Source organism: Schistocerca cancellata, chromosome 10, assembly GCF_023864275.1.
Source record: "Schistocerca cancellata isolate TAMUIC-IGC-003103 chromosome 10, iqSchCanc2.1, whole genome shotgun sequence".
In the NCBI taxonomy this organism is placed as follows: Eukaryota; Metazoa; Arthropoda; class Insecta; order Orthoptera; family Acrididae; genus Schistocerca; species Schistocerca cancellata.
Window position 1 is genome coordinate 203,848,263 of NC_064635.1, and position 72,089 is coordinate 203,920,351.

The window sequence follows — 72,089 nt, forward strand, 5'->3', positions numbered from 1 at the left end:
TAACGACCGAGAGCAGGGGCCTTTGCGTAGAGTTGCAAGTGCTAACAGTTAACCTACACTGCTGAAATAACCGCAGAAATCAATGCGGAATTATGAAAGTATAATGAAATCCAGAACATTAGCTACTTACAGGCGTTGATAAATATCAACGGGGACAGCTGAAAAACTGTGCCCCGACCGGGACTCGAACCAGGGATTTCCCGCTTCCATGGCAGACACTCGATCTCTCTCTCTCTCTCTCTCTCTCTCTCTCTCTCTCTCTCTCTTTTCTCTGATCTCATTTTGTTCAGTCGTTTCGTTTGGTCTGGGCGGACGTCACAAGACACCCGTTCAAATTCATTTATTTCCTTCACTTAGTTTTTCGACTAAGCCATCGAGGACACTGCGACTGCAGGGACTTATCTCTGGCACGCTTCCCGTGAGACCACATTTACAACCACATGTAGACTGCATGTCTCGCGGCAGTCAATCTACCGATTCCCGTAAAAGTTTGAGCAATGTGTCTGCATCCGCACTGAAGAAGATCATTGGCCGGTAAGCCCTATCTACATGAAGATGGTATCTGTGCTTTTGGACATATATCAGTGTGGAACGTCCGACTAACGTTTCCGTTAGGACAGTGCGGCAAAACTTGACGTCAGTGGCCCATGACAGCAGACGACCGACATGAATGCGTTTGCTAACAGCACGAAATAGCCTCTACCGCGTCTCCTGCGCTCAGACCACGCCGGTTCCACCCTCGACGACTGGCAACAACTGGCCTGGTCAGAGAGCCCCGATTTTTGTTGCAAATTGTTAATGGTTGGCTTCGAGACTGGCGCAGACCCCACGAGGCCACGGACCTAGGTTGTCAACAAGACACTGTACACCTTGCAATGGCTCCGTATTGGTGCAGGCTGTGTTTACATGGAACGGGTACGGTCCTCTGGTGTAACTGAACATATCACTGAATCGTAATGTTTATGTTCGGCTACTTGGAGATCACATGCGGTTCATGTCCCTAAAGAACTAAGGAATCTTTATGGATGACAATGTCCCATCTCACAGCGCCACAATTAATTCTGGACCATAAGAGCGAATGATCTTGCCACCTAGATCCGCCGACATAATCGAAAGATCAGTTCATGCACAAAATCCTGCATCGCCGACACTTCCGCAATTGTGGACGGCTAGAGATGCAGCATGACGCAATACTTCTGCATGGGACATCCAACGGCTGTTTGACGCCATGCCACGCCGAGTTGCTGCTGTACGACGGACAAAGGTGGTCCGACACGGTGTTAGAAGCTATACCACGAATTCTGTTACCTCAGCGTATGCTGGGGCACCTTACCTCACTGCGCGAAAAAATACCTAGACTCTCCAGAATGAGATTTTCACTCTGCAGCGGAGTGTGCGCTGATATGAAAGTTCCTGGAAGATTAAAACTGTGTGCCCGACCGAGACTCGAACTCGGGACCTTTGCCTTCCGCGGGCAAGTGCTCTACCAACTGAGCTACCGAAGCACGACTCACGCCCGGTACTCACAGCTTTACTTCTGCCAGTACCTCGTCTCCTACCTTCCAAACTTTACAGAAGCTCTCCTGCGAACCTTGCAGAAGCCAAAGGTCCCGAGTTCGAGTCTCGGTCGGGCACACAGTTTTAATCTACCAGGAAGTTTCATATCAGCGCACACTCCGCTGCAGAGTGGAAATCTCATTCTGGAAACATCCCCCAGGCTGTGGCTAAGCCATGTCTCCGCAATATCCTTTCTTTCAGGAGTGCTAGTTCTGCAAGGTTCGCAGAAGAGCTTCTGTAAAGTTTGGAAGGTAGGAGACGAGATACTGGCAGAAGTAAAGCTGTGAGTACCGGGCGTGAGTCGTGCTTCGGTAGCTCAGTTGGTAGAGCACTTGCCCGCGTAAGGCAAAGGTCCCGAGTTCGAGTACGGTCGGGCACACAGTTTTAATCTGCCAGGAAGTTTCATACCTAGACTCTGTTCACCAAGTAGTTGGGAATGAGAGCACTTAGTGACTTCCAACAAACATTACCAATAATTTCAAACCTTTATGGAACCTTCTCCCGCTGACAAACCCACGACATAATGAAAGGAAAGAAGTTTATCGCTTCCTACATTTTCGCTGCTCATGCATCAAAATTTTGGCATCCGACATGGCATTTTAATTTATTACTCCTTTGTTACTAACTCTGTTCGCAAAATATTTTGCAAGCTGTATCCTCATATACCACTCTATGTACCTGGAATATTAAACAATGAAGCGGCAAAGAATCTGTTATAGGCATGCGTATCCAAATATCGAGATACGTCAACAGGCAGAATACAGCGCTGCGGTGTTGGGAAGTTCCTATGGGACCAAACTGCTCAGGTCATCGGACCCTAGACTTACACACTACTTAAACTAACTTAAATTAATTTATGCTAAGAACAAGACACACACCCATGCCCGAGGGAGGACTCGAACCTCCGAAGGGAGGGGCCATGCATTACGTGACATGGCGCTTCAAACCTCGCGGCCACTCCGCGTGGCAAGACAACAAGCCTCCGGTGCAGTTGTTAGATCGGTTACTGCTGCTGCAATGGCAGGTTACCAAGATTTAAATCAGATTCAAAGTGGGACCGAGTATCTACGAGGTAGCGATGAAGTGGCGATCTTTGTGTAAAACCATTTCACGAACGTACCATGAATATCAGGAATACGGTAAAACATCAAATCTCAGACATCGCTGCGGCCGGAAAAAGATCCAGCAAGAACGGGACCAACGACGACTGAAGAGTATCGTCCAGCGTGATAGAACTGCAACTCCTCCGCAAAGTGGTGCAGGTTTCAATGATGGGCCATCAATGTCAGCGAACGAACGATTCAACGGAATATCATCGATGTGGGCTTTCGGAGCCGAAGGCCACCTCGTGTACCCTTGATGACTGCACGGTGCAAAGCCTTATGCCTCGCCTGGGCCCGTCAACACCGACACTGCACTGTTCGCCACTGGAAACATGTTGCCTGGTCGGACGAGTCTCATTTCAAAAGGTAGCGAGCGGATGGATGTGTTCGCGTATAGAGACAACGTCATCAATCCACGGACCATGTATATCAGCAGGGGACTGTTCAGGTCGGTGGACGCTTTGTAATGGTGTGGGGCGTGTACAGCTGGAGTGATATGGGACTCCTGATACGTGTATATACGACTCTGAGAGGTCACACGTACGTAAGCATCCTGTCTGGTCAAGTGCATCCATTGGTGTGCATTGCGGGGTCCGACAGACTTGGGGAATGGCTTCACTTCACTGCGTCATTGTTACACAGTGGCTGCAGGAACACTCTTCAGAGTGAACACTTCCACTGGTCACCAAATTCTCTAGATATTAACATTATTGAGCATATCTGCCGCCGCGTGGGGTAACCGTGCGGTCTGGAGCGTCTTGTTACGGTTCGCATGGCTTCCCTCGTCGGAGGTTCGAATCCTCCCTCGGGCATGGGTGTGTGTGTGTGGTCCTAAGCGTGAGTTAGTTTAAGTTAGATTAAGTAGTGCGTAAGCCTAGGGACCGATGACCTCAGTAGTTTGGTTCCATAGTCCTTACCATAAATATTATAATATTATTGGCATATCTGGGATGCCTTGCAACGTGCTGTTCAGAAGAGAGCTCCACCTAGTGTTACTTAACCACCGATAAACTATTGATCAATCGATAGCGCCTAGTCAGTCGTCACTATCGGTAGTCTGGTTAAATTATCGATGTTATATCGTTTGTAATGAATTCCTCTAATAGACTCGCGAAAATTGCTGGATCCTATTACCTCCGTGGCGTGTGGAGTGTAGAGGGCAAGTAGATTGCATGTCGGTATGTAGTCGACGTCAAATATTGTGGCGGCTTTACCAGCCTGTGCTGTATGTTGTTAATAGGCTGGCAGCCCTGAGGGAGGGGACGTGTGGGAGGGAATTTTTTTGTTTGTCTTCCAGTGATGAGAGCCGACGGTCGGGGGCATCTCGTACCGATCACATGCTGATGGTAAAAATTAGCCACGTAAATAACACGGATTGATGAATGCGCGTTATACAGATGTTCATCTTCAAATGTGCGTGCATACTTGCTTGTAGCAAGGAGTACAAATGTAAATCAGGCTGTTGTAATACAGCGCAGTCAGTGGAGGAAAAATTGACATTTAAATGATTTGTTAGGTGTTCGTGATTTACTGCATAATGCATTTTAAAATAAGTTTGATAATTATCGTTATTACTGAAACGCACCCGCTATTGTCTTCTTCTATTTCTGAGTCCACCTTGAGGTTACAACTGTTTTGAATTGTGCATGTATAAGGCGACTCGAAAACACAAAACATCGACGCAATCGTAAAATCCCTGCGTTACTTTCGCTTTTGTGGAAGCGCAAATATCGTCCATACGTTGGTTATCTGTGTTGTGTTCGATTAGTGGAGCATGTCCCCTCGTCTGCAGCTCGTGGTCGTGCGGTAGCGTTCTCGCTTCCCACGCCCGGGTTCTCGGGTTCGATTCCAGGCGGGGTCAGGGATTTTTTCTGCCTCATGATGACTGGGTGTAGTGTGATGTCCTTAGGTTAGTTAGGTTTAAGTAGTTCTAAGTTCTAGGGGACTGATGACCACAGATGTTAAGTCCCATAGTGCTCGGAGCCATTTGAACCATTTTTGAGCATGTCCCCTCAAGGATGCTCCACTTCCCGTAAAACCGAATACAGTACTAGTACAACACGTCGACTAAAAAGTTCTTTATTTGTGTGGTGGCTGGACATAATCATTAAAATGTACAGCTGCATTTTCATACTATCAGCTTTCACAGTACTGCAGTACCTATTAATAATTGATTGTTTGGATGAATGTGAGACAAAACTAACCTCTTCTTGCCATAGTTGACGATGAAAGTCCGGGAATGTTTTTGTAAAACACCTAACCCTGTAGATATTTCTTAAGCTCTTACCCATTAATGATTAAACCCCTTGTTTGAAATTTGTGAAGCGGGTGAATTAGCTCACCACTTATTTATTTATTTACACGAATTGGCCAACTAAGGACCGCGTTACATATTCAATTTCATGTTCACTTTTTTCTTTCTCTTCTGTCGGGCTGCTCTTCTGCCTGCTGCCATTTTTGCCAGATGTTCAGCTGTTATTTTCCTGTGGGTCTTCGGTTTTGGAGCCTCCTGAAAAACCTTCAATTCAGTCATTGCCTTTCTGTACTTGTCCCTATTCATTGCGTCCACGTCTGTAAGTAGAAGTTCACCGACGTCTTTCTTTATTCCTTGCATCCAAGAGTTGGGTGTTTTCCTCTGTTGAATTATATTGAAGATTTTCTTAGTTAATCTGCCATCATCCATTCCCACCAGATGACCAAAGAACATCAGCCTTCTCTTTCTCATTTCTGTTGTGACTGGTTTAATAAGCCGGCCGGAGTGGCCGAGCGGTTCTAGGCGCTTCAATCTGGAACCGCGCGACCGCTACTGTCGCAGGTTCGAATCCTGCTTCGGGCATGGATATGTGTGATGTCCTTAGGTTAGGTTAGGTTTAAGTAGTTCTAACTCCTAGGGGACTGATGACCTCAGCAGTTAAGTCCCATAGAGCTCAGAGCCATTTGAACCATTTTTTGGTTTAATAAATTGGTGATCTTGTCATTGCTCATCTTTACCCATTCACAAATTTTTTTGTGTCCACCAAGAATGTTTCTCAGAATTACTCTTTGCTTCTTCTCGAGCTCATCTATTAGCCCTTTGCTCGTGAGTAAGTTTAATTTTTTCTTGTGGTATCTGTAGACCGAATTTAGCTGCATGCTTTGCTAAGATTTCTATTTGTTTAATTGCATCTGCTATATTCGTGGATAGCAGAATTCACCATTATTTTTATTTTTTTATATTTTGAGTTCACATCATATTGAGATCTGATCAATAATTTTTCGAGAGTCAAGAGGAAGAATGCTGCTCCTAAAACTTCTGTCTATCCGGTATATCGCAGGAGATGACCTCACTGTGTCAACAACGTTTCTTCTTCATTAATTTCGTTACTTAAACGCCACACAACCACAGGATTGTTCTTCGTTAAGGAACCATTGTGCCACAGTTGTTGAATCGCTGTGGTTGGCAGCAGTGAGACAAAAAACACAGTCGCCACGAAGTGTTCCGAATGGTGCCGACATGAAACAATCAATTTCGTGCACCACCGATAGTTTCTATTGGCCGAAGACTGCTTTGTGTGTGAGGTGTGAGACAAGTGTATAAACATTTTTGTTATTGTTTTAAAAATGAATCGCAAAAATCAATGATGTGTGTGGAATTTTTTCAAGAAAGTGAGAGATATTATTCAGTTTGTTCAAATGGTTCGAATTGCTCTGAGCACTATGCGACAATATCTGAGGTCATCAGTCGCCTAGAACGTAGAACTACTTAAACCTAACTAACCTAAGGACATCACACACATCCATTCCCGAGGCAGGACTCAAACCTGCGACCGTAGCGGTCGCGCGGTTCCAGACCTGAGCGCCTATAACCCCTCGGCCACAACGACCAGCTATTCAGTTTGTGTAGAAGAACAAGCTGGATTTAGGAAAGGAAGAGGAACTAGAGATCAAATTGCTAACATTCGGTGGATTATGGAAAAAGCAAAAGAATTCCAGAGAGATCTGTACCTCTGCTTTATTGACTACGCCAAAGCCTTTGACTGCGTCGATCACAACAAATTATGGAACGTGCTGAAAACATGGGTGTACCAGATCACCTCATTCATCTGATGAGAACTATGTATGGAACAACGAAATGGATAAAGATTCAGAAAGGGGTCCGGCAAGGCTGCATACTGTCACCGTACTTATTCAATCTGTATGCAGAACATGCTATGAGGAATGCGAGGCTAGATGAAGGAGAAACAGGAATTAAAATACACTCCTGGAAATGGAAAAAAGAACACATTGACACCGGTGTGTCAGACCCACCATACTTGCTCCGGACACTGCGAGAGGGCTGTACAAGCAATGATCACACGCACGGCACAGCGGACATACCAGGAACCGCGGTGTTGGCCGTCGAATGGCGCTAGCTGCGCAGCATTTGTGCACCGCCGCCGTCAGTGTCAGCCAGTTTGCCGTGGCATACGGAGCTCCATCGCAGTCTTTAACACTGGTAGCATGCCGCGACAGCGTGGACGTGAACCGTATGTGCAGTTGACGGACTTTGAGCGAGGGCGTATAGTGGGCATGCGGGAGGCCGGGTGGACGTACCGCCGAATTGCTCAACACGTGGGGCGTGAGGTCTCCACAGTACATCGATGTTGTCGCCAGTGGTCGGCGGAAGGTGCACGTGCCCGTCGACCTGGGACCGGACCGCAGCGACGCACGGATGCACGCCAAGACCGTAGGACCCTACGCAGTGCAGTAGGGGACCGCACCGCCACTTCCCAGCAAATTAGGGACACTGTTGTTCCTGGGGTATCGGCGAGGACCATTCGCAACCGTCTCCATGAAGCTGGGCTACGGTCCCGCACACCGTTAGGCCGTCTTCCGCTCACGCCCCAACATCGTGCAGCCCGGCTCCAGTGGTGTCGCGACAGGCGTGAATGGAGGGACGAATGGAGACGTGTCGTCTTCAGCGATGAGAGTCGCTTCTGCCTTGGTGCCAATGATGGTCGTATGCGTGTTTGGCGCCGTGCAGGTGAGCGCCACAATCAGGACTGCATACGACCGAGGCACACAGGGCCAACACCCGGCATCATGGTGTAGGGAGCGATCTCCTACACTGGCCGTACACCACTGGTGATCGTCGAGGGTACACTGAATAGTGCACGGTACATCCAAACCGTCATCGAACCCATCGTTCTACCATTCCTAGACCGGCAAGGGAACTTGCTGTTCCAACAGGACAATGCACGTCCGCATGTATCCCGTGCCACCCAACGTGCTCTAGAAGGTGCAAGTCAACTACCCTGGCCAGCAAGATCTCCGGATCTGTCCCCCATTGAGCATGTTTGGGACTGGATGAAGCGTCGTCTCACGCGGTCTGCACGTCCAGCACGAACGCTGGTCCAACTGAGGCGCCAGGTGGAAATGGCATGGCAAGCCGTTCCACAGGACTACATCCAGCATCTCTACGATCGTCTCCATGGGAGAATAGCAGCCTGCATTGCTGCGAAAGGTGGATATACACTGTACTAGTGCCGACATTGTGCATGCTCTGTTGCCTGTGTCTATGTGCCTGTGGTTCTGTCAGTGTGATCATGTGATGTATCTGACCCCAGGAATGTGTCAATAAAGTTTCCCCTTCCTGGGACAATGAATTCACAGTGTTCGTATTTCAATTTCCAGGAGTGTAATAGCGCCATCCCTCTACTGCTACATCGCTGAGGTCGGCACCACTCGTGATGTTAATGCAGTCGACGTAAAGTTGTGGACCTTGTAGAAGTTTTCTTGGGAGTTTCGCCGTTCGCCGAGGAAAGTGCACGGAGTGGTATAAAGAGCACACTGATGAAGGGTAAGGAAAGGTGCAGGGAAAGACAGCATTGCTGGCACCTTCAGTCATCACGTATTCCTATAATATACCCGGGGCGCTCTAAATCCTCACATGACAGATCCTGATAGCTTTTCGTCGACTTGACTATAGCTGCGATACAACAGCTTAAAATACAAACAAATGGCTGTAGCTCCGTCATACGTTGCACTGAGAAATATCCTTATTTTTTCCTTGATAAAATGTCAGGTTCTTGAACTATTTTTCACCTGCGGCATATTGCAAGTTGTAACAATAGCTTAAATTACACAGTAGTTGGGAGTTTTTCTTTGCCATTGAAAAGTTTTAATTCGGTTAATATGGCCTGTATTTCCAACTAGCTATTGTTAGCCTTTTTTGTGGCAAGAGATATGCATTAATATTGACGCCATTTCATAAGCACCGGAAGTTTTAATTCTGTTCGGAATCACTAACACAAAGCAAGCACTTCTGTACAAATCGCGCACCAAAGCACGTTCTTTATATACTCAGAAGACCACAACACAGTAATCATATCGCCACGATTAGCTGATTTTGCGATGCTGTATTAATTTTGGTTCAGACGGTATTTGGGGTTAGCGTTCGTTTCTCACTTGTTACTCTGTTATCACACAAACTCGAAATGCACCTCTCAAGAGTAAACCTTGGACGGCCTGCTATAAATGACGCCCCGCAGTAACACGTTTTGGTAAAGCGCTTTACAGAGACATCCACGTTCAAATATGTTACTTATTTATAGTACTGAATAAGAAAACAAATTTAGCCTGTTAAAATGCAATTATACATTGATTTATAAACGTTGGCAGTGTTCACAAATAGAACACAAATGACATGACGTCGTTCTTTCTTAACTTTTGAACTGGAATCGTACAACTGACTTCTGTTAAAATGATTTTTTATAGTGCTTCTCTATTTTTTTGGTTACACCTCTTGCACTTGATCTAGATCACTGGTTGATCTCTCGTCCTTCAGTTCTATTACTAATAAATTGTTCTCTAGTTTTTCATCATGCTTTCTTTTTAAGTCATCTGTTTAATTAGCTGTATTCCCTGAATGTTTATATTCTTTACTGCAGATGGTACACTCTCTCTCTCTCTCTCTCTCTCTCTCTATTCGTTTAGTTGGTTCCGGCTCTTCGTGACCCCATGAACCAAATCACGCCACTTTTTCCTGTCTTGCACTTTCTCCCGTAGACTTTCCAGGTTGGAACACATTGCTTCTGTTATGCCATCGATCCATCTCATCCTCTGACGTCCTCTTCTTCTAGTTCCTTCAATCTTCCCTAGCATTAATGTTTTTTTCCAGCGAGGCATGCCTTCGCATTGTGTGTCCAAAGTAGGTGAGCTTTTGTTTTAACATTAGACCTTCCAGGGAGAAACCTGGTTTTATTTGCACCAATATTGATCTGTTGGTTCTCTTTGCAGTCCATGGAACTCTAAGAAGTTTCCTCCAACACCACAATTCGAAGGAGACAATTCTTCGCCGTTCAGACTTTCTAATGGTTCAGGTCTCACATCCAGACATCGCAACTGGAAAGACCATAGCCCTCACAATACGGATCTTTGTTGCTAGTGTTATATCCCTGGACCTTATAACCTTGTCAAGGTTTGACATCGCCTGTCTACCAAGCAACAGGCGTCTCCGGATTTCATGGCTGCAGTCGCCATCAGCAGAGATCTGGGAACCGAGATAACTGAATGTGGTCACTACCTCCACGGTTTCTCCTGCTATACCCCACGAATTGGTAGGTGTAGTTGCCACAATTTTCGTTTTCTTCACATTCAGCCTAAGACCGGCCTTTTCACTTTCGTCTTTCACCGTCAGCAAGAGTGTTCTCAATTCTTCTTCACTTTCTGCCAATAGGATCGTATCATCCACGTACCTGAGGTTGTTTATACACTCCTGGAAATGGAAAAAAGAACACATTGACACCGGTGTGTCAGACCCACCATACTTGCTCCGGACACTGCGAGAGGGCTGTACAAGCAATGATCACACGCACGGCACAGCGGACACACCAGGAACCGCGGTGTTGGCCGTCGAATGGCGCTAGCTGCGCAGCATTTGTGCACCGCCGCCGTCAGTGTCAGCCAGTTTGCCGTGGCATACGGAGCTCCATCGCAGTCTTTAACACTGGTAGCATGCCGCGACAGCGTGGACGTGAACCGTATGTGCAGTTGACGGACTTTGAGCGAGGGCGTATAGTGGGCATGCGGGAGGCCGGGTGGACGTACCGCCGAATTGCTCAACACGTGGGGCGTGAGGTCTCCACAGTACTTCGATGTTGTCGCAAGTGGTCGGCGGAAGGTGTACGTGCCCGTCGACCTGGGACCGGACCGCAGCGACGCACGGATGCACGCCAAGACCGTAGGATCCTACGCAGTGCCGTAGGGGACCGCACCGCCACTTCTCAGCAAATTAGGGACGGTGTTGCTCCTGGGGTATCGGCGAGGACCATTCGCAACCGTCTCCATGAAGCTGGGCTACGGTCCCGCACACCGTTAGGCCGTCTTCCGCTCACGCCCCAACATCGTGCAGCCCGCCTCCAGTGGTGTCGCGACAGGCGTGAATGGAGGGACGAATGGAGACGTGTCGTCTTCAGCGATGAGAGTCGCTTCTGCCTTGGTGCCAATGACGGTCGTATGCGTGTTTGGCGCCGTGCAGGTGAGCGCCACAATCAGGACTGCATACGACCGAGGCACACAGGGCCAACACCCGGCATCATGGTGTGGGGAGCGATCTCCTACACTGACCGTACACCACTGGTGATCGTCGAGGGGACACTGAATAGTGCACGGTACATCCAAACCGTCATCGAACCCATCGTTCTACCATTCCTAGACCGGCAAGGGAACTTGCTGTTCCAACAGGACAATGCACGTCCGCATGTATCCCGTGCCACCCAACGTGCTCTAGAAGGTGTAAGTCAACTACCCTGGCCAGCAAGATCTCCGGATCTGTCCCCCATTGAGCATGTTTGGGACTGGATGAAGCGTCGTCTCACGCGGTCTGCACGTCCAGCACGAACGCTGGTCCAACTGAGGCGCCAGGTGGAAATGGCATGGCAAGCCGTTCCACAGGACTACATCTAGCATCTCTACGATCGTCTCCATGGGAGAATAGCAGCCTGCATTGCTGCGAAAGGTGAATATACACTGTACTAGTGCCGACATTGTGCATGCTCTGTTGCCTGTGTCTATGTGCCTGTGGTTCTGTCAGTGTGATCATGTGATGTATCTGACCCCAGGAATGTGTCAATAAAGTTTCCCCTTCCTGGGACAATGAATTCACGGTGTTCTTATTTCAATTTCCAGGAGTGTATTTATTCCTAATCAAGGACGAAGTGTTCTGGATTCCTTGATTAAATCAGTCAATGAAAGACCGAAACCATTTAACACATGGACTCTTAATATGCTTGCGAGATTATTAGACCGTAGATTTGAAAACTTGGTTTAAGGACACTTCAAGAGCCAGACAACGCTGCACAGTTACTTCAGAAAGAATATGCTGCTATCATCGCATCACCACTAAGAATAACTCCTGAAACAGAAGCATCGATCAGCAGTGTTAGCCAGTGATTACAACATTGTCCATCGTCAGTATTTTGAAAAACCTGTAATACACAAGCCTGTTTGTGTATTAGAATATTGGGTAAAAGCTACTAGTATTTGCGTGTAATGTCCACAAAACCATTTCTGTTATCCAGCGACTTTGTCGAAGTCAGGAGAAACAATTAATGGAAAACGCAACAGACTAAAAGGACAAGAATTTAATTATCTTACTTTTTTGTATTTTAAACAAAGGACTAAAGGGCAAGAATTTAAATACGTTACATATTACAAAGCAACATTTGCATATCTTGTATTGCTGTCTTTAATGAATAAAAATTCTTAGAAAGCTATTTTTCATTTAAAAGTACTGGCATAAAACATCGAAAGTCAAGCGGTCAAGCGGTCAAATACGCACGGTGAGAGATAACCTCTCCTTCTCTATGTGTATTTCTCAAATAAGGTCATTACTGAAGTCGCAGGAATACGTTCTTTCCGCCCCGTTTCATTTTGAATTACCCTGCATTATTATGGCTCAGCGTTGTGTCCCCGTGGTGACTTTTTTGAGCAGTGCGTTTGTGTAGGTGCACGTAAACTCGTTAATCCTGCGCAACAGCTGCGTGTATATTAGGAAGGGACGGAAATGCTGCAAGTGGTCAATGTACCCTCCCACACGCACTGTGCTGCTGCTTGCAGAGAACACGTCAGGTCACGACGGTACGTCTGCTGTTGAGTTTATTAACGTGGATACATGGAAACAAGAAACAGTAATACGCAGACGGCTGTGACAAGTAATACCTTCATAACAGAGAGAAAGCACTTTGCGCTCGCACTATGCTCCGCATTTGTTCCCAGGAGTGCAACAGATGGAGCAAATGCGTTCCGCGAGGGAACAAGGCGTAGGAACACACCCGGCTGTAAATTATCCCATACACGGCGCCCAGTCCGTTACGGAAACCATCTAGTCGCCTCCAGCTTTGTAGCACACTGTGTTTCTGTCCCGGGCGACGAAGACTCATACCTACTGTGTGAAGGCCGATCCACGCAGGACGTAATTGCAGCGGTAGCTCAGCGAAACAGAACGAAAAGGCACGGTGTACTTTATGATCAAAACTATCCGGACACATCTATCTGACCGCTAGGTGGCTCGGTCGCCGATATAAATGGAACCGCCAAAGAAATTGGTATAGGCATGCGTATTCAAATACAGAAATATGTAATCAGGCAGAATACGGCGACGCGGTCGGCAACGCCCATATAAGGCAAGTGTTTGGCGCAGTTGTTAGATCGGTTACAGCTGCTACAATGACAGGTTATCCAGATTTAAATGAGTTTGAACGTGGTGTTATAGTCGGCGCACAGGCGATGGGACACAGCACGTTCGAGATAGCGATGAAATGGGGATTTTCCCTTACAACCGTTTCACGAGTATACCGTGAATATCAGGAATCCGGAAAAACATCAAATCTCCGACATCGCTGCGGCCGATAAAAGATCCTCCAAGAACGGGACCGACGACTGAAGAGAACCGTTCAACGCGACAAAAGTGCAACCTTCCGCAAATTGCGACAGATTTCAGTGCTGGGCCATCAACAAGTGTCAGCATGCGAACCATTCGACGATATGGGCTTTCGGAGCCGAAGGGTCATTCGTGTACCCTTGATGACTGCAAGGAAAAAAGCCTTACACCTCGCCTGGACCCGTCAATATCGACACTGGACTATTGATTACTGGAAACATGTTACCTGCTCGAACGAGTCTCATTTCAAATTGTATGGAGCGGATAAACGTGAACGGGTATGGAGACAGCCTCATGAATTCATGGGCCGTGCATGTCAACAGGGGCTGTTCAAGCAATGGCGTGGAGCGTGTGCTGTTGGAGTTATATGGGGTCCCTGACACGTCTAGATACGACTGTGAAATGTGAAACGTACGTAAGCATCCTGTCTGATCACCTGCTTATGTTCGTGTCTATTGTGCGTTCCGGCGAACTTGGGTGGTTCCAGCAGGACAATGCGACACCACACACGTCCAGAATTGCTACAGAGTGGCTCCAGGAACTCTCTTCTGAACTGAAAAACTTCCGCTGGCCAGAAAACTGCCCACACATGAACATTACTGAGCGTATATGGGATTTCTTGAAACGAGGTGTTCAGAAGAGATCTCCACCCCTCTTATTCTCAGGGATTTATGGACAGCCCTGCAGGGTTCATGGTGTCAGTTCCCTCCAGCACTACTTCAGGAATTAGTCTAATCTACGTCGTATTGCGGCACTTCTGCGTGCTCGCAGGGGCCTACACGATATAAGGCAGGTGTAGCAGTTTCTTTAGCTCTTCAGTGTAAGAAGAGGCAACGAATACTGTGTTGTCAGTAGAGAAGCACAAGCGGCAGAATGGTTCTGTCAGGCGAGCTGACGTGTCGGTAGCTGCGAACGGGACTAGTCTTGGGATATCACCTGATTAACGTATCGATTGAGGACATTTTAACCCTTCTAAAAGTCCCAAGTCGACTCTTAGTGATTGGACTGTGAAGCGGGAAGGCGAAGATGCAGCCACAGATCAACCAATACCAGGTCGACCTCCTGTACTGACGGACGGTGACCGTCGAGTATTACGGACAGCCGTTGTAAAAAAAACATTAAATAAGCGGAAGGAATAACTCGTGAGTTCCAGAGTACTACCATCAGTCCCACTTCAGAATAATGGACAAGACGATTGAGGATGTTATAGGTGATGATCAGGTTGTGTTTAGGAAAGGTAAAGCACCAGAGAGGCAATCCGGACATTGTGGTTGGTGATGGGAGCAAAACTAAAGAAAAATAAGGGATCTGTCGACCTGGAAAAACCGTTCGACGATGTGAAATGGTGCAAGAAGTTCGAAATCCTGAGAGAGAGACGGGAATGTACAGTATGTACAAGAGCCAGGAGGGAATAATAAGACTGGACAACCAAGAACGAAGTGGTCGGATTAAAACGATGTAACACAGGGACGCAGTCTTTCACTCCTACTGTTGAACCTATACATCGAAGAAGCAATGATGGAAATAAAAGAAAGATTCACGAGTGGATTTAAAATTCAAGGTGAAAGGATATCAATGAGACGATTCGTTGATCACATTACTATCCTGAGTGAAATTCAAGAGGAATTATATGACCTTCTCAATGGAACAGACTAATGAGTACAGGACATGGACTGAGGGTAAATCGAAGAAAGACGAAAGTAATGAGAAGTAGCAGAAATGAGAATAGCGAGAAAGTTAACATCAGGATTTATCGTCATGAAGTAGATGAAGTTAAGGAATTCTATTACTACTCAGCAAAATAACCAATAACGAACGGAGCAAGAAGGGCGTCAAAAGCAGACTGCAATGCTAAGGGGGCATTTCTGACTAAGGAAAGTCTACTAGTATCAAACGTAAGTCTTAATTTGAGGGAGAAATTTCTGAGAAAGTACGTTTAGTGTACGGTAATAAAAAAATGGACTGTGGGAAAACTGCAACAAAAGAGAATCTAAGCATTTCAGATGTGCTACAGAAAAATGTTGATAGTTAGGTGGATCGATAAAGGAAGGAAAGAGGAGGTTCTGCGCAGAATCGGACACGAAAGGAATGTGTGGAAACCACTGATAAGGAGAAGGGACAGAATGATAGGATATCTGTTAAGACATGAGGGAATGACTTCCATGGTACTAGAGGGAGCTGTAGAGAGCACAAACTGTAGAGGGAGATAGAGATTTGAATAGATGATTGATTCAGCATGACAATGCAGCATCTGTGAGGCAATATTTGTGGACAGTGACAATCCTGAGATGGAGTGACCTGCGTACTGTTGCGACCTCAATCGATCAGAGGAGCTTTGGGGTGAGTCAGACGCCGGCTTGATTAACTTAAAAAGCTTTAAGAGTTTTCACATAAAAAATTCGGAGGCATTGATCTCCAGTACAGTCTGGTAATATGGGAGGTGCCGAATAGAAGTGGAGAAAAAAGAAATACGTTGCACAACCTGAATGAAAGAAAGGATAGTGTAACTGGACACATTCTGAGAGATGAAGGAACGGTCAATTTGCTCCTGGAGGGAAGCTTAGGTGGTAACTTGTACGGGGAAACAAAGGGTTGACTACAATAATCACTTTCTGACGTATGTATGTGATCAAAAGTATCCGGACAGCCGCAAAAACATACGTTTCTCATTATTAGGTGCATTGTGCTGCCACATACTGCAAGGTACTCCATATCAGCGATCTCAGTAGTTATTAGCATCGTGCGAGAACAGTATGGGGTGCTCCATGGAACTCACGGACTTCGAACGTGTTGAGGTGATTGGGTTCCACTTGTGTCGTATGTCTCTACGCGAGATTTCCACACTCATAAACATCCCTAGGTCAACTGTTTCCGATGTGATAGTGAAGTCGTAACGTGAAGGGACACGTACAGCAAAAAGGCGTACAGGCCGACCTCGTCTGTTGACCGACAGAGACCGCCAACAGTTGAAGAGGGTCGTAATGTGTAATAGGCAGACATCTATCCAGATCCACTGCAAGTACTGTGATATTTAGGCGGGAGGTGAGAAAACTTGGATTTCATGGTCGAGCGGCTACACCTAAGCCGCACATCACGTCGGTAAATGTCAAACGACGGCTCACTTGGTGTAAGGAGCGTGGTACAGAGCCGAGTGGAGGGTCTGAATTAGAGGCTGAGACGGTTCTGCGACCGTGTGGGCTGCAGATTCCTCGACTTGCGCCATAGGGTGGTGGGGTTTCGGGTTCCGCTGGATAGGTCAGGAGTCCACTACACGCAACAAGCGGCTACACGGGTAGCAGGGGTTGGGTGGCGTGGGCTGGGCGGTTTTTTTAGGTTAGATGGCCTCGGGCAAGTACAGAAAGGGCAACAGCCTCAACGGGTGCGGGGCAAAGTCAGGACATGCAGGGACCAAGCAGCAATCGGTATTGTAATTGTAAACTGTCGAAGCTGCGTTGGTAAAGTACCGGAACTTCAAGCGCTGATAGAAAGCACCGAAGCTGAAATCGTTATAGGTACAGAAAGCTGGCTGAAGCCAGAGATAAATTCTACCGAAATTTTTACAAAGGTACAGACGGTGTTTGGAAAGGATAGATTGCATGCAACCGGTGGTGGAGTGTTCGTCGCTGTTAGTAGTAGTTTATCCTGTAGTGAAGTAGAAGTGGATAGTTCCTGTGAATTATTATGGGTGGAGGTTACACTCAACAACCGAGCCAGGTTAATAATTGGCTCCTTTTACCGACCCCCCGACTCAGCAGCATTAGTGGCAAAACAGCTGAGAGAAAATTTGGAATACATTTCACATAAATTTTTTCAGCATGTTATAGTCTTAGGTGGAGATTTCAATTTACCAGATATAGACTGGGACACTCAGATGTTTAGGACGGATGGTAGGGACAGAGCATCGAGTGACATTATACTGAGTGCACTATCCGAAAATTACCTCGAGCAATTAAACAGAGAACCGACTCGTGGAGATAACACCTTGGACCTACTGATAACAAACAGACCCGAACTTTTCGACTCTGTAAGCGCAGAACAGGGAATCAGTGATCATAAGGCCGTTGCAGCATCCCTGAATATGGAAGTTAATAGGAATATAAAAAAAGGGAGGAAGGTTTATCTGTTTAGCAAGAGTAATAGAAGGCAGATTTCAGCCTACCTAACAGATCAAAACGAAAATTTCTGTTCCGACACTGACAATGTTGAGTGTTTATGGAAAAAGTTGAAGGCAATCGTAAAATTCGTTTTAGACAGGTAGGTGCCGAGTAAAACTGTGAGGGACGGGAAAAACCCACCGTGGTACAACAACAAAGTTAGGAAATTACTGCGAAAGCAAAGAGAGCTTCACTCTAAATTTAAACGCAGCCAAAACCTCTCAGACAAACAGAAGCTAAACGATTTCAAAGTTAGCGTAAGGAGGGCTATGCGTGAAGCGTTTAGTGAATTCGAAAGTAAAATACTAGGTACCGACTTGACAGAAAATCCTAGGAAGTTCTGGTCTTACGTTAAATCAGTAAGTGGCTCGAAACAGCATGTCCAGACACTCCGGGATGATGATGGCATTGAAACAGAGGATGACAAGCGTAAAGCTGAAATACTAAACACCTTTTTCCAAAGCTGTTTCACAGAGGAAGACCGCACTGCAGTTCCTTCTCTAAATCCTCGCACAAACGAAAAAATGGCTGACATCGAAATAAGTGTCCAAGGAATAGAAAAGCAACTGGAATCACTCAACAGAAGAAAGTCCACTGGACCTGACGGGATACCAATTCGATTCTACACAGAGTACGAGAAAGAACTTGCCCCCCTTCTAACAGCCGTGTACCGCAAGTCTCTAGAGGAACGGAAGGTTCCAAATGATTGGAAATGAGCACAGGTAGTCCCAGTCTTCAAGAAGGATCGTCGAGCAGATGCGCAAAACAATAGACCTATATCTCTGACGTCGATCTGTTGTAGAATTTTAGAACATATTTTTTGCTCGAGTATCATGTCGTTTTTGGAAACCCAGAATCTACTGTGTAGGAATCAACATGGATTCCGGAGACAGCGATCGTGTGAGACCCAACTCGCTTTATTTGTTCATGAGACCCAGAAAATATTAGATACAGGCTCCCAGGTAGATGCTATTTTCCTTGACTTCCGGAAGGCGTTCGATACAGTTCCGCACTGTCGCCTGATAAACAAAGTAAGAGCCTACGGAACATCAGACCAGCTGTGTGGCTGGATTGAAGAGTTTTTAGCAAACAGAACACAGCATGTTGTTATCAATGGAGAGACGTCTACAGACGTTAAAGTAACCTCTGGCGTGCCACAGGGGAGTGTTATGGGACCATTGCTTTTCACAATATATATAAATGACCTAGTAGATAGTGTCGGAAGTTCCATGCGGCTTTTCACGGATGATGCTGTAATATACAGAGAAGTTGCAGCATTAGAAAATTGTAGCGAAATGCAGGAAGATCTGCAGCGGATAGGCACTTGGTGCAGGGAGTGGCAACTGACCCTTAACATAGACAAATGTAATGTATTGCGAATACACAGAAAGAAGGATCCTTTATTGTATGATTATATGATAGCGGAACAAACGCTGGTTGCAGTTACTTCTGTAAAATATCTGGGAGTATGCGTGCGGAACGATTTGAAGTAGAATGATCATATAAAATTAATTGTTGGTAAGGCGGGTACCAGGTTGAGATTCATTGGGAGAGTCCTTAGGAAATGTAGTCCATCAAGAAAGGAGGTGGCTTACAAAACACTCGTTCGACCTATACTTGAGTATTGCTCATCAGTGTGGGATCCGTACCAGATCGGGTTGACGGAGGAGATAGAGAAGATCCAAAGAAGAGCGGCGCGTTTCGTCACAGGGTTATTTGGTAAGCGTGATAGCATTACGGAGATGTTTAACAAACTCAAGTGGCAGACTCTGCAAGAGAGGCGCTCTGCATCGCGGTGTAGCTTGCTCGCCAGGTTTCGAGAGGGTGCGTTTCTGAATGAGGTATCGAATATATTTCTTCCCCCTACTTATACCTCCCGAGGAGATCACGAATGTAAAATTAGAGAGATTCGAGCGCGCACGGAGGCTTTCAGACAGTCGTTCTTCCCGCGAACCATACGGGACTGGAACAGGAAAGGGAGGTAACGACAGTGGCACGTAAAGTGCCCTCCGCCACACACCGTTGGGTGGCTTGCGGAGTATAAATGTAGATGTAGATGTAGATGTAGAACATTGGACGATTCAAGAGTGGGAAAACGTTGTGTGGAGTGACGAAGCACGGTATACAATTGGCGATCCGATGGCAAGGTGTGGGTGTGGCGACTGCACGGTGAACATCTGCCAGCGTGTATAGTGCCAACAGTAAAATTCGGAGGCTGTGGTGTTATGTTCTGGTTGTGTTTTTCATAGAGTGGGCTTGCACGCCTTGTTGTATTGCGTGGCACTATCGCAGCACAGGCCTACATTGATGTTTTGAGCACCTTGTTGCTTCCCACTGTTGAAGAGCAATTCGGGGATGGCGATTTCACCTTTCTACACGATCGAGCACCTGTTCATAATGCACGGCCTGTGGCGGAGTGGTTACACGACAATATCATCCCTGTAATGGACTGGCCTGCACAGAGTCCTAACCTGAATCCTACAGAACAGCTTTGAGATGTTTTGGAACGCCGACTTCCTGCCAGGCCTCAAAAATGTTCAAATGTGTGTGAAATCTTATGGGACTTAACTCCTAAGTTTCCTAAGGACAAACACACACACCGATGCCCGAGGGAGGACTCGAACCTCCGCCGGAACCAGCCGCACAGTCCATTACTGCAGCGCCCTAGATCGCTCGGCTAATCCCACGCGGCTGCCAGGCCACGCCGACCGACATCGATACCTCTCCTCAGTGCAGCACTCCGTGAAGAATGGGCTGCCATTCCCCAAGAAACCTTCCAGCTCCTGATTGAGAGGTCTGATGCCTGCAAGAGTGGAAGCTGTCATCAAGGCTAAGGGTGGGCCAACACCATACTGAAATCCAGCAGTATGGAGGGCCCCAAAAACTTGTAAGTCATTTTCAGCGAGGTGTCCGGATATTTTTGATCACATACTGTATGTTGCTGTGATTTTGTGGAAATGAAAGGCCTTGGATAGGAAAGAGTAGCATCAAACCTTCGGACTGAAAACAACATTAGCAACAACAACAAGAAAAGGGTGTGGAGAAATTTCTGCCCGCTACTCATTCAGGAACGGAAAATTACCCTCAGACACGAACCGTGTCGTGGCTTCCGCAGCGCCAAAGCAGACCTCCCTGGTTTCGCACAGTGGGGACTCGACACTGCAGATCTGAAGCGGCCCAGGGGTACCGCACAGCCGTGTTACGCAAGGGAATACGAGGCACAGTGCGGGTTGTGCGGGCAGCGGACACTGCAGGCGGCGGACAGGTGGGTTCGGAGCAGCAGGCAGGAAATACAGAAGCCAGAGGCAAGCCTCGCTGAATGGGACCGGGGGCACGCGAGCGTGGCGCGGCGCCCACAAAGCGGTCCCAACCCTCCCATTCCACCTGCCTATAGCAGCAGCCGTAGCGCCCAGTGGGGCGCGGCCTGGTACACGGGGTGCTTCTGCTCTGTACAGTGTCTCTGTGCGTGCGGCCAGGTGTCTCCAGGTTCTGCTTACCTCGTACTCTCTCTTCCAGCTACACCCGGACAGCCCATACAAGCAGACGGAAAAGCCGAAATGCGGAAAGCACACGCAAAGATAAAGAGAATTTATTAAGCGTTACAGTTACTGAAACTTCTCAAAATTCAGTAAAACAGTGTCGCTCACAACAGATGTTTCTTATATCTGGCAACGGGTTGCAGTCTATAATTTACTCCATTTTCCGTCCGCAAGCAGTGCAGTTCAATAACATACTGAAGAGCTAAATAAACTGATACACCTGGCTAACATCGTGTTGGGCCCCCGCGAGCGCGCAGAAGTGTCGCAACACGACGTGGTGTGGACTCGACTAATGTCTGAAGTAGTGCTGGAGGCAACTGACACCACGAATCCTGCAAGCTGTCCAGAAATCTGTAACAGTACAAGAGACTGAAGATCTCTTCTGAACAGCACGTTGCAAAACATTCCAGATATCCTCAGTAATGTCCATCATGTCTGGGGAGTTTGGTGGCCAGCGGAAGAGTTTAAACTCGAAAGAGTGCTACTCTGAGATGAAGAGGTTAGCGCGGGAGAGGGATTCGTGACGTGGTGGGCCGCATGAAACCAGTCAGAAGACTGATGATATATATATACGCTGATGTTGCTTAAGATCTCTATCACACCCTGCAGCCATTCATCCTGGTGGGCCGTCGTTTGTGAGTAACTGACGGAAAAAAATTTAGTAATTTTGTGTGAAGCCCAATAACATTAAAATGCATGCTCATATTATCTGGTTATGTGCTGAATTGGGAGGATAATAGCTTCACATGCAGGAAACTGTAGGTTCGAATCTCGTCATCTGCAGTAAGGTTTTTTTATTTTTAAATCTTCAACTATTTGACTTTGATCATTATTTTTATTCAATTACTTGGTTTAAATATATTTCTTTTATTTATATTCCTTTATCACATTATTTTAATCACCATACGAATTTCTTCCATTTATACCAGTATCTATCATGAGGCATTGCTGTGTATATGAATTGAATTATATTTATATATTATAATATTGCATTATTTGAAAATTCCGATTTATCAGTTAGAAACAAAACACCAAATAACCTATTTATATTTATTGTGCAGTGGCGTGAAAAATGTATTTTTCGAAATCAGATTTTTTACATGGTAATCGTCATACAAACATTTAAAACATAACATAAATACCTATTGTACTATGGACAAAATAAAGCAGATAAAGATTTAAGTTAAGGCAGGATTTAAAAACATAACGAAATTCAAACAAAATGAGAAATACATGTAACGACCGCAATAATGTGGACGAAAAAACAGGGTGATAAAAGGAATTAAACCGAAATTAATACATAAAATTAATTAATAACACATGAAAAAAGATTTCATCTTGAAAAATAATGATAGGAAGGAAAAAATGAGTGCAAATGAAGAAGTTTTTTGGAAATTTGTGGTAAGGGCCTATGGGACCAAACTGCTGAGGCCATCGGTCCCTAATGCTTACACTACTTAATCTAACTTAAACTAACTTATGGTACGGACAACACACACCCATGCCGGAGGGAGGAGTCGAAACCCTGACGGGGGAGCCGCGCGAACCGTGGCAAGGCACCTTACACCGCTCGGCTAACCCGCGTGGCGATGAAGAAGTTGATATTATGATTAAAATGGTGTAACAAAGGAATGGATATGAAAACTACATTTAAAGCAATTAGGTGAATAAAACTGATCGTCAAAGTCATTTCGATGAAGCTTCCCTGGACCTGACGTGATTCGAATCCAGAACCTCTTGCATGTGCAGCTATTATCATACCGATTACACCACACAAGCAGACTATGAGAGCCAGCTTTCTTAATACTATCGACTGTCACACGAAATTCCGAATTTTTATCGTCTTCAGTTACTCGCAAATGAGGTCCCACCAAGGTGAATGACTGCAGTGCGTGGTAGCTGGGATCTTAACCTACATACCAGTATAGATGGTTCCAAAAAGTTGATCGCGCCGCTGGGGAGCTCTCCATGTTAATAATGAAGGGACCTCAGAACCAGACGAGAGACCTCTAAGATTCTACGGAGATTATGCAAAAGAACTTGTTCCCTTCTAGAAGCAGTTTGAGGTAGATCGCTGTAGCAATGAAGGGTGCCTGGCGACTGCAAAACTCGTTCTCGTTTATCAAAACTGGACATGGTTGTCTCACTGGGAATTCAGCGATCGTTCATGAAATAAAATATGGCGTTTCAGTCTTCGATCGCTATTCTTTTATTTTCAATTACCGGTTTCGGGCTGGCTGCCCATCTTCAGATCTGTTAGACAATGTTAAAAATGTAATTAATAAGAGAGATACAGTTAGTGATAAAAATATCTTAGTTTACAAAAAGAAATTTTGGAACGTATTAAATGCCAACATACCATGTGTTGTAGTTACAGAGTAACTTGTCCGTACAGAACACACAGTTCACTGTCATACGTAAAGTAAATTTCAATATGTTAAAACATTATATCGCAGTATTTAAGAGTAACCTGATTGGTAACAGTAAAAAGTGCCCTCTACCTTTAACAATTGTGCATCTGTTATTATTTCGCCGTACATATTAATGGCGAATATTCTTTTTAATAAAACAATTTTTAAGGTAATGACATATGAATAATCTTTTTGAGTGGACCATGAAACGAAAGATTTTTACATTAATTTAAAATTTCTTTATAAAGAAACATAAAGTATAATTAAAATGTAGATATTCTTCCGAAAATGTGCGTTTGCTCTTCTTTGTTTTTGATTGGGGGTGGAGTGGATTTCCTTACGTCAGAAGGTATACAACGCCACGCCGAGTCGTCTTGCGCCGCGCCCAATTCACCTCGCCGCCAGTACGCTGAGGGCCGTTCCGCTGTAGCTGTTTCCTACTGGGGCGTGCTGTTGCATTCAAGAGTAAGCCTAAAACAGGTCTTTAAAAATCTCATAATAATTCCTGTGCATAAAATCACTTTGCTCATTAAGTCGTAGGCCTGGGGTTTTCCTTTGATGTGTGTATATTTCAATCTCTTCGAGCACGTTGAGATAGAGACTTTTTGGAGCTTTATGTAACACCTCCATTTGTTCATTTATATTACTCACTTCATGTCTACTCAATTGTTAAAGGTAGAGGGCACTTTTTACTGTTACCAATCAGGTTACTCTTAAATACTGCGATATAATGTTTTAACAGTTTGAAATTTACTTTACGTATGACAGTGAACTGTGTGTTCTGTACGGACAAGTTACTCTGTAACTACAACAGATGGTATGTTGGCATTTAATACGTTCCAAAATTTCTTTTTGTAAACTAAGATATGTTTATCACTAACTGTATCTCTCTTATTAATTACATTTTTAACATTGTCTAACAGACCTGAAGATGGGCAGCCAGCCCGAAACCGGTAATTGAAAATAAAAGAATAGCGGTCGAAGACTGAAACGCCATATTTTATTTCGTTCTCGTTTACCAGAGGAGTCGTAGGACAGAAGCACATAGTTATACATCTACATCTGCAACTACATAGATACTCTGCAAGTCGCATTTAAGTGCCTGGCAGAGGATTCATCGAACCACCTTCACATTTCTCTACTATTCCAGTGTCGTATAGAGCGCGGAAAAACGAACACCTATATCTTCCCGTTCGAGCTCTGATTTCCCTTATTTCATTATGATGACCATTTCTACATACGTAGGTCGGCGTCAAGAAAATACGAGGGTTGGAACTTTAATAGCGGCCACTACAAGTATTTATTTACAGTCTTTATGCTGTTTATTTTTGGAACACAACCTACGACCAGCTTAGAGACAGAAGTGATGACATTTTCTGCAGGACCTGATCATCATTTTGCAGGACAATGCTCAAGCACGAACAGTGCAAGCTGCTATTGATTTGTTTGACTGATGGGGCTGCTAAGTGCTGAACCACCTACTGCAGTCCCCTGACTTAAGCCCTCGTGAGTTCAACTCGATTTCTAAACTGAAGGAAACACTTCACGGCATTCGCTTCAGAAGTGCTACAAATTAGTCAGGCAATAGACCGCGCCGCTCGAACTGTCAACACAACTGGCACTGCCGAGAGTATCCTACGACTTTCACATCGCTGGCAAGGGGTTATACACAATGCTGGTGATTACATTGAGGTTCAGTATGACTTTGAAACACGTATCTATTTTTTACGAGCTGTAAATAAATAGTTGCCACTACTAAAGTTCCAACCCTCGTATTTTCACATTCGGAGGAGAAAGCCGGTGATCGAAATTTCGTGGTAAGATTCCGCAGCAACGAATAACGCGTTTGTTTTAATGATGTCCACCGCAAATCCTGTATCATTTCAATGACACTTTCTCCCCTATTTCGCGATAATGCAAAACGTGCTACCCTTCTTTGCACTTTTTCGATGAACTCCGTCGATCCTATCAGGTAAGGATCCCACAGCGCGCAGCAGTATTCTAAAACAGGACGGACAAGCGTAGTGTAGGTAGTTTCTTCAGTAGATCTGTTTCTAAGTGTCCTGCCAATAAAACACAGCCCTTGGTTACCCTTCCCCACAACATTTTCTATTTTTTCTTACCAATTTAAGATGTTCGTTATTGTCATTGGCCTAAATCTTTGTAGAATCGTGGAACACGCTTTAAGATTACATATTGTAACGTTTTTGGAGAACCAAAATGTGCTCTATAAAAATCAGTATGGATTCCGAAAGCACAGATCTTGCGAAACTCAGTTTGCTCTGTTCCTTCATCGGATCCATAGCGTTGTAGACAAGGGCACTCAGTTCGGTGCCGTGTTCCTTGACTTTAGAAAGGCATTTGACACCAATCCGCACTGCCATTTAATGAAAAAAAAAATACTCGTTTACTGTGCCAGTTTGTAGCTATCCCAATTTCGATTGCGTTAGATCGGTTTGATTTTAAGTGTACTCTCATTCCCCTAAAGTTGGCAGTGGCCGCTCTGGTGGAGCCGCCGTGCTTTTGGTGAGGCTTCTTCTTGCAGTGAACGACAAGTCGCCCCGGGAAGCGAAACAGCGAAGAAGAGTCGCCCCATGGCTGCGATTTGTCGTCGCCGTCTCGGTATTTATTCACGGAGTTGTGCCCAGAGTCTGCAAGCAGTGTCGGTTCAGCCGTGGTAACGTTGACGTCGGAGTCCAAGAAACAGACTTTCTTACTCAGCCACGCGCTACCTGTGTATCCTCGTGCCCAGCATCACTTGTGAATTGCGTGACGCGATGGTGCCTCGGTAGAGTTGAATCACTTGTTGGACGTCGAACGTACTCGGTTATTTTGGGACGAGGGGTGTGACAGACTCTGGAGTATGGCGGCCGCAGATGATGGGGTCGTTTGCGGAAACTGTTGACGCAAAACAGCTGGAGGCATCGTTTCGCAGGGTGCTGTTTGCAAAACGTGAGCATAGCGTGTGTTCGGTGCGTGAGCTGTTACCATGAAAACGAGATGTTTGCCTGAGCCACTTTCTCCTCTTGATATTGTGCTAAGGAGTTGCCTACAATATACACTACTGGCCATTAAAATTGCTACACCACGAAGATGACGTGCTACAGAAGCGAAATTTAAACGACTGGAAGAAGATGCTGTGATATGCAAATGATCAGCTTTTCAGAGCATTCACAGAAGGCTGGCGCCAATGGCGACACCTACAACGTGCTGACATGAGGAAAGTTTCCAACCGATTTCTCGTACACAAACAGCAGTTTACCGGCTTTGCCTGGTGAAACGTTGTTGTGATGCCTCGTGTAAGGAGGAGAATTGCGTACCATCACGTTTCCGACTTTGATAAAGGTCGGATAGTAGTCTATCGCGATTGCGGTTTATCGTATCGCGACATTTCTGCTCGCGTTGGTCGAGATCCGATTACTATTAGCGGAATATGGAATCTGTGGGTTCAGGAGGGTAATACTGAACGTCGTGCTGGATCCCAACGGCCTCGTATCACTAGCAGTCGAGATGACAGGCATCTTATCCGCTTGGCTGTAACGGATCGTGCAGCCACGTCTCGATCCCTGAGTCAACAGATGGGGACGTTTGCACGAAAACAACCATCTGCACGAACAGTTCGACACCGTTTGCAGCAGCATGAACTACCAGCTCGGAGACCATGGCTGCAGTTACCCTTGACGCTGCATCACAGACAGGAGCGCCTGCGATGGTGTATTCAACGACGAACCTGGGTGCACGAATGGCAAAATGTCATTTTTTGGGGTGAATCAAGCTTCTGTTTACAGCATCATGATGATCGCATCCATGTTTGGCGACATCGCGCTGAACGCACATTGGAAGCGTGTATTCGTCATCGCCATACTGGCGTATAACCCGGCGTGATGGTATGGGGTTCCATTGGTTACACGTCTCGGTCACCTGTTGTTCGCACTGACAGCACTTTGAACAGTGGACGTTACATTTCAGATGTGTTACGACCCGTGGCTCTGCCTTTCATTCGATCCCTGCGAAACCCTACATTTCAGCAGGATAATGCACGACCGCATGTAGCAGGTCCTGTACGGACCTTTCTGGATACAGAAAATGTTCGACTGCTGCCCTGGGCAGCACATTCTACAGATCTCTCACCAATTGAATACTTCTGGTCAATGGTGGCCGAGCAACAGGCTCGTCACAGTACGCCAGTCACTACTCTTGATGAACTGTGGTATCGTGTTGAAGCTGCATGGGCAGCTGTACCTGTACACGCCATCCATCTCTGTTTGACTCAATGCCCAGGCGTATCGCGGCCGTTATTACGGCCAGAGGTGGTTGTTCTGGGTACTGATGTCTGAGGATGTATGGACCCAAATTGCGTGAAAATGTAATCACATGACAGTTCTCGTATAATATATGTGTCCAATGACTACCCGTTTATGATCTGCATTTCTTCTTGGTGTAGCAATTTTAATGGCCAGTAGAGTAATTTATGTATTTTATTGCGGTTTTAATTATCAGTTTCTGATGGCCATTTGCCCTCTGCTTAAGTCTAAGTTGCTGAACACTACTCTTATCACGAACTATAGGTTTTGGAACCTACGAGTATATTTCTTGTTTACTCCATTGTGAGCTGTTGTGCACTGAAAGTACGTAAGCTGTTTGCTACGCCAGTCATTTGTCCTCTGTGGTACAGCGACCGAGTTATTCAATTTCCTATAAAGTTTATCTTAGTTAAATTCATGAAGTTTTCCCGTAGGCCAGAGTTATTTAAATGTTCCTAAAGAACCCACAGTTAAGAGCACAAGTCTGTTGCTTAATTCTTTACCGTTCCTTTTTTTAAAGATTGTTTTATTTATCCACAGCTAAAGCTTAAAGATTTCATTACTTAAGGTCTTGCTGCTCAGTTGTTGAATCAGGTCCGTAGCACTTCACTACCTAGGTTATTTGTGGCTGATTCTGGCTGATCTTAAGATTTTAATGTTTTGTATCTGTTACAATGTATCGTCTCTGTGTTTCAGTTGTGCCGTGACTGACGTAGTGGCCAATGTGAGGGTCCGTTCCCTGTGGGACGGAAGTTGGAACTGCATCATTGTAAAATTATATTTGAAGCCCCCTTCCTGTTTGAAGTGCTATTTTTGGTAATGAAATGTTTCCTATTTGTCACTGATTCAATTGCGCTGTGTGTGTTAAATATTCTCAAGGATCAATGAAGAGATTGTTCAGTATTGTTAAACAGTTTTGTGGCCTGGACGCTTGCCACCTCCAAGCAACGAACACAGCCAGCATGTAAATGAAGTAAAGAGGAGCTGAATGTGAAGACTCAAATCAGTCATGAAATTTTTAAATAAGGTGATTAAACAGTACGAAATATATGGAGGGATGGGACATTACATCTGTTTGATACTAGTAATTACAAATGCATTACGCTATATATATTCAATTAAGTTACGGTTGAAAACTTTATTTGCTTCCAATTACGGCATAATCTCCGGAACGTGTGGCGCCGTTCGTAAAATTGAACTTCACGGAAGCATAGAATAGTATTGGTTGGTACGCAGTGATAAATCGAGAATCGAGAATGGAGCCTGCGTTTGTGTGTGTGTGTGTGTGTGTGTGTGTGTGTGTGTGTGCGTGTTTAATGTGTTTCTGTACACAGCTCCTAACGCCAGAGAACACTTGAATACTTCACTTGTGGTACAGGTATAGCGTGTTACGAATGGTTGCCTAACCATATACGACTTCAGCATTCCGCCTTTTTCCTGTGAGCCCTCTCAACCAATAAACCGGTCCTCGTAGTCGTCCTTATGACGCTATGTTCAAATACAATCGGCGTTGCTGCAATACAGTCTAAGACAAAATAAAAATAAATAAATAAAAAGACGACGCACCCCGAGGAATTATGCAAATGGGACGGAAAATCGCAAGAGTAAGAGTATAGATTAAAAGAGGATGTCGCGAGAAAATTTGTGCCGGACTAGGACTCCAACCCAGATTTCCTGCTTATTGTGAACAGTCGCCTGAAAATCTGAGCAATTCTCGAAGTTGGGTTGAAACTTTCATGGTCCTGATGTTCCCTAACTATAGGTGCAAACGAATACTCTCCATTCGGAAATAGCACGACCACAGCAACGGGTGTTATTGCATCCCCATCGATATGTTCACATCATTTCAGTGGACGTAATTCCATTTCATATACGTACCGGTAAAGGGACAAACTTGAGGAAAAGCAACAGAAAAGTTCATATTTACATACAGGGTGACCGAAAAGTCTCATAACATCAGAAAAAGCACTGATTCACAGAATAATGTATGTAGAGGGGTAAAAGTACACACAAATGCATGAAATTGCATTGGATTTTACTGAAACCAAGACCGAGTGCAAAAGCCGGCCAACAGGTGGCACTGGATAGTAACAAGTCAGTGACGCCGCATGAGAATCGTGTATAAAACGAGCTGTAGAGAGAAAGGCAGGCAGATGTGCCTACGGTCGCAGAATGTTGACTTTAACATAACAGGTACTGATACTGAAGCATTACTATCATGGTGGAGAAGACGCTACTGCATCTTTGCCATCCTATAGCTTAAGAAAGGATTAGAACGCGTAAAGGTCCTGTGACAAGTGTCGCTGTGAAGATAAACACCTGCTGGAAGCTACGACTTTTATGCAGCATGCCGCCCCACCCCATATATTGCTACGCACGTGAAACATCTCTTGCGCTCATCGTTTAGTGCGGATTGCGTACTGAGACGCCACTTCCGTCATGCTTGCTCTCCCAGGCCCCAAACCTCAATCCCTGTGATTATTGGCTGCGGTGTTACCTGAAGACTAAAAGTGCTAAAAGACAACCTCCGACGGCAATTTCTGCCATTAGTCACTCACTGATTCAGCCCAACTCATTGGCATTATCTCTTTGTGTCTGTCTATCACTGTCTCCTGTCTCACAGCCGTGCGGGATAGCCGCGCGGTCTAGGTCGCCTTGCCACGGTCCGCGCGGCTCTCCCGTCGGAGGTTCGAGTCCTCCCACGGGAAAAGGTGTGTTTGTCGTCCTTAGCGTAACTAGCTTGAGTTAGATTAAGTAGTGTGTAAGCTTAGGGACCGATGACCCCAGCAGTTTAGTCCCATAAGACCTTACCAAAAATTTCCGAATTTCCTGTCTCCCAGCCACAGCCTCCTTTTTTCTGACCCCCTATTACTGTCTTCCCTCACCGCCATTGTCTCCCCCTTGCTCTCTCTTACTGCTACCATATCATTCATTCCTTTCCACTACTACTCTCATTGTGACCATCTCCCTCTTCCTCGTTGTCATTGTCATAGACTCTGTCCCTCATTATCACTGGCTCTTACCCAATTCCATTTCCTCTTCCTCTTTATTTCTGTCCCACTTGCACTATCTTCTTCACTATTGCCCTAACACAATTCCTTCACTGTCAACTATGTTCCACTGCCACTGTATCCCTCACTTTCTCCCAAACTACCGTTGCGTCCTTCGCCCCTTCTATACCACAAACACTGTACTCGAATATTTATTATTTTTCCGTCTTTTCCTCAGTGCCTTTGTCTAAATATACATCTACATCTACATGTACATGGATACTCTGCAAATCACATTTAAGTGCCTGGCAGAGGGTTCATTGAACCACCTCCACAATTCTCTATTATTCCAATCTCGTACAGCGCGCGGAAAGAATCAACGAACACCTATATCTTTCCGTATGAGCTCTGATTTCCCTTATTTTATCTTGGTGATCGTTCCTCCCTATGTATGTCGGTCTCAACAAAATGTTTTCACATTCGGACGAGAAAGTTGATGATTGGAATTTCGTGAGAAGATCACATCGCAACGAAAAACGCCTCTGTCTTAATGATTGCCACTCCAACTCACGTATCATGTCTGTGCACTATCTCCCTTATTTCGCGATAATACAAAACGAGTCGCTCTTCTTTGAACTTTTTCAATATCATCCGTCAGTCCCACCTGATGCGGATCCCATACCACACAGCAATACCCCAGAATAGTGCGGAGATGCGTAGTGTAAGCAGTCTCTTTAGTAGACCTGTTCCACCTTCCAAGTGCTCTGCCAGTCTTTGGTTTTCTCTACCCACAACATTTTCTATGAGAGCGTTCCAGTTTAGGGTATTTGTAGTTGTAGTCCCTAAGTATTTAGTTGAATTAACAGCCTTCAGATTTGTGTGATTTATCGCCTAATCGAAATTTAGATGATTTCTTTTCGTAGTCATGTGAATAACTTCACACTTTTCTTTACTGATGGTCAATTACCACGTTTCGCACTATACAGATATCTTATCTAAATCATTTTGCAATTCAGTTTGGTCATCTGATGACTTTACAAGACGGTAAATGACAGCATCATCTGCAAATAATCTAAGAGGGCTACTCAGATTGTCTCCTATGTCGTTAATATAGATCAGGAGCAATAGAGAGCCTATAAAACTTCCTTGGGGAACGCCGGATATTACTTCTGTTTTACTCGATGACTTTCCATCTATTACTACCAACTGTGACCTTTCTGACAGGAATTCAGAATCCAGTCGCACAACTGAGACAATATTCTGTAGGCATACAGTTTGGTTAGAAGACGCTTGTGAGGAACGGTGTCGAAAGCCTTCTAAAAATCTAAATATATGGAGTCAATTTGACATCCCCTGTCGATAGCACTCATTACTTCATGAGTATAAAGACCTAGCTGTGTTCCTCAAGAACGATATTTTCTGAACCCTTGCTGACTATGTCTCAGTAAATCGTTTTGTTCGAGGTACTTCATAATGTTCGAATACAGTGTATCTTCCAAAACGCTACTATAAATCGACGTTTGTGATATGGGCTTGTAATTCAGCGGATTACTCCATTTCTCTTTTTGGGTATTGGTGTGACTTGAGCAACTTTCCAGTCTTTAGGTACTGAACTTCCTGTGAGCGAGCGGTTATATATAATTGCTAAATATGGAGCTATTGCCTCTGCATACTCTGAAAGGAACCTGACTGGTATACCATGTGGACCGGAAGCCTTGCCTTTATTAAGTAATTTAAGCTGCAGCTGCTTTGGCACACCGAGGATATCTACTTCTATGTTTCTGATCTTCGCAGTTGTTCTTGATTGGAATTCGAGAATATTTACTTCGTCTTCTTTGGTGAAGGAGTTTCGGAGAATCGTACTTAATAACTCTGCTTTAGTGGCATTTTCATCAAAGATTTCAGCGTAGTTATAGTGCAGTGATGGTATTGATTGCGTCTTTCCACTGGTGTGGTTTATGGATGACCAGAATCTCTTTGGGTTTTCTGCCACATTTCGAGAGAGAGTTTCATTGTGCAAATTATTAAAAGCATCTCGCATTGAAGTACGCGCTATGTTTCGAATTTCTGCAAAACTTTTCCAAATATTCGGTATTTTGCGTTCTTTTAAACTTGGAATGCTTTTTTCGTTGCGTCTGGAACAGCGATTTATGTGGTATACATCTCTCAATTGCCGTCAAATGGTTGCCGTCACATCCGTACCGACGGCAGAGCCTCACCTGCTACCATCGAAGCTCATTTCCACTCATGCACATTCGTGTTAGAGCCTTGTTGCAACCTGAAGTTGCAGCTCCGTGTACTGAATTACGCACCCTCTACACCTCGAGGAAGGTGCTGTACGCACAATAAGTAAAACTTCGCTATTTCCCGCCCTTACTTGTGTTTCAGTCATAAATGCCAGCAGCGTATTTACGACGATTTCGTACATTAAGATGCCAGCCGTGTGTAAGGGCGCCAGAGTCTGGTTAGGGTCCCCTAAGGGCACTGCTGGGAGCCGCTCCATGAGGCTATCAGGAAGCAGAGCGAGATGAAACGGGTCCGTCTACCTCTTTAGGGCACTGACAGCGCAGCCCTTCTGTGAGCCTCATGAAGTTTCATCACCTAGTCCGCGCCGTAACTGCATTCACTAGCAAACTGTGTGTGTGTGTGTGTGTGTGTGTGTGTGTGTGTGTGTGTGTGTGTGTGAGAGAGAGAGAGAGAGAGAGAGAGAGAGAGGGAGAGAGAGGGAGGGAGGAGGAGGAGGTGGAGGGTACTTAGAGGGGGAGTGGAATATGCTTTCCGCTTCGTTAGCGCGAACAGCGGCTTCTACTCACAGAGGAGCGCGAGGGCACGCGGCCTGCAGACACTAAACACCGCGTTTCCTACTCGTGCCTGGTGGCCAAAGCAGTACACAGCTCCCGGTCTCAGAGTGTCGAGAAGGGCCCGGTAGCTTGATTTTCTCCATACGATCACTTCTCACAGTCACAGATTTACAAATGACTACATGTCTAAAACCTGCGCCTCTCCCAGCGTATCGATTGTTGAAATACCAGGTAGACTGATAGGCAAATTCGTAGTGTTTTTCTGTAAGCTTAAGTAACACAAGGCATATACATAATAGACACTTTAGTGATCAATAATACACTGAGGCGAACAAGAAACTATACAGGGGTGGTCCATTGATCGTGACCGGGCCAAATGTCTCACGAAATAATCGTCACACGAAAAAACTACAAAGAACGAAACTTGTCTAGTTTGAAGAGGGAAATCAGATGGCGCTATGGTTGGCTCGCTAGATGGCGGTGCCATAGGTCAAACGGATATCAACTGCGTTTTTTTAAAATAGGAACCCCCAATTTTTATTACATATTCGTGAAACATGAATGTCTTAGCTGGACCACTTTTTTCGCTTTGTGATAGATGGCGCTGTAATAGTCACAAACATATGGCTCACAATTTAAGACGAACAGTTGGTAACAGGTAGGTTTTTTAAATTAAAATACAGAACGTACGTACCTTTGAACATTATACAGTATTTCGGTTGTTCCAATGTGGTACATGTACGTTTGTGAACTTATCATTTCTGAGAACGCATGCTGTTACAGCGTGATTACCTGTAAATACCACATAAATGCAAATCAACATACTTTGCACCATTTATGTTGCCGTCGATAAAATTGGGGCCAGTTATCTTTCCTCCCATAACGCCGCACCATACATTAACGCGCCATGGTCGCTGATGTTCCACTTCTTGCAGCCATCGCGGATTTTCCGTTGCCCAGTAGTGCATTTTACGCCGGTTTACGTTACCGCTGTTGGTGAACGGCGCTTCGTCGCTAAATAGAACGCGTGCAAAAAATCTGTCAACGTACCGTATTTTCTCTTGTGCCTAGTGACAGAACTGTATACGACGTTCAAAGTCGTCACCATGCAATTCCTGGTGCATAGAAATGTTGACGTAGCATTCTCAACACCGAAGTTTTTGAGATTCCCGATTCTCGCGCAGTTTGTCTGCTACTGATGTGCGGATTAGCCGCGACAGCAGGTAAAACACCTACTTGGGCATCATCATTTGTTGCAGGTCGTGGTTGACGTTTCACACGTGGCTGAACACTTCCTGTTTCCTTAAATAACGTAACTATCCGGCGAACGGTCCGGACACTTGGATGATGTCGTCCAGGATACCGAGCAGCATACATAGCACACGCCCGTCGGGCATTTTGATCACAATAGCCATACATAAACACGATATCGACCTTTTCCGCAACTGATAAACGGTCCACTTTAACACGGGTAATGTATCAGGAAGAAAAAACCGTCCGCACTGACGGAATGTTACATGATACCACGAACTTATAAGTTTGTGACTATTACAGCGCCATCTATCACAAAGCGAAAATGTGGTCCAACTAAAACATTCATATTTCTTTACATACTACAGGAATATGCAATAAAAAATGGGGGTTCCTATTTAAAAAAACGTAGCTGATACCCGTTTAACCTATGGCAGCGCCATCTAGACGGCCAACCATAGCGCCATCTGGTTTCCCCCTTGAAGGTAGACGAGTTTCGTTCTTTGAAGGTTTTTCGTTTGATGCGCGGTCACTGTCAGTGGACCACCCTATATACGAACATAGTAACTGTTCTCGAAAGAAAAGGTACCATTGACGACCTTGCAGCTTCTCTAGAATAAATGATAATTAACTGAAACCCTCAACTGCCGACAAGTGTTGTTGATATACCTCAATGGGGACAGCTGAAAATGTGCGCCCCGACCGGGACTCAAAAGCGGGCTCTCCTGCTTACATGGCAGACGCTCTATCCATCTGAGGCACCGAGGACACATATGAATAGCGCGACTGCAGGGACTTGTCCCTTGCACGCTTCCCGTAAGACCAACATTCCCAACTGTCCACAATCTACATTCGAAATGTTCCTAACAGATATTCGCCCATCCACTCATTACTCGCGCCAACTAAGGTGACGATTCCCGTAAGAGTTCGGGCAACCTGTGCTTATTCGCACAAACGAATGTCAACGGCCGGGTAGCCTATTCATCTGTGTCCTCGGTGGCTCAGATGGATAGAGCGTCTGCCATGTAAGCAGGAGGTCCCGGGTTCGAGACCCGGTCGGGGCACACGTTTTCAGCTGTCCCCACTGAGGTATATCAACAACACCTGTCGCCAACTGAGGGTTTCAATTAATTATCATTTGAAAAAGAAACTGGTATAGGCATGACTGCCGGCCGCGGTGGCCGTGCGGTTCTAGGCGCTGCAGTCCGGAACCGCGGGACTGCTACGGTCGCAGGTTCGAATCCTGCCTCGGGCATGGATGTGTGTGATGTCCTTAGGTTAGTTAGGTTTAAGTAGTTCTAAGTTCTAGGGGACTGATGACCTAAGATGTTAAGTCTCATAGTGCTCAGAGCCATTTGAACCATTTGAACCATAGGCATGACTATTGTATTGAATTACAGAGACATGCAAACAGGCAGAATACGGCGCTGAGGTCGGCAGCGCGTATGTAACACAGCAAGTGTCTGGCGCAGTTGCAACATAGGTTACTGCTGCTACAATGGCAGATTACCATGATTTAAGCGAGTTTGTGGAATATGGTGTAATAGGCAGCGCAAGAACGACGGGACACAGCTTTTCCGAGACAGCAATGATTTGGGGACTTTTCCCGTACGGCCATTTCACGAGTGTACCGTGAATGCCAGGAATCCGGTAGAACATAAAATCTCCGACGTCGCTGCGGTCGGGAGAAGATCCCGCAAGAGGGGGGCTGAAGAGAATCGTTCAGCTAGAGAGAAGTGCAACCCTTCTGCAAATTGCTGCCGATTTCAATGATGGGCCATCAACAATTGTCAGCGTGTGAACCTAACTAGAGATGGGCAAAACTGTTCTTTTCAGAGATCGGATCAGAACTGTTCACTCCCTGAAATGAACTAGCTCTTTTTCATGACTCACCATTCATTCACAATAGAAAATAAATGGAAGGCACATTGCCCTTTAAACTTGGTTTATTCCAGTACTATACCTGTATTTTGATCTTATTTGATCCTATTTTGAAGTAACACAGATAATGAGTAAGAATTTTGTATTGTTTATTGAAATTTCCACAATATGACAAAGTTTTTGATTATTGATTTATTTTGCACTATCGTGGTTTTTTGGGTGATCGGATAATGTTGTAACTTGAGATTTACATTAACAATATATTTGGCTATAATGTATTAAAATTTCATTAACCTCGTACAAATACATCGCAAGCCATATATATTTAAAGTGAAAGTTTCCTTCCGAAGACGCCTAAAATCGCAAAATCCGTACCAGAATAAGAAAAAAAATATATAAATTTGACTGTAAGACTTAAGTGCTGCATATAGCCTTACGCAGAATAAAACAAGGAAAATATTGGTGTATCACATTTTGCGATACGTTTATCGGTTCGCTCGTAATTAAAGCGTAAATTCGAGTCTCCATAATAAAAATCATATAGTAAGAGGAGTCGTCAGGAACCTAATCTGATCAGGTTAAACAAATAAAAATAATATAAAAACAAATGATGTATACATAACATAATAATACATAGCGGTATTACTACGAAGAACAATATCCAGTAGAGACGAACTCCGATGCAGAGGCGCTGAGTCGAGTAGGTCGAGCCGCGAGCCGTATTACTGCGTGAGCTAAGACTGCAGAGACCAGAGTGACACCTGAGTTGCTTTGCTCAATGCTCTGGCTAGAGTCGAGAAAGGTGGGGTGAGCCGTTGAGCGGGCGAGTTCCGAGGGTGGGGGGAGCGGTGAACGGCCACCACTCACCCGCTCCGAGACAAATCGTCCGTTCTCTTGTGAGCAGGTTGTTGCAAGTAGTTCGTATGTTCTCCGCTAGGAGGCTCTCTGTCCTGTTGCTCGCATCAACTGCCCGGAGGGCAGGATGTGCGACTGAAATGATCGCCGACAGAGTGCGATGCTAAGTTAAGCTGTGCCAGACACTCACTGCACGCGGCAGAGGACGCACAGAGACGGCACGGCATATGTGAAACACAAAATCCAATGGGGCACTGCACAATGCAGGCAGCCAAGGTAGAAGCAGGGCAGAGGCTGGCGCCGGCTGTGTTGTGTGGCGTGCACTGTGCTCTGACCAGCAGAGGCGCCGACGTTTAGAGCTACTGTTCTTTTTTTCTGAATCACTGATTGTTCACTCCTTTGAAAGATTCAACTCTATGAATCAGTTCAGGAGCGGATCCCCCATCTCTAAACCTAACATCGTTGTTATGGGCTACCGGAGCCGAAGACCCTTAATCACTGCGCGACACAAAGCTTTACGCCTCGCCTGGGCCCGTCAACACCGAAAGTTGAGTCTTGACGACTGGAAACATGTTGTTCTGATGAGACTCGTTTCAAATTGTATCTAGCGGATGGACGTGTACCGGTACAGAGACAATCTTATCAATCCATGAATCCTGCGTGTCGGCGGGGGACTGTTCAAGCTGATGGAGGCTCTGTAACGGCGTGGGGCGTGTGCAGTCGCATTGATACAGCATCGCTGATACGTCTACATACGACACGTACGTACGGATCTTGTCTGATCACCTGCATCGATTCATGTCGTTTGTGCATTCCGACGGACTTGGGAAATTCCAGCAGAACAATTCGACACTCCACGCGTCCGGAACTGCTACGAAGTGGCTCCAAGAACACTCTATTGAGTTTAAACACTTGCGCTGGTCACCAGACTCCCCAGACATGAACATTATCGAACACACGTTGGATGCCTTGCAATGTGCTGTTCAGGAAAGATCTCCACCCCCTCGTACTCTTAGGGATTTATGGACAGCCCTGCAGGAATCTGGTGTCATTTCCCTCCAGCACTACTTCAGACGTTAGTCGAGTTCGTTGCACGTCGTGTTGGCTGTACTACTGCGCGCTCTCGTGAGCCGTAGACTATATTAGGCAGGTGTACCAGTTTCTTTGGCTCTTCGGTGTATTCTCCTTCATTACTTACAACAGTCTGCCAATGCAGGAATAACTTTTCGAATCCACGTCTGTAGAAATCACGTGGTTTTCAGTCGAAGAACTGATCGGGCCACGTTCGGTGCGCATTAACATGCTGAAAGGAAGTTGCTTGAAGGTTGTCCGACAGCGTGCGGGAAAGGTGAAAATCTGAGGGCGCGAGTTCTGATAACTAAGGTGTGTGCGGAATGACTTCCCAACCCAACTGCTGTACAATACTTTTTTTCAGTCTAACAGAGTACCACCATTTCACGCAGTCTTCCTGCCGACCTCCTTGGACTGCGTCTCTGCAAGACGTCTCAGTTGATGACAATAAATGCCAGCAGTGATGGTTACACCTCGGGGGAGCAACTCTTAGCTCACCAGACCGTTGCTATTCCACCAGATGCATACCATTATCTTCTGTTGATGCACGCAGGTCTTTGCACGGAGAATTGCTTCTTTGTTTGAGCTCAACGATTCTTTTCTTGTTCTTAAGTTAACATAACGACACCGTTTCTTGTCACCAGTAACGATGCAGGAGCCTAGCGGTCGGTGTTGTTCAAGAGCCAATTTATGACGAGCAAACAGTGATGCACATATAGCCACCCGGTGATTTTGCCTTAGGGCACGTGTTACCCATACAGCCGATTTTTGAATCTTCCCAGTTGCATGCTAATGTCGCGTCATGATGGAATGACAACAGTTCTCGAGTACACTGACGTGGGTAATTACGGACAAAAGCGTTTAAACGATTTTAATCAAATTCCGAAGGTCTTATTGAAGGTGGAGCTTCACTGATTTCAAAACAATCCTCCTTGAAACGAAAAAAAACAATTTTCTTGTCGTGCCCTGTACAAAGTCATTATCGCCATACAAGGCGCAAACGTTTCTGGCTACCCCCGCCGCTGTCACACCTCTAATGAATTCAATCAAAATAATACGTCGGAAATGTTTCGATTTCTCCACTTGACAATCTATTTTCTGGCATCCACAGCTGCACTCAGTATCTCCAAATGACAAACTGGCAATATGCGAACTCAAAGATGCAAATCGAGGGTGGCCTGTATATATCGTATTGCAGCGAAACTTGGTGAACACGCTAATGCGTTAATGGGCAACCGATTTACGCTGGGAAAAAAATTAGTTTCAATTTTGGCCACCAGGTGAAAACATGGCCAAGTGAATGCGAGAAAGACGTATGGAAATGTTTTCATATACAGGGTGTTACAAAAACGTACGGCCATACTTTCAGGAAACATTCCTCACACGCAAATAAAGAAAAGATGTTATGTGGACATGTGTCCGGAAACGCTTAATTTCCATGTTAGATCTCATTTTAGTTTCTTCCACCTACGCTCAGTGGAGCAAGTTATCATGATTTCATACGGGATACTCTACCTGTGCTGCCAGAACATGTGCCGTTACAAGTACGACACAACATGTGGTTCATGCACGATGGAGCACTTGCACATTTCAGTCCAAGTGTTCGTACGCTTCTCAACAACAGATTCGATGACCGATGGATTGGTAGAGGCGTACCAATTCCGTGGCCTCCACGCTCTCCTGACCTCAACCCTCTTGACTTTCATTTATGGGGGCATTTGAAAGCTCTTGTCTAAGCAATCCCGGTACCAAATGTAGAGACTCTTCGTGCTCGTATTGTGGACGGCTGTGATACAATACGCCATTCTCCAGAGCTGCATCAGCGCATCAGGGATTCCATGCGACGGAGGGTGGATGCATGTATCCTCGCTAACGGAGGACATTTTGAACATTTCCTGTAACAAAGTGTTTGAAGTCACTCTGGTACGTTCTGTTGCTGTGTGTTTCCATTCCATGATTAATGTGGTTTGAAGAGAAGTAATAAAATGAGCTCTAACATGGAAAGTAAGCGTTTCCGGACACATGTCCACATAACATATTTTCTTTCTTTGTGTGTGAGGAATGTTTCCTGAAAGTTTGGCCGTACGTTTTTGTAACACCATGTATAATAGATTAGGAAAGGGACGTCACCAGACATGGTCAAACAAGTGAGAAATGCGTGATGTTGACTTTATTGTTAACCTTTATGGTTAGTCAAACGACAGCGTTGATACCGTCATACAAGCAGTGCACAGCGCCGTATTTGTACCTGCCAGCGAAAACTGAAACTAATTTTTTGCAGCGTAAATCGGTTCTACATTAAACGCATTTGAACATCTACCAAGTTTCGCTGCCATACGATAACTACAGCCCACACTGGGCCTCCGTATGTAGCTGCACTTCAGTTACGACCACCAGGCGCGACAGGTAGTCACAAAGTTGTCACTTCGAAAAATAACGTTACGTAATTAACATTTTGAAACTTCTCGACAGATAAACACTGTGTACCAGACCAGAATTCGAAGCCGTGACCTTTTCCTCCCGCGGACAAGTGCTCTACCGACTGGGCTGCCCAAGAACGACTCACGAACCGCTCGCAATAGCTTTGCTTCCGCCAGTTGCTCATTTCCTGCCTTCCGGATTTCACAGCAGTTCTCCTTCAGACATGTGGGACTACCTATCTTGGCCGAAAGGATATATGAATGAAATGTATTTACAATTGTGACCACGATTAGACATCAGCTGTGTAATCGATTAGTTACAAAGAAAACTTGTGTCGGACCTAGATTTCCCGCTAATCAGCTTACCACTTTCTTAGCAGACTTTTTTCCACCTTAAATGAAACATTACTTTCTCTACAATTAACTTTTATCTATTTCGAGAAATTGCAGAATACATGTAACCAACGAAACAGCTATTCTTGTTTTATTTACACTCCTGGAAATTGAAATAAGAACACCGTGAATTCATTGTCCCAGGAAGGGGAAACTTTATTGACACATTCCTGGGGTCAGATACATCACATGATCACACTGACAGAACCACAGGCACATAGACACAGGCAACAGAGCATGCACAATGTCGGCACTAGTACAGTGTATATCCACCTTTCGCACCAATGCAGGCTGCTATTCTCCCATGGAGACGATCGTAGAGATGCTGGATGTAGTCCTGTGGAACGGCTTGCCATGCCATTTCCACCTGGCGCCTCAGTTGGACCAGCGTTCGTGCTGGACGTGCAGACCGCGTGAGACGACGCTTCATCCAGTCCCAAACATGCTCAATGGGGGACAGATCCGGAGATCGTGCTGGCCAGGGTAGTTGACTTACACCTTCTAGAGCACGTTGGGTGGCACGGGATACATGCGGACGTGCATTGTCCTGTTGGAACAGCAAGTTCCCTTGCCGGTCTAGGAATGGTAGAACGATGGGTTCGATGACGGTTTGGATGTACCGTGCACTATTCAGTGTCCCCTCGACGATCACCAGTGGTGTACGGCCGGTGTAGGAGATCGCTCCCCACACCATGATGCCGGGTGTTGGCCCTGTGTGCCTCGGTCGTATGCAGTCCTGATTGTGGCGCTCACCTGCACGGCGCCAAACACGCATACGACCATCATTGGCACCAAGGCAGAAGCGACTCTCATCGCTGAAGACGACACGTCTCCATTCGTCCCTCCATTCACGCCTGCCGCGACACCACTGGAGGCGGGCTGCACGATGTTGGGGCGTGAGCGGAAGACGGCCTAACGGTGTGCGGGACCGTAGCCCAGCTTCATGGAGACGGTTGCGAATGGTCCTCGCCGATACCCCAGGAGCAACAGTGTCCCTAATTTGCTGGGAAGTGGCGGTGCGGTCCCCTACGGCACTGCGTAGGATCCTACGGTCTTGGCGTGCATCCGTGCGTCGCTGCGGTCCGGTCCCAGGTCGACGGGCACGTGCACCTTCCGCCGACCACTGGCGACAACATCGATGTACTGTGGAGACCTCACGCCCCACGTGTTGAGCAATTCGGCGGTACGTCCACCCGGCCTCCCGCATGCACCCTATACGCCCTCGCTCAAAGTCCGTCCACTGCACATACGGTTCACGTCCACGCTGTCGCGGCATGCTACCAGTGTTAAAGACTGCGATGGAGCTCCGTATGCCACGGCAAACTGGCTGACACTGACGGCGGCGGTGCACAAATGCTGCGCAGCTAGCGCCATTCGACGGCCAACACCGCGGTTCCTGTTGTGTCCGCTGTGCCGTGCGTGTGACCATTGCTTGTACAGCCCTCTCGCAGTGTCCGGAGCAAGTATGGTGGGTCTGACACACCGGTGTCAATGTGTTCTTCTTTCCATTTCCAGGAGTGTATTTAAAAAAAGTTACACTGAAGAGCCAAAGAAACTGGTACACCAGCCTAATATCGTGTAGGGCCCCCGCGATCACACAGAAGTGCCGCAGCACGACCTGCCATGGACTTAACTAATGTCTGAAGTACCGCTGGAGGGAACTGAGAACATGAATCCAGCACGGCTATCCATAAATCCATAAGAGTGCGTGGGGTAGAGATCTCTTCTGAACAGCACATTGCAAGGCATCCCAGATATGCTCAATAATGCTCATGACTGGGGCGTTTGGTAACCAGCGGAAGTGTTTAAACTCAGAAGAGTCTTCCTGGAGCCACTCTGTACCAATTCTGGACGTGTCGGGTTTCGGAGAGGGCTGCTGGAATTGCCCAAGTGCGTCGGGATGCACAATGGATGCAGGTGATCAGATAGGATGCTTACGTACGTGTCACCTGTCAGAGTCGTGTCTAGACGTATCAGCGGCCCCATATCACTCCAACTGCAGACGCCCCACGCCCTTACAGAGCCTCCATCAGCTTGAACAGTCCCCTGCTGACATCCATAGTCTACGGATTCACGAGGTTGTCTCCATAGCCGTACACGTCCATCCGCTCGATACAATTTGAAAGGAGGTTCGTGCCACCAGGCAACATGTTTCCTGTCATCAGCAAATCCAATGTCGGTGTTGACGGGCCCAAACGAGCGTAAAGTGTTGGGTCGTGCGTCATCAAGGGAAAACGAGCCGATAGCGATGATGCTTCGTCGAGTGGTTCGCATGCTGACACTTGTTGATGGTCCATCATTGAAATCTGCAACAATTTGCGGAAGCGTTGCACTTGTGCCACGTTGAACGATTTCCTTTAGTCACCGTTGGTCCCGTTCTTGCAGGATCTTTTCCCGGTCGCAGCGATGTCGGAGGTTTGATGTTTTACCGCATTCCTGATATTCACAGTTGTTGTTGTTGTGGTCTTCAGTCCTGAGACTGGTTTGATGCAGCTCTCCATGCTACTCTATCCTGTGCAAGCTTCTTCATCTCCCAGTACCTACTGCAGTCTACATCCTTCTGAATCTGCTTAGTGTATTCATCTCTTGATGTCCCTCTACGATTTTTACCCTCCACGCTGCCCTCCAGTACTAAATTGGTGATCCCTTGATGCCTCAGATCATGTCCTACCAACCGGTCCCTTCTTCTTGTCTAGTTGTGCCACAACTCCTCTTCTCTCCAATTCTATTCAATACCTCCTCGTTAGTTATGTGATCAACCCATCTAATCTTCAGCATTCTTCTGTAGCACCACATTTCGAAAGCTTCTATTCTCTTCTTGTCCAAACTATTTATCGTCCATGTTTCACTTCCATACATGGCTACACTCCATACAAATACTTTCAGAAACGACTTACTGAGACTTAAATCTATATTCGATGTTAACAAATTTCTCTTCTTCAGAAACGCTTTCCTTGCCATTGCCAGTCTACATTTTATATCGTCTCTACTTCGACCATCATCAGTTATTTTGCTCCCCAAACAGCAAAACTCCTTTACTACTTTAAGTGTCTCATTTCCTAATCTAATTCCCTCAGCATCAACCGACTTAATTCTACTACATTCCATTATCCTCGTTTTGCTTTTGTTGATGTTCATCTTATAGCCACCTTTCAAGACACTGTCCATTCCGTTCAGCTGCTCTTCCAGGTCCTTTGCTGTCTCCGACAGAATTACAATGTCATCGGCGAACCTCAAAATTTTTATTTCTTCTCCATGGATTTTAATACCTACTCCGAATTTTTCTTTTGTTTCCTTCACTGCTTGCTCAATATACACATCGAATAACATCGGGGAGAGGCTACAACCCTGTCTCACTCCCTTTCCAACCACTGCTTCCCTTTCGTGTCCCTCGACTCTTATAACTGCAATCTGGTTTCTGTACAAATTGTAAATAGCCTTTCGCTCCCTGTATTTTACCCCTGCCACCTTCAGAATTTGAAAGAGAGTATTCCAGTCATCATTGTCAAAAGCTTTCTCTAAGTCTACAGACAGTGAAACAGTCGTATGGCAAAATTCCCCTCCCCCCAAGCTCCCGTCATCGCTACCTCGGAGATTATGTGTCGTGTCCCATCCCTCGTGCGCCGACTATAACACAACGTTCTAACTCACTTATATCTTGATAACCTGGCATTGTAGCAGCACTAACGGATCTAACAACTGCGCAAGAGGCGTTGCCGACCGCAGCACTGTGTTCTGCCTTGCCTGGATGGTTTCCTATCTCAGGACAGGCGAAAGCCGCGTCGGCCCACAGGGCTCCGTACTGTCGCCAGCTGTTTGTTCCGGAGCTATAAAACGCAGCGCTAGCCGTACGTAGCCCTTTTACGGCCATCCGCGTCCTTCCGGGAGTCGGATGAGCCGCAAAATTGCCGGGATAGAGTAGCGTACCGCGACAGCTTTCCCATACGTGGCGTCTCCAGCAGCCGGTTTCTACCGGCAGTTCTAGGCATCTTAAAAGACATGTACAATTTCGGGGCTCTTGCTTACAGCAATTTGGAGTGCTGCAACATCATCATCATCATCATCATCATCATCATTTAAGACTGATTATGCCTTTCAGCGTTCAGTCTGGAGCATAGCCCCCCTTATACAGTTCCTCCATGATCCCCTATTCAGTGCTAACATTGGTGCCTCTTCTGATGTTAAACCTATTACTTCAAAATCATTCTTAACCGAATCCAGGTACCTTCTCCTCGGTCTGCCCCGACTCCTCCTACCCTCTACTTCTGAATCCATGAGTCTCTTGGGTAACCTTGCTTCTCCCATGCGTGTAACATGACCCCACCTTCTAAGCCTGTTTGCCCTGACTGCTACATCTGTAGAGTTCATTCCCAGTTTTTCTTTGATTTCCTCATTGTGGACACCCTCCTGCCATTGTTCCCATCTACTAGTACCTGCAATCATCCTAGCTACTTTCATATCCGTAACCTCAACCTTGTTGATAAGGTAACCTGAATCCACCCAGCTTTCGCTCCCATACAACAAAGTTGGTCGAAAGATTGAACGGTGCACAGATAACTTAGTCTTGGTACTGACTTCCTTCTTGCAGAAGAGAGTAGATCGTAGCTGAGCGCTCACTGCATTAGCTTTGCTACACCTCGCTTCCAGTTCTTTCACTATGTTGCCATCCTGTGAGAATATGCATCCTAAGTACTTGAAACCGTCCACCTGTTCTAACTTTGTTCCTCCTATTTGGCAATCAATCCGTTTATATCTCTTTCCCACTGACATTACTTTCGTTTTGGAGATGCTAATCTTCATACCATAGTCCTTACATTTCTGATCTAGCTCTGAAATATTACTTTGCAAACTTTCAATCGAATCTGCCATCACAACTAAGTGATCTGCATATGCAAGATTGCTTATTTTGTGCTCACACATCTTAATCTCACCCAGCCAGTCTATTGTTTTCAACATATGATCCATAAATAATATGAACAACAGTGGAGACAGGTTGCAGCCTTGTCTTACCCCTGAAACTACTCTGAACCATGAACTCAATTTACCGTCAACTCTAACTGCTGCCTGACTATCCATGTAAAGACGTTTAATTGCGTGCAAAAGTTTGCCTCCTATTCCATAATCTTGTAGAACAGACAATAACTTCCTCCTAGGAACCCAGCCATATGCCTTTTCTAGATCTATAAAGCATAGATACAATTCCCTGTTCCACTCATAACACTTCTCCATTATTTGCCGTAAGCTAAAGATCTGGTCCTGACAACCTCTAAGAGGCCTAAACCCACACTGATTTTCATCCAATTGGTCGTCAACTGATACTCGCACTTTCCTTTCAACAATACCTGAGAAGATTTTACCCACAACGCTGATTAAAGAGATACCTCCTCTGTAGTTGTTACAATCTTTTCTGTTTCCATGTTTAAAGATTGGTGTGATTACTGCTTTTGTCCAGTCTGATGGAACCTGTCCCGACTCCCAGGCCATTTCAATGCTGCAAGTAAATAAAATATTCACGATAATGCATTATCTGGTCAAAAGTATCCGGACACCTATTACTGGACATTAATATGGGATGTGTCCAACCTTCGGCCTTATGACGTCTTGAACTCTGCTCGGAACACTTTCAGTACTGTGTCTAAATATCTGTTGAGGAGTGGTAGCCCATTCTTCGTCAGCAACTGAAACCACAGAAGGTAGTCATGTTTGACGCAGGATGTCTGGAGCTAAGTCGACGTTCTAACTGATCACAGTGGTGTTCCATTGGGTTCGGGTTCCACAAACCACTGCCTTACATATGCTTCTTTATGACAGGCTGGCTTGTCATCGTAATACAAACAGTCATCGTCCTCACTTGTTTGTCTACGGTGTGCAGTACATAGGACTGTAAAATGTGTTCACATCCTTCCACATTTTGCAACAAGGAGATCACACTGTAATCACTCCCATACCGTGACATCACCATCTCCATGTTTGGATACAGCATTAGTGCTGCCCAGCTCGACACAGTAAAGTCGTTTAAATACCTCGGCGTAGCGTTGCGAAGCGATACGAAATGGAACGAGCACGTGAGAATAGTGGTAGGGAAGGCGAATGGTCGACTTCATTTTATTGGGAGAGTTTCAGGAAAGTGCGACCTGTTCTTGAGTATTGCTGGAGTGTCTGGGGTCCGCACCAGGTCGGATTGAAAGAAGACATCGAAGCAATTCAGAAGCGAGCTGCTAGGTTTGTTACCGGTGGGTTCGATCAGCTTACAAGCGTTACGGATATGCTTCAGGAGCTCCAGCGGGAATCCCTGGAGGGAAGAACACATTCGTTTCGAAGAACACTACTGAGAAATAGATCTTATAATTAAATGTTTCCCTGAGACATTTAAGTGTCTTTTTATTATCTACGATTTTAAATGAAACAACAAGTTTACTGATACCAGTCACCGTTTTATTTTATTTTTTCCACGACGCGTTTCGAAGGTTTAAACCTCCATCATCGTGTGGATTTACATTAGTTAGTATTACATATGTGTGTATGTTGTGTTACGATTTTGGAGGAACTTGTGGCACTGCCTAGTGGGGAAACAAGACACTATTTCAGAATATGGTTTTTGGATAACTTTTGACAAAAAATAAACTGATTTCTAATGGTAAACTTTAATAAGTAAACTAGAGTACCTCCAGTGGTCACAGGTTCCTTTTTCTGTCGTAACACTTCACATGTATACTGCCACATTTGTAAACAAATATGGCGTCTGGAATCAGCTGGGTGCAAGGTTCGATGTTGTTACGATCTATATTCTTTGCACTTTGCGATTATGTCTTCTCTTCTGCTGTACGAACCTTGCACCCAGCTGATTCCAGACGCCATATTTGTTTACAAATGTGGCAGTATACATGTGAAGTGTTACGACAGAAAAAGGAACCTGTGACCACTGGAGGTACTCTAGTTTACTTATTAAAGTTTACCATTAGAAATCAGTTTATTTTTTGTCAAAAGTTATCCAAAAACCACATTCTGAAATAGTGTCTTGTTTCCCCACTAGGCAGTGCCACAAGTTCCTCCAAAATCGAAACACAACATACACACATATGTAATACTAACTAATGTAAATCCACCTGATGATGGAGGTTTAAACCTTCGAAACGCGTCGTGGAAAAAATAAAATAAAACGGTGACTGGTAACAGTAAACTTGTTGTTTCATTTAATGTCAGTAACAGTCACGGTAAAGCCTAACCTAAAAATGTTCGCATTTAAAGTTATCTACGATAATGATCGAAGCAGAAGAAATGAATTAAAATTCGTGCTGCGGCCTAGACTCGAACCCGCTAGGCAGAAATGCTAACCATTACACCACCGCAGTACGATGGTTAACATTGCTGCACGAACTACCTAAACTGAGTGCCTTCCCCAACACAAACTTCAGTTTATTTTTTCCTTACATATTGTCACTACTGCGAGGGCTCTCCGACATTGGCAAGTACCCCCAGCATTGGACGTAATGGGACGTCCCTGCACCATTTGGTGATCCTATAGTCTTATAATTAAATGTTTCCCTTAGACATTTAAGTCTCTTATTTGTCTACGATAATGACCGAAGCAGACGAAACATTTAATTATTAGGTCTATAAGATTACCAAATGGTACAAGGTCGACCCATTGCGTCCAATGCTGGGGTGCTTGCCAATATCGGAGACCCCTGGCAGTAGTGACAATATCTAAGGGAAAAATGAATTGAAGTTTGTGTTGGGGACGACACTCACCTTAGGTAGTTCGTGCAGCAATGTTGACCATCGTACTGTGGTGGTGTGATGGTTAGAATTTCTGCCTAGCAGGCTAAGTCAATGCCAGAGTGACACCAGACAGTACTGCAGACGACTGCCTCGGTAAAGAAATATGTAAAGAACACCAAGACACGTACACTTGGTGCTGTGACTCCGAGTAGTAAAACTGAGCGGAAGCTGGTGACATAAAATTTATGTACAAACTATAAAACGCAATGAAACTTGTCCCTTTACACGAGTGGAATGCAAGTTTTTAATTTAGTGGGGCAAGTATAAAGGGACAAGTTTCATTATGTTTTAAGGTTTATACATGAATTTTATGTCGCCAGCTTCCACTCAGTTTTCCTGCAGTTCTGTACTGCTCAGTTCAACATGTCCCTTTACCACGAATAATGCTCTTTTAACGTTTTTCATGTAACTCTCTGTACAATGTTCCCTTTTTTATTTTTCATTTAAAATGTGAATCACTAACTCAAAATGTGAACAGCCGAGCTAGTGGCCCAGCGTTGTTCTTCCCGCCAACAGATGGCAGTACCTTTGCCACTCTGGTTTACCAGTTCGCTTCCTCCCAGATGAATATTAACAGCATTTGAGAACTGTACAATACTTTTTCCCTACCTATGCCCACAGTGCAACTATGGAAAGAATATTTAACTTATTTATACTGAAGAGCAGAGAAAGTGGTGCACCTTCTTAATATCGTGTAGAGCCCCCGCGAGCATACCGAAATGCCGCAACACGACGTGGCATGGACTCGACTAATGTCTGAAACGGTACTGGATAGAAGTGACACCATCAATGCTACAAGGCTGTCCGCAGACCCATACGACTACGTGGGGGTGGTGATCCCTTCTGAAAATCACGTTGCAAAACATCTCAGATATGCTTAATAATGTTCATGTCTGGGGAGTTTGGTGGGCAGCGGAAGTGTTTAAACTCTGTTACTGGAGCCATTCTGTAGCAATTCTGGACGTGTGGGGTTTCGCATTGTCCTGCTGGAATTCCCCAAGTCCGTCGGAATGCACACTGGATGCAGGTGATCAGACAGGATGCTTACGTACTTGTCACCTGTCAAGAGTCGTACCTAGACGTATCAGGAGTCCCCCATCACTCCAACAGGACACGCCCTACACCTTTACAGAGCATCCACCAGCTTGAACAGTCCCCTGATGGGATAGAGAAACGAGCTATTTGAAGTGATTAACCCCGCTATACGATGTGGCAGCCCAATAGAAGTGTTTGGGTTTCGCAAAAGCATGGAGAACATTACCTGTAACCGTGTGTAGTGTCAACAGTAAAGAGTGTCAACAGTAAAGCATCTACATCTACATCTACATACAGACGCCCCAAGCCACCGAACAGTGCGTGGCACCACAATTGGCCGGTTCCTTTCCTGTTCCACTCGCAGACAGAGCGAGGGAAAAACGACTGACTATTACGAAAAATGGTTCAAATGGCTCTGAGCACTACGGGACTCAATTTCTGAGGTCATCAGTTCTAGTTCAGTCCAAGTTCTAGGGGTAGAACTTAGAACTACTTAAACGTTACTAACCTAAGGACACACACACATCCTTGCCCGAGGCAGGATTCGAACCTGCAACCGTAGCGGTCGCGCGGTTCCAGACTGTAGCGCCTAGAGCCGCTCGGCCACTCCGGCCAACCCTATTACAACACATTAACAAGCTTGTCATTGTCACAATTAGAGATGGCGCCACTTACGTTTAGGGGAACGAAGTTATTTTTAGCCTTGTCTTCAAAACTTGACACTAGGTATCACTGACGACAGAATACACTTGTGCTACGGTCTTTTTTTTTTCACTTCCAATGTGCAATATTTGATTGCACAGCTAACTGGAGACACTATGAAGAATTCATTGGAATTTTTCTTCTGCCAGAGGATTTTCTAGGAAAAGCCTCATTGTTATGGGGGCACTATTTTCAGACACGAAGAAAGATTGAAGAGCCTCGTACATTTGCAAAATTCTTTCAATTGCAGACACAAGTGATTGGCATCTTGTCTTACTATGAGAAAGTATCGTCTTATTTACAGTACCTGTAAAATTACAAAATACAACCAAGTTTCGTCCTCTCACAGTTTAAATTAAAATATTAGACAGTACTTTATGGACAAAGTTTTCAACATCCGTCTGCACAATATCTGAAGGAACTCAATCAGCATTATATATAACATGACATGAAGTGACACGTCCTAAAATTTGTCTCCTCTAATTCTTGCTTCACTTTACTCAAACATTGTTGGAACCAGATCGCTCTAGTTGATGCTGGCGTTGTCACCGCCAAATGCAAAACACTTTAGTGACACACTGCTTTTCTAAAGCACTTCCACTGTATACTGCACTTGACTGTAGTGTCTATCTATAGTTTTATAGATCTGCTACAGGGACTTGAAATAGAGAATTAAAAACCGCGTGGTATCTGGGTAAACCGGGTGATTTGGTAACACTAAACAGTGGACACACACACACACACACACACACACACACACACACACACACTGGGGAGCTACGTAAGAGGGAGAGACCAAGAGATGGCCATGATGTAGTGTTAGATATTTCTTTATAGCTCCCTTTTGTCAGCACAACAACGTCGTTTGGTCCTAATGGTCCCATGACGCACGCTCTCAAAACTGACTCCAGACGTACGTGTGTGTGTGTGTGTCTGTGTGTGTGTGTGTGTGTGTGTGTGTTTTGCCTGCGTGTGTGGTCCGGGGGCGGCCGGTACGGCGAGACAGAAATAGGCCGTGACCACGAATACAAGCTGGCGCCACCAGGACGAGATGGACACGGAGGTAGGAGAGCGGCTGTGTATGTGTAGGGGGAGGGGGAGGGGGGAAGAGAGGGGGGCACGGCACAGACGGGGAAGTGGGGGTCTGCTGGAGGGGGACAGCCGGCGCCACCACGAACACAGAGCGCAGTGCGTGATGTCCGCCACTCCACGCTGGGGCCAGAGTCAGGAGTCGTGGAGTTGTCAGCTCGTCCCTGGCGGCCTGTTGACTCAGTCCGGTCCGTACTCTTGGTGCCAGAGGCGCCGGCAGTCTCAGGCTGGGAGATCTGTGCAAACACTGTGCAGCCCCTCCCCTCCCCAGAACTTCCTCTCTGCCTCCCTCCTACTACGCTCTGACCACGATGCTGAGTACCACCCTACCCCCACCCCCACCACACCCCCACCCGGCAGATTAGAGATAGCATGCTCGTCTGTAATTCGAACGACGAAACCGCCTTCCGCTGGCGACATTCTAGTGAATCGCAACTGGAATCGGTCAAGAAAATTCTTGGGTGCGAAAATTTGTGGGGATATTGCGTGAAACGATCACACAAGTACAACTCATAGGTGAAGTAAGTGGCAGATTTCGGCTCACTGGAAATGCAATCAGTGAGTCTACACTCGTGCGATCCATCCTAGAATATTGATCTTGTTTGTCAGTTCTGTACCATATAGTACTAATAGGGGACAATGATCGAGTGCACAGAAGGGCATCTGGAATGGTCATAGGTTTGTGTGACCACAGGAGAGTGTCATGGGTATGCTGAAAGATCTTAACTGTGTAAGAGGTCCGAGCAGATGTAATTTTGTGTAAGAGGTCCGAGCAGATGTAATGCAGATGTAATTTTATGTAAGAGGTCCGAGCAGATGCAATTTCGATGTATTGCTCATGCGCTGCCTGCGATATGCAAGGTATAAGAGAATCGCTGACCAGAGAGCAGTGTTGACTGCAGTACGAACTGTGTAGCTGTAGCAGTAAGTTGTTGCTAGTCTGCGCTAGTCTGGAGTCTGCTTTGGTCCGGTATAGTGTACCGTGTTGGCTGGGCCGGTCGCGGTGCAGCGATGCCGGAGCCTGAGTATTATTGTATAAGGTAAAAAGCAGCCTCGCGCATATCTAGCAATGTTATCTGAACTCCCATGTAAATGTTTTAAAAAATGTCCTAATAATAATCTTTGTCATATAAAGTAATTTTTTAACAAGCATTCATTTCAATTTAAAGAATTTACTAATTTCTCCAATCCATGATCATTCCGATTGTTGCAAAAGAAAAATCAGTTGCTTCCTTTCATGAATGACAAATCTATCGGCCAGCATTGCACAGAGCTGTGCCGGAAAAATTTATTGTAAGAGCAGATATATTCGGAAATTTTATTGAGGTAAGAATTTTTTCCTTTTTTTATTCAGAATGATTTTACAGGGCCATGACGCAGCACTGCTGTCGTCCAAAATATACCAGGTTAAATTCACAGTGAATTATCGAAAAGTCATCAGTGAGCGACAATTTAATTGAGAGGTTAGTTACATTGTTTTATTACCAGGTTACTGAATTTATTTTTTATTACCAGGTTTAGGAATTTTTCTGTTTCGTGCTTACAATAAATGAGAAAAGAATTTTGTGGGTACATTAAATGGGAAAGAAATTTTGTGTGGAGGTTAAATGTGAATGAATTTATGTAGGGAGGATACAAAAGTGAAAGAAAGAATTTTGTGGGGAGGTTACAACTGCAAGAAGCTTGAAGACTGACGCAAACTACTTCAAAAAACCCTAATTACAAAATTTCAACAACCATATTTTAATTGCGTAGCGTGAAATACACTTCAACCCCCAATCTGTGATTGTTGTATGGATCACCAGGACAAGTTTACGCTAATTACAGCGCCTATTGAGATGTTTGAGTAATCATGTTTTTGCGCTCCACACGTCAATGGAGCGGCTTGAAGTCCTAATCCATACATATTATAAAATGGATGTACTGATATACGAGGGTCACTCCAAAAGAAATGCACACTATTTTTGTAAAAATACAGTTTTCATTCTGCATGCGTGAAAGTTTTACAGTGTGTAGATACATCCTTCCCGCTGGTTTTCAAACTTAGTTCAACCTCTTCCCGTGAGTTGCGCCGTCACAGCATGTCTTCAAGATCGCTACTACACTTGACGTTCGTCAGAAGCAACGTGCTGTCAGAGAATTCCTGTGCTGTAAAAAAGAGACAGTGGGAAACATCCACAAGAAGTTGAAAATGGTGTATGGAGATGCTGCTGTCGATCGCAGTACAGTTAGTCGGTGGGCAAGCAGGTTACGTGATGAAAGCGGGCACGGCAGTATTGAGGATTGTCCTCGCAGCGGCAGGCGTCGTACAGCACACACTCCTGACAACGTGCAGAGAGTTAACGAACTGGTGACTGCTCACAGACGCATCACAGTGAACGAATTGTCACGCTACGTTGGGATAGGGGAAGGAAGTGTTTGCAGAAAACTGAAAGTGTTGGCGTTAAAAATAAGTTTGTGCCAGGTGGGTTCCCAGGATGTTGACAGTGGCTCACAAAGAAACAAGAAAAACGGTATGCAACGAACTTTTGGAACAGTACGAGAAAGGTGGAGATGAATTTCTTGGAAGAATTGTGACAGGTGATGAAACATGGCTCCACCATTTTTCACCAGAGACGAAGAGGCAATGGAGTGACATCATGCAAATTCACTTAAGAAAAAAAAATTCAAAACCACACCTGCTGTAAAAGTTATGGCTACGGTATTTTTCGATTCCTAAGGACTCTTGCTTGTGGACATCGTGCCAAGAGGAACCACCACAATTTCTAATGGATATATCACGACACTGAAGAAACTTCAAGTTCGACTGAGTCGCGTTCGACCACATCGGCAAAAGCAGGATGTTTGCTGTTGCACGACACTGCACGGCCACATGTCAGTCAAAAAACCATGGAAGCGATCACAAAACTTGGATGGACAACACTGAAACACCTGCCTTACAGTCCTGACCTGGCTCCATGTGACTATCATCTCTTTGGGAAACTGAAAGACTCTCTTTGTGGAACAAGGTCTGAAGATGGTGACTCCCTTGTGCACGCTGCCAAACAATGGCTCCAACAGGGTCCAGAATTTTACCGTGCGGGTATACAGGCGCTGGTTCCAAGATGACGTAAGGCAGTTTAGAGGAACGGAAATTATATGGAGAAATGAAAATATTGTTCCTAAAGGATGTATCTACACACTGTAAAACTTTCAAGCATGCAGACTAAAAGATGGATTTTGAAAAAAATAGTGTGCATTTATTTTGGAGTGACCCTCGTATGTATGGATGTATGACCCACGTCTCCTTCTAAACCATTAGACCCATTTATACTAAACTTGGTACACACATCACTTACAGTTTGATTATCGCTACTGAGGAAAGAACCACCTCTCTATCAAAGGGGTGTGGGTGGGAGTGAAAAAGCAGAGTAGCCCACGTTGCACGAATACCCACAATTTAGTCATCCAGGATTTGAGACTGAGAGCACTTCAATCTATTCAATCTTTATATTGAGCAAGCAGTAAAGGAAACAAAAGAAAAGTTCGGAGTAGGTATTAAAATCCATGGAGAGGTAATAAAAACTTTGAGGTTCGCCGATTACATTGTAATTCTGTCAGAGACAGCAAAGGACTTGGAAGAGCAGTTGACCGGAATGGACAGTGTCTTGAAAGGAGGGTATATGATGAACATCAACAAAAGCAAAACGAGGATAATGCAATGTAGTCGAATTAAGTAGGGTGATGCTGAGGGAATTAGAATAGGAAATGAGACGCTTAAAGTAGTAAAGGAGTTTTGCTATTTGGGGAGCAAAATAACTGATGATGGTCGCAGTAGAGATGATATAAAATGAAGACTGGCAATGGCAAGGAAAGCGTTTCTGAAGAAGAGAAATTTGTTAACATCGAATATAGATTTAAGTCTCAGGAAGTCGTTTCTGAAAGTATTTATATGGAGTGTTGCCATGTATGGAAGTGAAACATGGACGATAAATAGTTTGGACAAGAAGAGAATAGTAGCTTTCGAAATGTGGTGCTACAGAAGTATGCTGAAGATTAGATGGGTAGATCACATAACTAATGAGGAGGTATTGAATAGAATTGGGGAGAAGAAGAGTTTGTGGCACAAATTGACTGAAAGAAGGGATTGGTTGGTAGGACATTTTCTGAGGCATCAAGGGATCACCAATTAAGTACTGGAGGGCAGCGTGGAGGGTAAAAATCGTAGAGGGAGACCAAGAGATGAATACACTAAGCAGATTCAGAAGGATGTAGGCTGCAGTAGTTACTGGGAGATGAAGAAGCTTGCACAGGATAGAGTAGCATGGAGAGATGCATCAAACCAGTCTCAAGACTGAAGATCACAACAACAACAACAACAACAACAGCACTTAGTGACCAGCAACAACCTATACACACAATTTCAAACCTTCACGAAACTCTTTCTCGCTGACCCCCACAAATTGATAAAAGAAAAAGTTTATCGCTGCTACATTTTCACTGTTCATGCAGTAAAACTCTTTCTTTACTACTAACTGTATTCTCGACGCTTTTTGCAGACAGTATTCACATATACCACTGAAATGTACCAGAGAAATTGTATCAATGTACGAAATTTAGTTCAGGAGATACGAAATCATAGACACTGAAATGTACGAAAAACTGCCGCATCATGCATCACGTTCCAGCAGATTACGCCTTTACTTCTAATTCTATTCACACCACATTTCGCAGACGGTAGCTAGGTGTACTACTCGATATACCGACAAAATCATATCATTGTACAGCACACAGTTCAGGAAAAAAAAGTCATAACAGTAAGCTGTGTGAAAATTAAACTGGAAGGCGAAATTTGCTAGACATATAAATGAAATATGTGTACAAATATCAGTGAAATATGCTAACTATATGAAACATATTTGACAGTGTGTAACGTCTCACAGCTTAGTGAGCAGTTACAAATGGTTTAAATACCTGTAAATATCTTGCCTCGGTGTTCCTCGACGACTGCATACACGAGCTAAAATATGCTTGTTCAGTAAATACAGCAGACCATAATGGATTTCAGTACAATGATGTGGGCCACAACTGAAGTAAAGTATGTACTTCAAAACCTGTACCTTATGAGCTTACGATCAATCTTCGGCGTAAAAAGCCTCGTTGTTACTATTACAGCTAACCGATGGTACTATATACTACCCAGGCGATATTAAATAGTCCAGATGCAGTAATTTGATAGAAATGCATGTTTGAGGTCTATTGAATTGTTCAGAATTAATACTCAACAAAGTACAAATACAAAGTCGCATATCATTCTGCATATTAAACCAAACTGTTTATCACTCCGAAATAATCCATCACTGCACTGTTCTAATATGCTGTTTTAGACTACACTCCTGGAAATTGAAATAAGAACACCGTGAATTCATTGTCCCAGGAAGGGGAAACTTTATTGACACATTCCTGGGGTCAGATACATCACATGATCACACTGACAGAACCACAGGCACATAGACACAGGCAACAGAGCATGCACAATGTCGGCACTAGTACAGTGTATATCCACCTTTCGCAGCAATGCAGGCTGCTATTCTCCCATGGAGACGATCGTAGAGATGCTGGATGTAGTCCTGTGGAACGGCTTGCCATGCCATTTCCACCTGGCGCCTCAGTTGGACCAGCCTTCGTGCTGGACGTGCAGACCGCGTGAGACGACGCTTCATCCAGTCCCAAACATGCTCAATGGGGGACAGATCCGGAGATCTTGCTGGCCAGGGTAGTTGACTTACACCTTCTAGAGCACGTTGGGTGGCACGGGACACATGCGGACGTGCATTGTCCTGTTGGAACAGCAAGTTCCCTTGCCAGTCTAGGAATGGTAGAACGATGGGTTCGATGACGGTTTGGATGTACCGTGCACTATTCAGTGTCCCCTCGACGATCACCAGTGGTGTACGGCCAGTGTAGGAGATCGCTCCCCACACCATGATGCCGGGTGTTGGCCCTGTGTGCCTCGGTCGTATGCAGTCCTGATTGTGGCGCTCACCTGCACGGCGCCAAACACGCATACGACCATCATTGGCACCAAGGCAGAAGCAACTCTCATCGCTGAAGTCGACACATCTCCATTCGTCCCTCCATTCACGCCTGTCGCGACACCACTGGAGGCGGGCTGCACGATGTTGGGGCGTGAGTGGAAGACGGCCTAACGGTCGGTGTGCGGGACCGTAGCCCAGCTTCATGAAGACGGTTGCGAATGGTCCTCGCCGATACCCCAGGAGAAACAGTGTCCCTAATTTGCTAGGAAGTGGCGGTGCGGTCCCCTACGGCACTGCGTAGGATCCTACGGGCTTGGCGTGCATCCGTGCGTCGCTGCGGTCCGGTCCCAGGTCGACGGGCACGTGCACCTTCCGCCGACCACTGGCGACAACATCGATGTACTGTGGAGACCTCACGCCCCATGTGTTGAGCAATTCGGCGGTACGTCCACCCGGCCTCCCGCATGCCCACTATACGCCCTCGCTCAAAGTCCGTCAACTGCACATACGGTTCACGTCCACGCTGTCGCGGCATGCAACCAGTGTTAAAGACTGCGATGGAGCTCCGTATGCCACGGCAAACTGGCTGACACTGACGGCGGCGGTGCACAAATGCTGCGCAGCTAGCGCCATTCGACGTCCAACACCGCGGTTCCTGGTGTGTCCGCTGTGCCGTGCGTGTGATCATTGCTTGTACAGCCCTCTCGCAGTGTCCGGAGCAAGTCTGGTGGGTCTGACACACCGGTGTCAATGTGTTCTTTTTTCCATTTCCAGGAGTGTATGTCCAACACACGAGTTGCTCTATTGTAAATCCAAACCTGAATCAAATGGTTCAAATGGCTCTGAGCACTATGGGTTCAAAAATGGTTCAAATGGCTCTGAGCACTATGTGACTTAACATCTTAGGTCATCAGTCCCCTAGAACTTAGAACTACTTAAACCTAACTAACCTAAGGACATCACACACATCCATGCCCGAGGCAGGATTCGAACCTACGACCGTAGCAGTCCCGCGGTTCCGGACTGCAGCGCCTAGAACCGCACGGCCACCGAGGCCGGCAAACCTGAATCATGCACCAAGAACTTACCTCAGCTGTACGCACAGACCTGTCCTCTAGTGGGTCCAACACTCATCTGCCGTAACAATACTCGGGGCCGAGTATTTACACTCTTCCTACAATGTACTACTGGTTATAATAATGCAAAACATAATTTATAATATGAAATAGTTTAACAATATTATCAAAAGCACTCTATAATATTCCTACTATGCTAGAACAAGTTTAAGACTTCTCTAAACACATAAAAATCACATTAATATTGAAATTGCAGAAATAACCATTCTAACAATGCTAAACGAGCAGTTATCTATGTTTTGTTAATTAGGCTCGAGATTTAACTCGTACCATTTACAAATGATGAGAACGAAATATATTGTTCTCTTATCTAAACATTTTCCATATATTAATTTCCTCAATCTGATTTTGATTGTTCATGATACAAAGGGTATTGTAACTGCTATTGTTTGGTATTGCTATTATTCTTCTGAAAGTCTTTTTCCTATCATCGAAAAGTAATTGAATTTAATGTAAAATGTAAATGTCGTGTGACTAGTGTCTCCCGTCGGGTAGACCGTTCGCCGGGTGCAAGTCTTTCGAGTTGACGCCACTTCGGTGACTTGCTCGTCGATGGGGATGAAATGATGGTGATAAAAACAACACAACACCCAGTCCCTGAGCGGAGAAAATCTCCGACCCAGCCGGGAATCGAAACCGGGCCCTTAGGATTGACATGCTGTCGCGCTGACCATTTTTTTTTAAATTCTTTGTTGATCTTATTTTGAGCCACTTTGTCCGTTGTATATGTTCGGGTTGGACGTCTCATGACACCTGTTCAGGTTGTTCGTTGATCAGTTCACTCAGTTTTTGTTATTGCAGTGTGCAGCTAACCCTCTGGCCGAACACGCTGAGTTACCGTACCGTCACCACTCAGCTACTGGGGGAGGGGGGGACACATTGAATTTAATTATAGCTGGAGATTAAGAGTATTGATCTAGTAATATATAATGCAGGGGTGGTAACCGTAAGGCTGGAATGCTACAAGTGGTTGCGCGGGCAAAGCCACGCGAAAAAAAAGTCCTCCTTAACCGCTGAATCGATTTCAGTCGAAAATGGTACTCAAAATACACACTACCTCGAAAGAAATACTGTGAAGGTAACAACCGCCGGCCTCCATCGGGTCGAGAGTGATAACGCGACCAGTGCGATGCATCAAACTGTGTGCTTTTGTGTGCTAACCACGCAGTGGAGAACCCCGACTGCTCCTGTCGAGTTCATGCAGGGCGGCTTCCCGATGCAGAAACAAGCAATGAACACGTTGATATGCTTTTGGTGCTGGGTGCGTCCGATAACCTACCTGCTGTTCCTGTTGCTAGTGCGTACGCTGCGTGGTACCCTCAAATGCGCCGTCCCGTTAAGTACGAGGGTAGTTCAATAAGTAATGCAACACATTTTTTTTTCTCGGCCAATTTTGGTTGAAAAAACGGGAAATTTCTTGTGGAATATTTTCAAACATTCCCGCTTCGTCTCGTATAGTTTCATTGACTTCCGACAGGTGGCAGCGCTGTACGGAGCTGTTAAAATGGCGTCTGTAACGGATGTGCATTGCAAACAACGGGCAGTGATCGAGTTTCTTTTGGCGGAAAACCAGGGCATCTCAGATATTCATAGGCGCTTGCAGAATGTCTACGGTGATCTGCCAGTGGACAAAAGCACGGTGAGTCGTTGGGCAAAGCGTGTGTCATCATCGCCGCGAGGTCAAGCAAGACTGTCTGATCTCCCGCGTGCGGGCCGGCCGTGCACAGCTGTGACTCCTGCAATGGCGGAGCGTGCGAACACACTCGTTCGACGGATCACCATCAAACAACTCAGTGCTCAACTTGACATCTCTGTTGGTAGTGCTGTCACAATTGTTCACCAGTTGGGATATTCAAAGGTTTGTTCCCGCTGGGTCCCTCGTTGTCTAACCGAACACCATAAAGAGCAAAGGAGAACCATCTGTGCGGAATTGCTTGCTCGTCATGTGGCTGAGGGTGACAATTTCTTGTCAAAGATTGTTACAGGCGATGAAACATGGGTTCATCACTTCGAACCTGAAACAAAACGGCAATCAATGGAGTGGCGCCACACCCACTCCCCTACCAAGAAAAAGTTTAAAGCCATACCCTCAGCCGGTAAAGTCACGGTTACTGTCTTCTGGGACGCTGAAGGGGTTATTCTGTTCGATGTCCTTCCCAATGGTCAAACGATCAACTCTGAAGTGTATTGTGCTACTCTTCAGAAATTGAAGAAACGACTTCAGCGTGTTCGTAGGCACAAAAATCTGAACGAACTTCTCCTTCTTCATGACAACGCAAGACCTCACACAAGTCTTCGCACCCGAGAGGAGCTCACAAAGCTTCAGTGGACTGTTCTTTCTCATGCACCCTACAGCCCCGATCTCGCACCGTCGGATTTCCATATGTCTGGCCCAATGAAGGACGCAATCCGTGGGAGGCACTACGCGGATGATGAAGTTATTCATGCAGTACGACGTTGGCTCCGACATCGACCAGTGGAATGGTGCCGTGCAGGCATACAGGCCCTCATTTCAAGGTGGCGTAAGGCCGTAGCATTGAATGGAGATTACGTTGAAAAATAGTGTTGTGTAGCTAAAAGATTGGGGAATAACCTGGTGTATTTCAATGCTGAATAAAAAAATCCCTGTTTCAGAAAAAAATGTGTTGCATTACTTATTGAACTGCCCTCGTATGATTCTCGTCGCGTGTATGAAGTGCTCCGGGAAATCGTTAATCTTCGTCCACAAGCAACGAAAAGACATCGTCCCAGGACTATTCGTACTCCCACGTCACTTCGGCAAAGTAGCCGTGATATTGCCGTGCATTTCTAAATCTCTTTAAGGGTGGTTGTTGAAGTATTGCACGATGGAGAACTGCATCCATATCATTACACGTTCACTGAACACCAGCGGCCAGAAAACCACATTCGACGAGCACTGTTTTGAAGGGCTTTTGTATCAAGTGGAAGATAACGAACATTTTATAAATAACGCGGTATCGACTGACGAATCTGCTTTCGCTCGTGAAGTTATTTTCAACCTCAACAACAGCAATTATTAGTCAGATCACAACCAACAGTCGCCTGTAAACGTGGCTTTCAACCACGCTTTGGCATAAATCTTGGGGCTGGAATCGTGGGAGCAGGGTTTATGCGCCTTACATGTTGCCGGACAAGCTGAACGTGCTCCTGTATCGTACGCTTCCTCGCAGTACTTTGCCTGACTCACTAGAAAACGCCGCACTTGGTGTTCAGCGACAGCTATGGTTTCAGCATGATAGTGCAAAGCCACGCTTTTGGAATGATTTTACGTAACTATTTAAATGAAGCGTTGTCAGGGAAATGAATTGGTCGTGGCAATCCAGTGTTCTGACTTCCACGTACCCCGAAACTTAATGCACTGTACTTATATTTGTGGGGACAAGGAACAAGCTTACAGTAAGGAACTTCCTGGCAGATTAAAACTGTGTGCCGGACCGAGACTGGAACTCGGGACCTTTGCCTTTCGCGGGCAAGTGCTCTATCTGTGAGGACGCGGCGTGAGTCGTGCTTGGGTAGCTCAGCTGGTAGAGCACTTGCCCGCGAAAGGCAAAGGTCCCGAGTTCGAGTCTCGGTGCGGCACACAGTGTTAATCTGCCAGGAAGTTTCACATCAGCGCACACTCCGCTGCAGAGTGAAACTCTCATTCTGGAAGTACTCCGCCCACGGATGTAAACGACCTAATAGCTCCAGTGCATGCCGCTTCGGCACTGGTGATAGGGTCGGGTGAAGTGGTTGAAGATGCAAGCTGCTCGCTTTGAATCATATTCTCCAAAGTGAACAGTGCTCGTTCGTGTACCTACTGGCTCTGTGAAGATGAGCCTGGACGTCAAATGTACATAATGGAATTGTGCGTAGCGTAATTTACAATCTAGTGTAGACCGCCTATTGTCATCGGATACAGACGATGTTACTGTATTCACTGTTATTTTCTATTGACTTTATTTGTGTCATGGAGAATCAAAGTGGTCGTTTTCGTCTGTAAGAAGTTCATGTCATGTCTTAATATTTAAAGAAAAGTAACAGTAACAGAAAAAATACACAAGATGCCGCATTGTGGAGATGTAAATTTGATATTTTAACTGAAAAAAATATGTTTCACGCGAACGCGATTTGAATATCGGCGAATCTACATATCCGATCCCCACGGCATTGCCGTGTCTCACTAAGTTAGTGGGGCAGCTGTGGCGCAGCTCAGTTCCTGCAACTTGCTCTCGGTCACGTTGTACCAGAGCCTCGTGTTTTAAATTGCATTTCCATTAAACACATTGGCTGGGATAGTTACGCTTTTTTCTTGAATTGGGATGAGGAACCGCATGCCAACCGCCTCGTGAGGCATTTTCTCTGCACCCTGCGTTTTGACAACAGAGAGAAAATTTTTACAAAAGCATATGATCCAGTATTGCAATCAAAATTGTACAGAATTCTTTTTGAACTTGGAATACCAAAGAAGTATATTAGACCTATAGAAGCGAGTTTGAAAAACACAAAAGGTAGAGTACACGTGGAGAAATTGGAGTCAGAAGAATTTGTAATAAAGAACGGACTTAAGCAGGGAGATGCCTTGTCTCCGCTACTTTTTAATTTAGTTCTACAATATATTGTACGAGTGGCAGCAGATAATTCAGAGGGTGTGGAGTTAAATGGAAATATTAACATATTAGGGTAACAATAACCAAAACGGCCTTGCTGTGCTGGTACTGCGAACGGCTGAAAGCAAGGGGAAACTACGGCCGTAATTTTTCCCGAGGACATGCAGCTTTACTGTATGATTAAATGATGATGGCGTCCTCTTGGGTAAAATATTCCGGAGGTAAAATAGTCCCCCATTCGGATCTCCGGGCGGGGACTACTCAAGAGGATGTCGTTATCAGGAGAAAGAAAACTGGCGTTCTACGGATCGGAGCGTGGAATGTCAGATCCCTCAATCGGGCAGGTAGGTTAGAAAATTTAAAAGTGAAGTTCGGTGGCAGGAGGAACAAGACTTCTGGTCAGGTGACTACAGGGTTATAAACACAAAGTCAAATAGGGGTAATGCAGGAGTAGGTTTAATAATTAATAGGAAAATAGGAATGCGGGTAAGCTACTACAAACAGCATAGTGAACGCCTTATTGTGGCCAAGATAGATACAAAGCCCACACCTACTACAGTAGTACAAGTTTATATGCCAACTAGCTCTGCAGATGACGAAGAAATTGAAGAAATGTATGATGAAATAAAAGAAATTATTCAGATAGTGAAGGGAGACGAAAATTTAATAGTCATGGGTGACTGGAATTCGAGTGTAGGAAAAGGGAGAGAAGGAAACGTAGTAGGTGAATATGGATTGGGGCTAAGAAATGAAAGAGGAAGCTGCCTGGTAGAATTTTGCACAGAGCACAACTTAATCATAGCTAACATTTGGTTTAAGAATCATGATAGAAGGTTGTATACATGGAAGAACCCTGGAGATACTAAAAGGTATCAGATAGATTATATAATGGTAAGACAGAGATTTAGGAACCAGGTTTTAAATTGTAAGACATTTCCAGGGGCAGATGTGGACTCTGACCACAATTTATTGGTTATGACCTGTAGATTAAAACTGAAGAAACTGCAAAAAGGTAGGAATTTAAGGAGATGGGACCTGGATAAACCAGAGGTTGTACAGAGTTTCAGGGAGAGCATAAGGGAACAATTGACAGGAATGGGGGAAAGAAATACAGTAGAAGAAGAATGGGTAGCTCTGAGGGATGAAGTAGTGAAGGCAGCAGAGGATCAAGTAGGTAAAAAGAAGAGGGCTAGTAGAAATCCTTGGGTAACAGAAGAAATATTGAATTTAATTGATGAAAGGAGAAAATATAAAAATGCAGTAAGTGAAGCAGGCAAAAAGGAATACAAACGTCTCAAAAATGAGATCGACAGGAAGTGCAAAATGGCTAAGCAGGCATGGCTAGAGGACAAATGTAAGGATCTGGAGGCTTATCTCACTAGGGGTAAGATAGATACTGCCTACAGGAAAATTAAAGAGACCTTTGGAGATAAGAGAACCACTTGTATGAACATCAGGAGCTCAGATGGAAACCCAGTTCTAAGCAAAGAAGGAAAAGCAGAAAGGTGGAAGGAGTATATAGAGGGTCTATACAAGGGTGATGCACTTGAGGACAATATTATGGAGATGGAAGAGGATGTAGATGAAGATGAAATGGGAGATACGATACTGCGTGAAGAGTTTGACAGAGCACTGAAAGACCTGAGCCGAAACAAGGCCCCCGGAGTAGAGAACATTCCATTGGAACTACTGACGGCCTTGGGAGAGCCAGTCCTGACAAAACTCTACCATCTGGTGAGCAAGATGTATGAAAAAGGCGAAATACCCTCAGACTTCAAGAAGAATATAATAATTCCAATCCCAAAGAAAGCAGGTGTGGACAGATGTGAAAATTACCGAACAATCAGTTTAATAAGCCACAGCTGCAAAATACTAACACGAATTCTTTACAGACGAATGGAAAAACTAGTAGAAGCCGACCTCGGGGAAGATCAGTTTGGATTCCGTAGAAATACTGGAACACGTGAGGCAATAGTGACCTTACGGCTTATCTTAGAAGAAAGATTAAGGAAAGGCAAACCTACGTTCCTAGCATTTGTAGACTTAGAGAAAGCTTTTGACAATGTTGACTGGAATACTCTGTTTCAAATTCTAAAGGTGGCAGGGGTAAAATACAGGGAGCGAAAGGCTATTTACAATTTGTACGGAAACCAGATGGCAGTTATAAGAGTCGAGGGGCATGAAAGAGAAGCAGTGGTTGGGAAGGGAGTAAGACAGGGTTGTAGCCTCTCCCCGATGCTATTCAATCTGTATATTGAGCAAGCAGTAAAGGAAACAAAAGAAAAATTCGGAGTAGGTATTAAAATCCATGGAGAAGAGATAAAAACTTTGAGGTTCGCCGATGACATTGTAATTCTGTCAGAGACAGCAAAGGACTTGGAAGAGCAGTTGAACGGAATGGATAGTGTCTTGAAGGGAGGATATAAGATGAACATCAAGAAAAGCAAAACGAGGATAATGGAATGTAGTCGAATTAAGTAGGGTGATGCTGAGGGAATTAGATTAGGAAATGAGACACTTAAAGTAGTAAAGGAGTTTTGCTATTTGGGGAGCAAAATAACTGATGATGGTCGAAGTAGAGAGGATATAAAATGTAGACTGGCAATGGCAAGGAAAGCGTTACTGAAGAAGAGAAATTTGTTAACATCGAGTATAGATTTAAGTGTCAGGAAGTCATGTCTGAAAGTATTTGTATGGAGTGTAGCCATGTATGGAAGTGAAACATGGACGGTAAATAGTTTGGACAAGAAGAGAATAGAAGCTTTCGAAATGTGGTGCTACAGAAGAATGCTGAAGATTAGATGGGTGGATCACATAACTAATGAGGAAGTATTGAATAGGATTGGGGAGAAGAGAAGTTTGTGGCACAACTTGACCAGAAGAAGGGATCGGTTGGTAGGACATGTTCTGAGGCATCAAGGGATCACCAATTTAGTATTGGAGTGCAGCGTGGAGGGTAAAAATCGTAGGGGGAGACCAAGAGATGAATACACTAAGCAGATTCAGAAGGATGTAGGTTGCAGTAGGTACTGGGAGATGAAGAAGCTTGCACAGGATAGAGTAGCATGGAGAGCTGCATCAAACCAGTCTCAGGACTGAAGACCACAACAACAACAACAACAACAGGGTATGCAGATGATCTAAACATCATTAGCGATAGGAAAGAATCTGTAACAGCAAATGCGAATGCGTTAATCAAGGCTAGTGAAGATGTAGGTCTAAGGATAAGTGAAGACAAAACTAAATATCTAGTTACTACTAGAATGCCAACAGCAGTAGAATGTTAAGAGTTGGAGACATGCAGTTTGAAAAAGTGAACACATTTAAGTATCTACACGTGGACATCAATTCGAGAAATGAGATTGAATCCGAACTGAAGAAGAGATTACGGGCGGGAAATGCGTGCTACTTCTCACTGAATAGATTACTTTCATCACGGATATTGTCTAGGAATTTAAAGATTAGAATATACAAAACTATTATTCTACCACTTATGCTGTATGGGTGTGAGACTTGGTCTCTCACTGTGCAAAATGAAAAGCCGTTTCGAGTATTTGGAAACAAAATTTTGAGGAAAATTTTCGGAGCAAAAAGGGATGACATTAGCGGAGAGTGGCGAAAAATGCATAACGAAGAGATTCACGAAGTCTATTGAAGCCCTGACATCGTATTATTAAATCACGTAGGCTGCGATGGGCGGGTTACGTAGCTCGACTGGATGAGGGCAGGGCAGCGCGCAGGATACTGGTAGGGCACCTAGAGGGAAAACGTCCTGTGGGGAGACCGAGGCGTAGATGGGAGGACAATGTGAAGGCTGATTTGAGGAGCCTAAGTACTGAACGTGAATGGAAGGAAATAGCCCAAGACAGGGACAGATGGCGAAAATACGTTGCTGCGGTAATGGACGCTCGAGTCCGGTATAACCAGTAAGTGTGTGTGTGTATACTATGTTTTTATTGTGTGCAAGTTATTTTGTACGATTGATAATATCTTATTCAAATAATCAGATGGTATTTAATATGTGAACTTGATGTATATGCGAGGAGTTGCTTGAAGTGGACGAAAATCATGCAGAGTTTGTTGAACAAAGAAACGAGGAGAATTTTCCAAGTGAAGAGGGAGACTGTACAAGTACTAGAGGGGAGTAAGATGACCCAGGTGACGATACTACGTGAGTGGAGCTGGTTTAAATGAGCGCCTCCAAAATTCTCGCGCTCAAGGACCAAGCAGAAAGGCAAAAATGGTTTTGTGTGGTATACGACAGTTCCTTTTCGAAGATCAGATGCTTACAAATGTTCTTAAAATGCACGTACGGTGGGTAAAAAATAAGCTCCAGAATTCATCAAACTTAAACAAACGCGATGCACAAATGGTTTCTTTTTTCTAAGCAATGTGTTATGAATATTACACTCCTGGAAATTGAAATAAGAACACCGTGAATTCATTGTCCCAGGAAGGGGAAACTTTATTGACACATTCCTGGGGTCAGATACATCACATGATCACACTGACAGAACCACAGGCACATAGACACAGGCAACAGAGCATGCACAATGTCGGCACTAGTACAGTGTATATCCACCTTTCGCAGCAATGCAGGCTGCTATTCTACCATGGAGACGATCGTAGAGATGCTGGATGTAGTCCTGTGGAACGGCTTGCCATGCCATTTCCACCTGGCGCCTCAGTTTGACCAGCGTTCGTGCTGGACGTGCAGACCGCGTGAGACGACGCTTCATCCAGTCCCAAACATGCTCAATGGGGGACAGATCCGGAGATCTTGCTGGCCAGGGTAGTTGACTTACACCTTCTAGAGCACGTTGGGTGGCACGGGATACATGTTGGAACAGCAAGTTCCCTTGCCGGTCTAGGAATGGTAGAACGATGGGTTCGATGACGGTTTGGATGTACCGTGCACTATTCAGTGTCCCCTCGACGATCACCAGTGGTGTACGGCCAGTGTAGGAGATCGCTCCCCACACCATGATGCCGGGTGTTGGCCCTGTGTGCCTCGGTCGTATGCAGTCCTGATTGTGGCGCTCACCTGCACGGCGCCAAACACGCATACGACCATCATTGGCACCAAGGCAGAAGCGACTCTCGTCGCTGAAGACGACACGTCTCCATTCGTCCCTCCATTCACGCCTGTCGCGACACCACTGGAGGCGGGCTGCACGATGTTGGGGCGTGAGCGGAAGACGGCCTAACGGTGTGCGGGACCGTAGCCCAGCTTCATGGAGACGGTTGCGAATGGTCCTCGCCGATACCCCAGGAGCAACAGTGTCCCTAATTTGCTGGGAAGTGGCGGTGCGGTCCCCTACGGCACTGCGTAGGATCCTACGGTCTTGGCGTGCATCCGTGCGTCGCTGCGGTTCGGTCCCAGGTCGACGGGCACGTGCACCTTCCGCCGACCACTGGCGACAACATCGATGTACTGTGGAGACCTCACGCCCCATGTGTTGAGCAATTCGGCGGTACGTCCACCCGGCCTCCCGCATGCCCACTATACGCCCTCGCTCAAAGTCCGTCAACTGAACATACGGTTCACGTCCACGCTGTCGCGGCATGCTACCAGTGTTAAAGACTGCGATGGAGCTCCGTATGCCACGGCAAACTGGCTGACACTGACGGCGGCGGTGCACAAATGCTGCGCAGCTAGCGCCATTCGACGGCCAACACCGCGGTTCCTGGTGTGTCCGCTATGCTGTGCGTGTGATCATTGATTGTACAGCCCTCTCGCAGTGTCCGGAGCAAGTATGGTGGGTCTGACACACCGGTGTCAATGTGTTCTTTTTTCCATTTCCAGGAGTGTATATTCGGACAATAAAACTTTTGCTTATTTTGGTAATAATAGAATTTTCACTTTTTCGTGATATTCGTCGGATTTTATCGGATAATTTTCTTTATCAGTAACATAATATCTTTCCCTTGTAGTGTCCGTCTCCGTAGCGTAGCGGTAGCGTTATCGCCTACCACGTAGGGGGCCCAGGTTCGATTCCCGACAGGGGACTGGCTGTTGTGGGTCCTTCATCATCATTTCATCATCATTGACTCGCAAGTCCCGAAGTGGCGTCAATTAAAAAGGACTTGCAATACTGCGGCCGAACTTCCCTCCCGTATTATATCTCGACCAAACTCAGTTGAATTTTTAGCCATTTATATGTAAACATAAAGAAGTTTGATTTAAAAAAATGGTAATATTTCCAGTTTTCCGCAATCTGGATTGTTTAATCCTATATTTTGATTATACGACCCACGTAACTAGAGAAGGTAAGCTTTTGAGAGGTTATAAGAATATTCAACAGATTATTCGTTATAACAATTTTCGCTGGGGTGTGACCCATTCCAGTGTTTCAAGCACCTCACTCTACATCTACTTCTACATCTACATCTACATCTACATCTCTGAAAATCACATTTAAGTGCCTGGCAGAGGGTTCATCGAATCACCTTCACAATTCTCTATTATTCCAACCTCGTAAGCCGTTGTGGTCGAGTGGTTCTAGGCGCTTGAGTCCGGAACCGCGCTGCTGCTACGGTCGCAGGTTCGAATCCTGAATCGTGCATGGATGTGTGTGATGTCCTTAGGTTAGTTAGGTTTAAGTATTTCTATGTTCTAGGTGACTGATGACCTCAGATGTTAAGTCCCATAGTGCTCAGAGCCATTTGAACCATCCAGTCTCATATAGCGCGCGGAAAGAACGAACACCTATATCTTTCCGTACGAGCTCTGATTTCCTTTATTTTATCGTGGTGATTGTTTCTCCATATGTAGGTCGGTATCAACAATATATTTTCGCATTCTGAGGACAAAGTTGGTGATTGGAATTTAGTGAGAAGATTCAGTCGCATCGAAAAACGCCTTTCTTTTAATGATGTCCAGCTCAAATCCTGTATCATTTCTGTGACACTCTCTCCCATATTTCGCGATAATACAAAACGTGCTGCCTTTCTTTGAACTTTTTCGATGTACTCCGTCAGCCGTATCTGGTAAAGATCCCACACCGGGCAGCAGTATTCTAAAAGTGGACGGACAAGCGTAGTGTAGGCAGTCTCCTTAGTAGATCTGTTACATTTTCTAAGTGTCCTGCCAATAAAACTCCACAGCAGTTTGTCAAGTAAGGTATCGTACCCAAATCATTAATACCAAACAATTTTTCATAATGTGGCGGCGCACTACGACAAAGCCAAACAACGCAAGTTCTTGTTTGACTGAGAGGCAGCAATTAAATGCCAGCAAGTCTTGAAGGATTAACAGCGAGAACTTAATGAAGACACCACCGTAAGGAGTAGCCACGATGGAATCAACTTTTAACAGCGCGACTTATTATCTTAAACCAACTTCTTGTCGCGACTACGCTGCGCACGTGACATGAAAATTAATCAACTAATTTCCATTATATTCTGTAATGTATGCATCGTGACTGCGTGGACTTTATGACTTGCTGGCAGGTGACCATTAAGTGCGAGGGAAATAATTTAACAGTGGTCGTAAAGGTTCTGAATGTCTCGAGGACAGATTCTCCAAATACGACGGACTAGCGCCAAGACTCGCCGCTAAGGCTCAACAGAGGTCATTCATTACGCGTGTGGCATCTCTCGCTAGCTACCAACATACCAGACCAATAGTCTACCCTGAATTTATGGCAATTGTAGACTTAGAGGAAGCTTTTGGCAGTGTTGACTGGTTTATCAATTCAAAACAAAGTCTGCACATGGGACCCCAATCATGTTGTGGCACTTCGTTTGTATAACACAAAAACTGTACATTTGACAATTACGTTTCGACCATTGTCACCTTCAGGTCATACAAGTTATCTGATGCAGGCATCAACGTCAAAATCGGGGCACTTACTATCTATCTACATAAATAGATTTTGACGTTGATCTCTACATCAAAATATTTTGTATGATCTGAAGATGGTTCAAATGGCTCTGAGCACTATGGGACTTAAGATCTGAGATCACCAGTCCCCTAGAACTTAGAACTACTTAAACCTAACTAATCTAAGGACATGCCCGAGGCAGGATTCGAACCTGCGACCGTAGCGGTCGCGCGGTTCTAGACTGAAGCGCCTAGAACCGCTC

General features: G+C 45.3%; 2 non-coding genes across 2 annotated transcripts; one reads left to right on the forward strand and one right to left on the reverse strand.

The window, feature by feature from the left end:
* Positions 1–1,431: 1,431 nt before the first annotated feature.
* On the reverse strand, positions 1,432–1,506 carry Trnap-cgg (transfer RNA proline (anticodon CGG)). The gene has a single exon. It is a non-coding gene; the product is annotated as a tRNA-Pro (tRNA).
* Positions 1,507–36,000: 34,494 nt separating this feature from the next.
* Trnat-ugu (transfer RNA threonine (anticodon UGU)) lies at positions 36,001–36,074 on the forward strand. Its single transcript has one exon. It is a non-coding gene; the product is annotated as a tRNA-Thr (tRNA).
* The last annotated feature ends 36,015 nt before the right edge of the window (positions 36,075–72,089 follow it).